At 48.4% G+C, this 70811-nt stretch overlaps 2 protein-coding genes across 4 annotated transcripts; both read left to right on the forward strand.

Annotated features, from left to right (window-relative positions):
- Positions 1 to 7934: 7934 nt before the first annotated feature.
- LOC139022059 (pulmonary surfactant-associated protein D-like) lies at positions 7935 to 23224 on the forward strand. The gene is made up of 7 exons (XM_070433079.1): positions 7935 to 8127; positions 10916 to 11032; positions 11274 to 11390; positions 11659 to 11775; positions 12149 to 12265; positions 12857 to 12940; positions 22003 to 23224. The coding sequence occupies exons 1-7, from the start codon at positions 7935 to 7937 to the stop codon at positions 22380 to 22382; spliced, it is 1125 nt and encodes a 374-aa protein (XP_070289180.1). The 3' UTR covers positions 22383 to 23224.
- Positions 23225 to 56711: 33487 nt separating this feature from the next.
- LOC139022067 (pulmonary surfactant-associated protein D-like) lies at positions 56712 to 64592 on the forward strand. Of its 3 annotated transcripts, XM_070433087.1 has the most exons (5): positions 56712 to 56800; positions 58833 to 59022; positions 60627 to 60728; positions 61422 to 61484; positions 64033 to 64592. In XM_070433087.1, exons 1-5 carry the CDS (start codon positions 56798 to 56800, stop codon positions 64410 to 64412), a joined length of 738 nt encoding a protein of 245 aa, XP_070289188.1. In that variant the 5' UTR covers positions 56712 to 56797; the 3' UTR covers positions 64413 to 64592. The 3 variants fall into 3 exon arrangements, with proteins under 3 accessions (XP_070289188.1, XP_070289189.1, XP_070289191.1); XM_070433088.1 differs by lacking the exon at positions 60627 to 60728; XM_070433090.1 differs by lacking the exon at positions 60627 to 60728 and having other exon boundaries at positions 58833 to 59004.
- The last annotated feature ends 6219 nt before the right edge of the window (positions 64593 to 70811 follow it).

The raw sequence follows: 70811 nt of genomic DNA on the forward strand, positions 1-70811 counted from the left end.
TGCCAACTCTGTGCCTGAGGTGGGAGAGACCATTCCTCACCACCAGCCCACAGAGTTTAATCACGGACAGGGTCTTTCCTTAAAGCCTTTCCAGAGAACAGAGGGCCCCTCAAAGTCACTGCTGGGTGTGAAACCCAAGTATGGCCGAGTCCAGAGCCAACTCCAGGCTGGTGCTGCAGCAATGGGAGCGCTCCTTCCCTAGGATGGGCGGTCGGCGTCTCCCAGGTGGACAGGATCCCCACTGATTCCCACCACCTGCTGTACATGGGCTCCACTCCTGTCTCTGTTGCTATGTGTTGGGGATCCCTGCGTGGGGTTGAGACCCCACATTCCTAGGGGGAGGGAGTTTTGCAGCTGTGCTGTCCCTGAAGCTTCTCAGCTGTCCCCACATGAGGGGGATCTCCCTTTCTGCATCTCCACACCTCTTACCAGTCTCTACCTGGCTTTTCCTGTGCTCCTTGGTTCTACTATTTCAGCTCAGCTGTAGTTTAGTTTGTTTTTCAAGTGGATTGCTCTGTAATTTAGCTGTAAATCCGGTCTGACTCTGGAAGCAAGTGACACAGCTTCCAGCTACTCTGCAGTTATCCTGGAATCCCAGCTGTTGTAATTTGTTTATTTGACAATCCGACGGAAAAGAGGTCAGTGCTTCTGACTCAATAGTCAGGTATTGCATGTTTTACAAGTTCTTGCAGTGCACTGTTTGACAGTTACTTCCCTATAGCAAGCATGTCAAACAGTTCCTATGCCTCATTTACTTATTTAAATGAGGCCCGTGGTCCGCAGGCCATGAGTTTGACATGCTTGCCCTATTGTCCAGCTCTGATAAGAAAGGTAACAGGTCTGCTGAGCTGCAGTTTCAGCAATGATGTGGGCAAGCACCTGATAAACCAATCAAGGCTACAGCTCAGCTCTGACAAGAGTGCAGCTACTGAAGTCCATGAAGGGCTGCAGGTATTGCTGAGGCTGCAGCATAGCCTCAGTGCCCAGCAACCTAAGAAACCCTGTGATCTTCCTAGACCTCATCTTTCACACAGGGAGGTTCATGGTCATCTGCATGAAAGCCATTGTCATCATCATTTGAGATCTGACTCTTCTCACTTGTGTTGGTGTAACTGAGGAAGGCAAAGGTTATCATTGTAACAGGAGTGTCTGGGTTGGATCATAAATAAAATTAGACCCTGTTGTAATGTGTAGTTAGATGAAGAAAACACTATAGTCTGTGTTACACGGGGATGCCAGGGCATTGAGAGGGAGTACTTAATAGGCTAGGAGGTAGCAATTAATAGAAGCTAAGTTGCAAACAGAAAATATATAGGGCTTCTGAAATAAAAGTCACCCTAAATAAGATTTTGTCTAGCTACCAGGATATGACTTGTCAGGTAGGCTCTGTGGGGAGTGGAGAGCAATGGTTCATTTCAGCCTGCAGGCTGATCCAGATCTCTGGGAGGCACATGAACATCTTAAAATTGGAATGTTAATAATGAAAAAGTTTTATCATTTGGGGCACAAGTGGCTCTACTATGGGATTCTCCTTCAAAAAATTGCATTATGGGAAACAAAACCCTCTCGTAACAGCTGACGAAACTGCCATTAGAGCCTCTACAACACACAAGGAGATGCCACAGCAGCAACTACACCCAGGAGCATTCGCCACGACCAATGGAGTGGCCAAAGGAGAGCATTGCGGGCATAGGCAGCTGGTGTGTGGACCTAGGCAAAGGCTTGATGCAAGAGGTGAGGCGACAGGGATCTAGAAGGGAGCAGAGATGACAGCAACAGCAGGAGGGCAGGCAACTGCCCCATGGCCACTGGAAGTCAGAGTTTCCTGGGGGATGCCCGCAATAGTGTATCAGGGGCTCAGGGGTCCAAACTGCTTCCTAGAGCAATACACAGAGGAAACACCAGCTAAGGAAGTGGAGAGATGAAGGCAAGGATGTAAGGACTCCATCCCATAGAAAGCAAGTGAGGGGCTCTCCAAGATCTAGACTAGGAAGCTAAGGAGTGACCCCTGCAGGTGGCAGCTCCCCTGCCACTGTCCTCACAGAATGCTGCAGCCTCTGCAACCCCTCTAGCTCCTCCACCCCTGCCCAGAAATGCCAAGAAGCTCCCAGCTCTTTCCCACTATCTGGGTAGTAATGTTGAGGTGAAGGACAAAGAGAAGTTGGTACAGCAAGCCTTCCTCTTGACATATGCAAATGCATATGCTTTTGCAATAGTTGTAGGTTATTGTGCAATTTGCTTCCTCATCTGCCCCTCACTCTGCTTCCCTGGCTTTGGTCTTCTCAGGAATTCAGATCGTGGAAATCTGTAAAACCCAGACATTGATGATGCCGCTGAACTCACAGAGCTCAGTGAGGTGCAGATGAGGCCATGCACTGAGGATGACTGTAAACTCTAAGGTGGCATGTGTATAGTGGCAAGTTTCCAGAACCCAGGTGGGAGTGAGTGTGAGAGAGTCAACAAGGAAGAAAGTTGTCCAAAAGAGTTCTTAAAAGACCAACACCAGGTGGCTCAGGTTGCAGGGCAGCATAAATAGCCCGAGCCTGTGGGCCAAGGAAGTGCTCATTGCCTGGAGACCCTGAGCCCTCGAGGAAGCAATGGTGAGTGTCGGTGCTGGCCTCTTTGTTTTCTCTGTGTCCAGCAAATGTCCCCCTGCCCGCTTGGGGTGGTCTAATGTACTGGTGTTGAGGAAGACAGGGTCTATGTAGCTCTTCTGCTCTGGGAGGTGTGGGTGTGGGCATGAGAGGGCAGCATAGTTGAGTAAGAAGGACCATTCTTCTGCCCCTCACTCTGCTTCCTTTGCTCAGTGGCAGATTAGCCTTCTGGGCTGGGGGAGGGTGGGTGAGTGGGATATGACACCCACCCGGACCCCAGATGCCATTGTCAGGAGGCCTCAGGTGGGAATGCAATTTCAACTTCTCCCTTGGCTCTCTCCACCCTTGATTTCTTCAGAAAAGAAGGTGGTGGAGGAGAAATAGCCCCGGCCTTCTCAGGCCCAGAGTCAAAGTTCATCCTGGTACTACCTGCCCATTGGACATGGATAAACATCTTTGCTCTCAGCTTCAAATCCAAATCTTTCTTTTAGAAAGAGACCCACTGGACAAGTTTACTGATTTCCAATTAATTTTTAGAGGAGTCATTTTTCAATAATACTTTAGTCTGACATTGAGGCATAAAGTGAACACTATGTGGTTTAAGGGGATGTGGCTCTGCCCAATGCCGCTATAGGCCCAGAGAGGAGGCTTCATCCAAGTCCTAGGTCTCCAACCCTGTGAGGGGGCTCCTGCCCAGGGCCCTTTCTGCTACAATGAGCTGTGGTGCCTTCTGTGCCATCTCGCGCTGTTGGGCCGAATGCCTGTTGCTTTTCATTCTTCCCCAGATGTGGGCACAGGGCCCTTGATGTGGCAGCTGAACACCAGGGGGCAATGCCCTGGCTCTGGCTGGAGCCTTTGGTGCTCATGGCCGAGCCTCTGCCCCAGCAAGTGCCACGCTGCTGGCCTGTGAGCTTGCCTGGTGTTTAGAGACTCCCATGATGCCCCGAGGAAGTGGTAAACTCAGAATGAGAAAGAACTGGTGCCAACAGGGTCCTCCGCAGCCCAGAACCACCAGGAGGTGGAGAAGAAAGCACTTCTGTGGCCAGGAAGGCCCTCCACTGCCTCCCCCTCAGGCTGCCTGGCGATCCCTTCCCCTTTGCTCTGTCCCTCAGGCTTGTTCTCAGCCTCTGCATCTCCCGTGTGCGCTTTCCTGGCTCCTAACTTTACAGTTTCTCTCAAGAGGAAAGAAGCCCACCATTGGGAGTGACCAGGTCCTGCTCCCACCCTGACCTCACTTAGCTGCGGAGTCCCTCTCACATGTCACATTGAACATCTGTTTTTTCTCCAACTAAATCCACCTTTTCCCTAACAGAGCTCACCTCACATGCCCTCCTCCACGAGGCCCCTCTCCCAAGTCGTCCCAGGTGGAGGGGCAGGGCTCTATGCGTCCCAGGGTCTGCCAGCTATTCTGAGAACGTTTTCTGGGTTCCATCTGGAACTTTCTTCATGGAGACAGTGTCTAGTCCAGGAATGGCAGGCCACCTGGCAAACATGTAGCCATGTGCCCATCTTGAGTTAGGACACGTGTCACTGAGCATTCTGGCTCTTTCCAGACAAGCACTGAAACCACCAGTGCTGGTCCATCCAAGGCTATAAGTGTCAGTGATACAGAATTTTTGGACTGGAAGCCGGATTCTTTGTCCACCAGAATTGAAGAATGAATCCATGAACAGGAAGTGGTATAGCAAAGGTGGAGGTTTATTGAAGAACAAGTACAGACTCCCACATGGGGAGAGGGAATGAGTCCCACAGAATGGACTCCCAAGTAGGGAGGGAGAACAGGGTCCCCCTGAGTTCCTTTTCCCCATGGCTTATAAAGGCTGTAGATACCATTAAATTTTTATATGATATACTTTGAATGTCAGAGAAAATGCTTGGAGGACACGCCTATTGCCTGTCCATCCCCTTGCCACCTCGCTGCCATGCCCCTAAGGGCGCAGAAGCCACAAAGCTGTGATGCCTCATAGTTAACTTCAGTTCCCGCCTAGGCAAGGCCTGGGTGGGTGGGGGGGGGGGGGGGTTGTGATGTCACAGGCAAGCTTTGACCACCCAGTTCCCCATTACTGCCAATGCCGCCTATAGATGTTTTAATGGGCGTGATGCTGGGTGGGGCTTTACCAATTTCCCCCAGCCCCCCTCTCCTCCCCCCCTCCCTTTTCTAAGGGCCGCCACCTTTGGAACCAAAAGCCGCTTAGTTTCTGAGTAAAAGGGCTCTTTTTCATTTTCCTGCTTCACCCCAGGTGGGGTAAAACAATCATACAACTTTAGCTGGTGGTCTTTATTTAAACTTCCCTGGGTTAACATATATGCAGCCTTCACAAATTTACACTTTCAAATTAGCTTCAGAATCTTAAAAGTTTAACCTAGCAGAACAACCTTGGGTTCTGAGTGACACAAAGCCCACATGGAGCAGAGACAGAGAGCTTTCTATCTTCATAAAGACTGTGAAGAGCAAGCCAAGCCTACAATCAGTAACTAAGGTACATCACAGCAGGCAAAGGGACTCTCAAGATTCAAACCCTGCCACGTGTTCCTCCTGTCCACAGCAGCTGAGCCCGGAAAATTGGGACTTTCCCTATCTTTAAACAGACAAATTCAAACATGAACATGAAACATTCATATAAACACTCCCATACACAATATTTACAAGTACACACAACCCACAGGCACTCCGCAAAGCACTCCAGTAAAAGCAGTGTCTCTCGTCCCGGGTTTGGGACTGGCCGTCCCCAGAACCTTGGCATTTTCCAATGGACCATTTTGGCCATGTGGCTTGGCTGATTGCCTCGCATTCCCTTTGTATCATTTTCCAAAGAAAACTGTCTCAGGGCTATTCCATAGCATCCATAAAGAGTTGGGGCTCCGGCCAAGGGCCACCCAAAGTCGGGTGGGGTGCCTCCCCTTGAACTAGCCTTTCCCTCTACATGGGTATAGAACAGTGATGGCGAACCTATAACACACGTGTCAGAGTTGACACGCAAATTCATTTTTTTGATTGATTTTTCTTTGTTAAATGGCATTTAAATATATAAAATAAATATCAAAAATATAAATCTTTGTTTTACTATGGTTGCAAATATCAAAAAATTTCTATATGTGACATGGCACCAGAGTTAAGTTAGGGTTTTTCAAAATGCTGACACACCAAGACACATTCTTTAATTTATGAGAAATGACTCACCTTTCCAAATTTCAAATGGACTGGGAAATAAAATCTGGTGAAAATGAGACTTTTAAGAATGCGAGAGAGTGTGCGACCATTTTACAGAGTCACAATGAAGGTGAGAGGCAAGTTACCTAGTAATTAGTGGGATAACTGAACGGCTATGTTTGGTGGTAATGCTTAATTCTCTGCAAGGCTAAAAACTTCTACAGGGATGGAAAGCAGTTAGCTGGCTCTTCCTTTCTTAACTCTTGCCTAGAAATTTTTCCCAGGACCCTTACTATAAAGACCTGCACCAATGGAGGCTTAGTATTTTAAGCTTAGTGGGTCCTGGACCACGGAGGCAGCGGTCATGGGTGGATACTATTTGACCTGACTGAGATAGAAAGCAGAAGGCAGATGATTCTCCAATTAAAACCTGTTTGCGATCTGGGCCAGGGGAGTGGACATATGCAGTGGGTCAGAAATGTGCTGTTTTGGAACTGTGTCTCAGCTTCTCTCCCAGCTGTTTAAGACAACTGTGAGGACCTGGGATGCTGGGTGACCAACCCTTGTATGCATCCCCTGGACAAGTCAGAATTAAATTACATGTGTTGTTAAAACGCTAATGAGGTGGTCTACACGCCATGGAGAGATTCGCTCCCAGCACCTCCGCTGTGGCTCTTACGCACGTAAGAACATGTGAGAATCCCAGACTGGAGGGAGAATTGCCTCTTTGATCTTCGGAGCTGCGCAGGGAACCAAGCACTCATTTAGTCAATGGCAGGGCTTTGACTTGTGACTGGCGGGCCCTAATGCTCTAGCCCGACCAGGCACCATTTTATCCTTCCATGGGAGACTTCTTCTTCTAGCAGCAGTCGCCCTAGTGGCTTTTACTTGACTGACCCATGCCCACTTTGGTTTTGGCCATGGAGAATACATCCAGAATGGAAGAGAGAGAGAGAGAGAGAGAGAGAGAGAGAGAGAGAGACCTGCTTTTTAGATAGTAGCCAAGTTTAAGTGACTGGCAGGCATCTGTCAGCCTCCAAAATCATGCAAGAGAGAGAACAGAGACAGAATCCGTGGCTACTCACCATTCAACGTGAAGAGGGTTGACTGACTTATGGAGACATTTCTGGCCATTGAACCATCTGATATGACAATTTTGGACTGGAACCCAGAAAATTTGTCTGCTGGGATAGAAGAATGAATCCATGGACAGAAAGTGGTGTAGCAAAGGTGGAAATTTATTGAAGAACAAGTATAGACTCCCACATGGGAAGAGGGAAAGAGTCCCATAGAATAGATTCCCATGTAGGGAGGGAGTTCCTTTTCCCTATGGTTTATAAAGGCTGCAGATCCTGGTGCCTTGATAGCCCCTATGATTGGTCACTACTTCCTTAGACTGGTTACTATAGTAACTCCTGAGCTCAAAGGTTGAACCTTACAGGGGATACGTGAGGTTCCCCCCCCCTCCCACCCTCCTTCCTTATTCTTTTCCTATCCCCTTTTGGCTTTCTTCTTCTGCCTCTGAATGAAGGGCTTCCTTCTCTTTATTTTGTAGATATCGACCTTTTGCTATTCCCAGCTTCCTCATTGTATGGAAATGTACCTGTTGCAGCTTTCCAGCTCCACCATTCTATGGAAATATACCTTATTCTGATCTGCAGCCCTGTGCTTCCTCCATGGTTCCCCTAATTTCCAAAATTTCTAATATTTCCTAAACCTGTCCTATCTTACCCCTAAAATTCATTTTTCAACAGGAAATGGGTCTGCCCAGCCACCTTACTGATACAGACAGGGAGAAGGAGGTTCAAAGTGGGGAACTGTCCTGCACAAAGGCACTTCATGAGTCCTTCCTGATGTGACAGGTGGCCTCAGTGAGGAGTTCACATCCCAGCCATGCCGATGGCTGTGAAAGGGAAGTCACTAGAAGGGACAAATCGGGGCATCTGAGAAGAGGTAGATGTTGCTGATAACCCATGTCAGAGTTCATCTGGGTAACTCATGTCCTTCCAGGCCAGACTGTATGGCCGCCTTGTCCTAAAGTGCTTTCAGAGTCCTGCTGCTCCTGATCCCACAGAAGGAGCGAGGCGGTAGAAAAATGCCTCTCTCAATTCCAGGACCTGGGCTAAGCACTAACCCGTGTTCTGGAACCAAGAGCATGTCCTTTCTCTTTCTGTTCACCCCTGAAGGCCATGCTTCTCCTCTCCGTGCTGGTCCTGCTCACACAGTCTCCAAGGTCATGGGGAGAAGAAGTGACGACCCTTCCCCAGAAACCTTCGATTGATGCCTGCACCCTAGTCACGTGTAGCCCTGTGGAGAATGGCCTGCCTGGTCGTGATGGACGAGATGGGAAAGACGGCCCCCGGGGCGAGAAGGGGGATCCAGGTAGAGCTGGGACCATGGGCTCGTCCTGGTGGGCATGCGTGGGCACTGGAATTGTAACCAACTCAGCAACTCTGGATATTCTGCCGTGGAAGCCCTGGAAATGGAAGCCCACCTCCTTGGGGAGAATTCCCCTAGACATTCATTCCACCTAAAGCACTTCGTTACCAGTTGGCAAATGACAGGCTGCCTTGAGCCCTGGGGTGTTTTTTTCCCCTCATCTAGCTGTCAGGATTCCTCTCCTAGGATCTTCTGATTCTTCTCACCCCAATAATGAGCACATAGTGGATACATGACTGGTATTCGTGGCCTTCTAGAACCAAGCTGTGGCACTTACAATTGTTCATTGTGGTTGAATGATTTCTGTGCAGAGTGTGAAATATCTAACTAAATTCTACTGCATGAGAGGTGGGCAAAGATAAGGCTCTGTGGCCCCACACTCAGGCCTCATCAAAAGGATTTACCTAAATGCACTATGGAGAGGAGGAAAAGGAGCTCATGATATATAATAAAGAGAAATATGTAAATTGACTTTCCCTCCACTACACACAACAGCCAATCAGGAGTGAGAATGCAAATTAACCTGACAAAGGTGGCAGGTTTATTTACATACACAGGCACTGGGCGGAGAGCAGAGTGGGAGAGCCGGCAGCTTGGGGTGATGTGGCTACCTCGGTCACTCCCCCCAAGCCACCGGGTGGAGAGCTGAGCAGGAGAGCCGGCGGAGAGTGGAGCGGCTTGGGGAACTTGGCTCCCCAAGCCACCAGACGGAGAGCAGAGAGGGAGAGCTGGCAGCTTGGAGGACTTGGCAGAGTGGGAGGCCATGGGACAGAGACAGAACAATAAGGGAAAAGCAAGAGTATGGGGAGCACCAGGAATTCTGGGAATAATAGTTCTGATGGCAGCCCCAGGACCAGAAGCAGAAGCACAGAGTGCAAGGAGCACCAAGAATGCTGGGAATCGTAGTTCTGGTGGCAGACGGATCTCTTAGACCAGTGGATGGCAAACTGCAACTGGCGAGCCACATGCTGCTCTTTGGCCCCTTGAGTGTGGCTCTTCCTAAGCCTTAGGAGTACCCTAATTAGGTTAATAACAATGTACCTACCTATATAGTTTGAGTTTAAAAAATCTGGCTCTCAAAAGAAATTTCAATTGTTGTACTGTTGATATTTGGCTCTGTTGACTAATGAGTTTGCCCACCACTGTCCTAGACACTAGAGCAGCGGTTCTCAACCTTCCTAATGCCCTGACTCTTTAATACAGTTCCTCATGTTGTGGTGACCCCCAATTTCATTGTTACAAATTGAACATAATTAAAGCATAGTGATTAATCACAAAAACAATATGAAATTATATATGTGTTTTCCAATGTTCTTAGGCTACCCCTGTGAAAGGGTCGTTCGACCCCCAAAGGGGTTGTGACCCACAGGTTGGGAACCGCTGCCCTAGAGCAAAGTGAGCCTGGAGCAAGTTACTGTTGTGGTAGGGGATGGAGGGAAAGCAAAGGTGAGAGCCATAAGTAAAATCAGAGTGTCTAGGAAAAATTAAAGGGAAGATATCCAAAATTTCCAGGAAATCTCCACCAATGAAGCAAAGAAAAAAAAATGCCTCTATTAATCTGTGAGCACCAAACCAAACTGAGTCGGGGTCTCAGACAATTCGCTCATATGCTTGCAAAGACAGAGAAAAACTCCCAGATTGGAGAGGACTCTGAGATTGGAGAGGGTGCAGGTCAGGCTGAGGGACCCCCACACTCCCCAGTGCATGAATGTCGTGCACCAGGCCTCTAGTATTTTATAACTGGACATTTGCAGCTTTTGACCTTTACCCGTTTTACCCACCACCCAGCTCCCATCGTATGCAACCACCAATAATCTGATCTCTGCATTTACGAGTTCAAGTTCTTTGTTTTGTTTCTTAGAATCCAGATATAACAGATCATACTGTATCTGTCTTAATTTGTATGACTTATGGCACTTAGCATAATTCCTTCAAGATCCATTCATGTTGTGGCAAATGGTGGGATCTTTTTTGTGGCTGAATAATATTCCAGTGTGTGTGTGTGTGTGTGTGTGTGTGTGTGTGTGACATTTTTATCCATTCATCCATTATGGACACTATTAGGTTGTTTCCACCTCTTGGCTACTGTTAAACAATGTTGCAATGAACATAAGGGTACAGACATCTTTTCAAATTAATGTTTTTTTTCCTTTGTGGTATTGCTGGATCATACTTTTACAAAATATATCTTTTTAATGTCTTAAGGAAACTCCATATTGGTCTCCACAGTGGCTGCACCAATTTACAATCCCACCACAGTGCATAGGGGTTCTTCTTCTCCTCATCCTCACCAACACTTGTGAGCTTTTGTGTTTCTTACAGTTGCCATTCTAGGAGGGGTGAGATGATATCTCGTGGGTTTGATTTGCATTTCCCTGGTGACTCATGTCAGGGATCATTTCTGATATAAAGTTTGATCTTTAGGAAGAGGAAAGCAAAGAGTCAATGATCCAGATCCCCTAACTGTAAATCTTCAGCCTAAGGGCATGGACGGTGCACTACATGGAAATCAGACAGATCTTGGCATGACCCCCTCCAGCTCTGGCAGGCCTGTTTCCTCACCTGTGAAATGGGGATGTGCACACCCATCTCCTGGGTCACCATTGGACTGAGGAGTGTGGGGGTGGAATGTCTACACCTGCGGAACCTGAAGGAATGCAGGGCTGACCTGTAGGTGCTGCTCCTCCTAGGCCCAGGGCCAGGTTTATGTCCATTTCTTCTGCTGCTGCAGGTTCACCAGGAGCTCCAGGGCCCATGGGGATGCCTGGACCTGCTGGCCCAGTTGGGCCCAAAGGGGACAACGGTCCTGCTGGAGAACCTGGACCGAAGGGAGACTCGGGGCCACGTGGTGAGCAGTGGGCGTGGACTGCAATGCCTGCCACTAGGCCATGCGGGAGGATGCACATACCCATCCCAGGAAGGAGGGTGCCCTGCGGGTGGTGCTGGGTTCACACAGGGAAGGCTGTAATACTGCTGGGCGGCGTCTGTAGGATGGTGCTGTTCTCTGACCTCTATGACTGCTCTCACCTTCTCACGCTCTCCCCCTTCTGAGAAGACTCCGTGCACTGACTGGCTGATCCTTTTCCCAGGACCTCCGGGACCTCCAGGTGTGCCCGGACCAGCTGGACCAGAAGGTCCATCAGGAATGCCAGGGAATGTAGGACCCCAAGGTGAACCAGGCCCCAAAGGAGAGCCTGGGCCCAAAGGTAGGAGGTTGGTGTGTGGAGGTCCGGAAGGGAGAGGGAGGAGTGAGAGTGGCAACCCATGATGTGACCTAAGGATGCTCAGCGTGCCAGGGAAGCCAGGCCATCACCACTGGCAGGCCTCCCTGCCAGCCCTACCCCTCACACCCTCACATCTGGAGGACACTGGGGTGCACAGCCCCCCAGTTTTCCCTCTCCATGTGGAGCCGAGGAAATGATCCTGGATGCACACACTCTCAGCAGCCTTTGTCCCAATCTGTTCCTTCCTCAGGAGAAGTGGGTGCCCCAGGCGTGCAGGGCTCTGCAGGGCCAAGAGGCCCCCCAGGTTTCAGAGGGGAAAATGGTGCCCCTGGTGAGCGTGGAGCCCCTGGGCTTGCAGGGGAAGCAGGTGAGTGATGGGAAAAGCTGGGGCGGGCCTTCAGTCCTCCTGTGTCCACCTGAAGCTGCGGAGGCCTGTCCCTCCCCCATCACCCCGCCAGCTCAGAACTGCAACACTGGGCCTTGGAGTGTCTGTGCAAAGAAGTGCCTCGCTGGGCTTGAGCTCTGTAACTGGGGAGAGTGCGGTGTGAGCAGCAGGGACAGTCCGCATCCTGGGAAGGCCGGGTGCTGGGTGATGGGACAGTACTGTACAGAGAGGGTGTGTGGCTAGCTATGGGACAGACTGTACGTGGGAGGGTGTATTGCTGGACAATAGCACAGCCCATATGCTGGGAGGGGAAAATATGTGCCGAGCTCACCTGCCTCTTCTTGTCTGATCTCAGGGCCTGCAGGACCTTCAGGCCCACAGGGACCTCCAGGTGCCAGGGGCCCCCCAGGACTGAAGGGGGACAGAGGTGCTCCTGGGGAGAGAGGACCAAAGGGAGAGAGTGGGCTTCCAGGTAAGGTCAACTCCCCTGGCTCTGGGTGCCCTACCAGGTGCAGAGGGAGGAGGGCCCTCTAGCTCAGTGGTCAGCCCATTGTGGGAGGTAGGGGGTGTGTGAAACTGGGAAAGGCTGTCAGGCTGAAGGTAGGAAGATGAGGCTCTGGCTAATACTCAGTACTCAGGGGAGGGCCTGCCTGAGCAGTTTCCCACCTGATCACTGGGACAGCTCAGCTCTCTTCCCAGATCATCAGAGAGCTGTGAGCACCAAATAACCCAGGGATGGGGAGTGCTTGAGGGACATGCAATTCCTCCCTCCCCCACCCCACCCCCAGGGATGTGCTCTCAGACTCTCAGAATTTGCTGTGAAATGTCATCTGGATCAGAGTTAGTGGGATGCTAGGACCTGCTCAGGGCACAGTGTGCTCACTAGAGAGCCTCAGGGAAGGCAGCAGGGGCCAGCTGTGCCAGTGGTTGTGGGCTTCCTGGGGCCCAGCTCCTTACCCCTCCCTCAGGAAAGCCTATCACTGAGCACCCTTCCCTTGGGACCTGGATCTGAGCCGATCCCTGGCTGTGAGGGACTGGTCTGCACTGTGCCTCTCTCCTGCAGACATCGCTGCTCTGAGGCAGCAGGTGGAGGCCTTGCAGGGGCAGGTAGGACGCCTGCTGGGAGCCTTCCTTCAGTATAAGAAAGGTGAGTTCTGGACCTGGACCTGAACCTGAGCCAGTTGCCAAAGGTAGGCTCCAGGCGGGGTCTGTGTTTGGGTTTGGAGTTGGCCGGGCCTGAGGCAGGCCTGGGTCTAGGATTGGGGGCTCTAGGATGCTAGTGGGTTTGGATGATGGGATGGACCTGGGACTGGGGCAGGACCTGGGGCTAAGGATAGGGTGGGGGAGAACAAAGCAGCCACATGTTCCAGAAGCTGGAAGCAGATGCCAGGGACACGTAGCAGGGTGTGGCCCCTACACCAGCTCAGTGGGCTGGCAGCAGCATGTTCAAGGCTACCAGGCTCCAGCCCCCACCATCACAGCCACCTGTGACCCGACCCAGATCAATGCCCCAAGCCTAGTGCAGTTCAGACCATCCCTCCTGCCCACCTGTGCTGGTCCCTGGACACCCCACTACCCAGAATGCATTTCTTATCTCTATGGGGCTAGTTCTGCAAAACCCCTCAAGATGTAGCTGCCCAACCCACAGCAGCAGAGACTCCTGACATGGTCCTGAGAGTTGGGGCTGGGATGCTGTGCTTGGGATCAAGACTGTGAGGGTCTGACCTTGGCATGTGGCCATTGAAAGTCTCACCTGAGACAGGCCCTGGGTCCGGCAGGCGGCAGGCTGCCTCTGGGCTCTGCCAGAGCTGGGCTCTCCCCTCCTCCCTGGGTGTTCATGGTGGAGACTCTCCCCCAACCTGGGTGCTGAGGAGTCAGAGGCTCCAGCAGCACAGCCCAGTGCCCTGTGCCTGTGGGCATCTTCACCTCAGTCCGTAATTCCCCCCCTCCTCCCTGCTTTCCCCATGTCAGCTTTGAGCTCAAATCATTCAGCAAATCTCATTGATGCAAAGAGGAGTTTCTGAAGGAGGAGAGCACACAGGGGTGAGACATGGAGTTAGCTCCTACGTACCTAAAACCACTAAGTACCCACGTACCAAGGGTGAGGTTTCAAGCATTTGGTATGTCTCCCTCTCTCCACAAACATGCATGTGTGCTCACTCCCTCACATGCACACTGATGCAAACAAAGGAAAATTCATGGTATACACCTGCCACATGTGTTTGTATTACAGACATGCCATCACTCACCTCACGTCATCTACACCCACGAGCACACACACATATTCACACACACCAGGTGAATCTTCAGTGCTCCCATGTACCTTCAGACACGTGGCCATATTCGTGTATGCCCACACAGACCCACCTGGGTACATGTAGTGAATGGCAGAGGAACTCCTGTCCAGGGCTGCTCTGCATGTCCTCCTGAGCCTGTGGAGTGTCTGCCCCCTGAACCCTTGTGGAAGGGTCCCAGTGAATCGGGGTGCAGCCTGGGCTCCTCACCAGCCCTTTGGGGCTGGAGCACAGCCCTCTCAGGAGCCCTGAAGGCTTTTATGCACAAACCGAGAAGTTAAAGGGATGGAAAATGTGCCCAGCCAGCATGGCCCAGTGGATGAGAGACGGCTTATGAACCTGGACATCATGGTTCGATTCCTGGTCAGTGCATGTGCCTGGTTTGAGGGCTTGCTCCCCAGTAGAGGGTGTGCAGGAGGCAGCCAATCAATGATTCTCTGTCATCATTGATGTTTTTGTCTCTCTCTCCCTCTCTCTTCCCCTCTGAAATCAATAAAAATATATTAAAGCACACACACACACACACACACACACACACACACAACAAAGGGATGGAAACTGAGATGGAATGAAAAGAGATAGTTGTGTTATATTCTAAAACAGAAGATGCCTTAATCAATAAGACAAATTATTTTGTAGTCTTTTATTATTACGCTAGCGCTAGTGGGCTCAGAGAAGAATCTCTGTCAAATTCTGGGCCCCAACATGGTAGAAGTTTTCTCTATTTATACTTTCTCAGCTCTTTGTCTTGCAAATTTGGAACAAGACTTGCTGGACCTTCTGAGAAAGAAGTCCTGTGTGGTGGGACAGGGCCGTGAGACCATCTCTCAAGGCCTGGCCTGTTGCCAGCAGTGACACCTGTCTGGGGCATAGTTTATGGCCTCTCTGGAACGGGAGTATTCTTATTTCTCATTATTATTTAAGCAATCAAGTATTTACAGAAGCCAAAATAGCAGGGTTAAAATTTCAAACAGCAGTTTTTACACAAGATGGAGGTTACTATGCTTCATTCCCCACTGGTTTTATGTACAATCCAAATCATTGATTCTTGTCGGTCATTGTCAGGGAGGGGGTTATATTGACCCCTGAGAACTATAATCTTAATTTTCTGTCAAATAAAGTTAGTAAGCCAGTTCATAAGGGCCCGGATGAGGGACAGGAGTAATCTTTAGAGGGTCTGAAGAGTCCTGGACTCTCTATTCTGCCTGAACTGCCTTAAGCCGGGTGTGATGAAGCCACATCAAGTCCCCGTCGACCTTGACCATTGTGGGGGTGCACAAGATGGCAGTGTGTGGTCCTTTCCAGGTAGGAGTCAGTCCTAGGGTGGCAAATTTCTTTATCTAAACAGAGTCACCAGGGCGGAAAAGACGGACAGGATCAGAAGTTGATAAAGGCAGAGCATCTCAGATGTGCTCCTGGAGTGCTTTCTGGGTGGACTGTAAAGCCTGTAAGGACTTGAGTAAAGATTGGTTATGGATTACAGCTTTTCTAGATTGGGTAGATCGTATTTATCTCTTAGAAGCTCTGCAAGCTTAGTGTGGTTCGGTGTAAGCTGGTGAGGTGGGTAGGTCAGGGTCTGGAAGAATCATTAGAATCTGAAGAGGCCCCACTGGTTTTAGGACAGGTTCCCGGGCTGCTTCGTCTGCTTCCTTGACAAGTATGGTGGCGGCTGCTACTGCCTGGAGGCCGGCAGGCTACCTAGATGCAACGGGGTCAAGTCTTCTGGACAAGTAGGCTACTGGCCTTTTCTAGGGGCTGAGACTTTGGGCGAGAGCCTCGTTGGCTATTCCCCTTGTTTCACATACATAGAGGTGGAAAGACTTCGTTACATTTGGTAGTGCTAGTTGGCCCATCATCCTTGCTCTGCTCATGTCTGTCTAACTGCCTAATATATTACCTCAAGGATCCTGGCTCTGAATTCTTTTAGGGAAAAATGGACGTCGGTGGGCTCTTTTAGCTACTTCCATGCTGAAAAGGGACAGAGTTTTCTTTTCAGAGACAAAAGATCCTTGCTGCTGTCAGAGGGGCAATGAGGCCTGGGCACAGAAGGAGGTGCGCTTGTGACCTAGCAGAAACAAAGTGTATTATATAATTTAGTATTATTGAGCACTTAGAGTAGCAAGAGTTATAACAAATGGTCTGGTGGAAGAGAGAGAAAACATTTCAGTTCTAATAACTTCTATTGAAATAGAATTTTTCTCCTTAAAATTATCCTTATGTTTATTAAAAGAGCTAAATTAAGACTAATTATCTATTGTATTCAATTTGGCCTGATTGCTTGCATAAACACAACAAGAATGGTAACTGACTACCTTTGACAGAATTTCATGATTGAATCTAAATATGCCCCTTAGGGCCAGGAAGCCAAGCCATCCACCTGCCATCAGACCTGCCTACAGTATCTTCTGAGTTAGGTGAATTTCTCACCTGCAGTGGCTCTACCCAGGCCCATGCCCTAGGCTTTAAGGCCCATTCAGTAGCCCACCTACTCCTTGCGGCCTAGAGTGAGTGGGGGTCCCGCAGGGATGCAGAGGTGCCCTTATTGTCCCCCTTCTACCCTGACCAACCACCAGCGATGGTAGGGTATGGGCTTGACACTCCAGCGCCATCCATTTTCAGGGCTATCAAGCAGGATACCAGGCTTTTTCCGTGGCACTTTTATTGGCTTCAAGTCTTCAGAGTTCAGACAGGGCTCTTTAAAACATAATACTCCAGTCAAAGTTTCTGGTCAATAAAACCACTTTTGGAAACCGGTCTTATTGAATTTATGCAAAGAAATGCATTGCCATGATTTATTTATTAAGAATTGCCAAATTTCAGAGGAATTATATGAGGAAAAAAATATACTGACCTGCTTTAAGATTTTCTGATTTTCCTTGCCAGTCCTTTTTATGGACTCTTCAGAGGAATATTTTTCTAAATGTATTATAATAAAACAGTAACTGTCTTCAAATGGCAAGAAGAAATTTAAAATGTGTCTATATTCAAATAGATAGTCACAGCTGTCCCTGTAGTAGTGAGAGGCGCCAACATAATCAGGAGGGTCAGAAGGGACAGACGGAGCAAACGGCACCAGGGTAATTAGGAAAGGTCAGAAGGGGCAGATGAAACAAACAACTTTTATGGGGGATAGCTGCAGCCAGGGAGGTTACGGGAGATGGCTGCAGCCCGGGAGGGAACTAAAAAGCAAACGCCTGATAAGAAACCAGACAGGCATTAACTCACTTAGAAAGCCAGATCATTAGTGAAAAATTCCAAACTACATTCCCTCCCCGCCAAAAGCAGATAGGTATGTTGACACGGCGCTAGATCTCCAATGGAATGACCCCAGGTTACTTGCCCTGTTTGCTGAAAGGTATATAACCTGTGTTTAAACTCTTGGTCGGGGCTCACGGCCGCTGCTCTGCCGCGTTCAGAGTGAGTTGTTGTGGGCCCCAACATGTTGGAAGCTAAATAAACCCCTTGCGTTTGCATAGAAAGCGTCTCTTGGTTCTTTGTGACAGCGGCTTGCACCCCGGACTTTACAGTAGGGTACCCCCCACTTCACTTGTCCTTAAACTACATATGGTCTTTGGGAGGGGTGACACGTCCTCTCAGAATGGACTAAGGGAGCTTTATCCCTTCACAGGGTCTCACATGTCACAGGACCTCACAGGATCGGTAATTCATGTGACAGTGGGCTGATACTCATTATGTTCTAAATAGGCCTCTCCCACTTTCCTAAAGTTGAGGTTTGCACCACCCTTGACATGGGCATGGTCACACAGGCCTGCAAGGCAGTACACAGGCTGCCAACTGTCTTTCAATAGAGACTAAAACCGTCAAGAAAAATACTTGCCTATTTGGGCACCTGCCCTTTTAGCAACTGCATTCAAATCTGTAAGAGAATTAAAGGTTAATATAACATATTAACATAATGAAGTACAATATTGGCACTGTGGCCACTTCAGTCAGCCAAATTTTCTGCTACCAAACATGACACATGGTAGGCCTATACAAACATCTCAGAGAGGTGACTAAAGTCTATTCTTGACCTTCCCACACAAAGCAAAATTGTCCTTGTCTCTCTGGAGTTATGTCCATGAAGACGCAGGTATCATCTAAGTCCATTACACAGTTTTCTGCCGGCCACTGTCAACTGCAATTGAAGTCCTGAAGTTTTAACCCTTGCAGCACAGTTGCAAATGGGAAACTTGACCAGCTTCATCCCCGGCCACTTTTACAGATCCCAAGGCCCAGTTGCTTGTCTCCTTTTAACCAGCAAGCCAAATGCTTAAGTCTTTTATTATGTGTTATAAAACACTCATAACTCACTGGGCAGCAACTTAGGTGTTGGGTCACTGACCTGTATTATTTAATCAATTTCCTTTTAACATTTCTCTTTTCCTTTGTATCATATACACAACCTTCATAAATTTCACACTTTCAAATTAGCCTTTAAACCTTCTTTCTATGTCCTTCAAAAATGCATAACCTATGTTCTTCTATGTTCTTCTGTTAAGTATCTCTACTCTAATATTCTTTCCTTCCTGTCATACTATTAGCAACCTGTAGACCTTTTTTCCTTTTTTTTCTTTAAAATGTTTCTTTACCCTTAGAAACCTTAATTTTTAATAATTATCAAAGGGTAAACAGCCAGCATTTCTTAGATTAACATTTATGAACACACTTTTAATGTACTTTTACTTTCAAGAAAATACACCTTTAAAAAAGTATAAGAGACCTTCCTCCTATAATAAAACTAAGAGCAGGTAAATTAAAACTTGTCTAGCAGTTAATGTTTTAGTTTTTTTGTTTTGTGTTTTTTAAAAAATATTTAGATGTTTGCTATTTAACCCAGCAATGCTCCAAAGCCTTTAAGTTAATTAAGAAAATTATATAGGAACAGGCTTGGATTTAAACTACTACATTTTTCCTTAGAGATAACATCTAAGGTTACTACTGTGGCTTCTGTTTCTGGCCCTCTGGGCCAGCCTTCCCTAGGCTGCTGGTTCTACAATTGTGAAGACCATGTTAGTTTTCTGTTTTTGCCTTTCTTATTTTATGGACATAGCTATTCTGAGCTTCTTTTAACAGCTTTTCTGCACTTCTATGTTACCTGGGTGCAGGTGGGCTGAGACCAAGGGGGGGCGTCAGCAAAGAGAGTAGGGAAAGATAGGTCTTCATTGATTTTTTGCTGGCTTCTCTAGAAAGCCCCTTTGTCTGTCTACCCACTCCACTCCCCCATCACACCCTTCATCTCCGGGCAGCAGGACTTGGCTCCTTTTTTTCCCCTTTGTTTGTTTGTTTTTAAAAAAATATATTTTATTGATTTTTTACAGAGAGGAAGGGAGAAGGATAGAGAGTTAGAAACACCGATGAGAGAGAAACATCGACCAGCTGCCTCCTGCACACCCCCTACTGGGGATGTGCCCACAACCAAGGTACATGCCCTTGACCGGAATCGAACCTGGGACCCTTCAGTTTGCAGGCCGACGCTCTATCCACTGAGCCAAACCGGGTAGGGCTCCCCTTAGTTTTTATCTTTCTCCCTCTCCCCTTCTCCTGGCAGGAAGATATAAGAGCCAGTAACTAACAGGCTAGCAATAAATTAGGCCTTTGTTTTAAACTTCTCTTTGAGATTTTTATGACTCTACACTTTTTTGCAAATAGTTAACTTTAGAACTCACTTTTTTTCTTGCTTTTCCTTCCAAGTAGTAAACTTGCATGGGTTGTAATCTTTGCAAATTTTGTACCTTTGAATTAACCTTAGAATTTTAAAATTTAACCCAACACAGCAAAATCATAAATCAGGGCAGAGCAAATTAAAGTCTCTACTTTACAGATAGAGACCTCCCTAGCTAAGAGTTCTCTGGCGAGCTGATACTTTAAAAAAAAAAAGAGAGAGAGAAGGATGGTTCATGTCATCCTGCAACCTCTTTTACAGTCCAGTCCTACTGGGCTTCCCCCGCCAAAGCAGGGCTGGCTTACCCCAAACAAATTAAACAAAGAGACAAAGACATCAACAAATACTCTTATGTTTTTAGCCAGATATTTCTCACAGTTAACAAAAGCACAGGACAATACAAAGCAGCTCTCACACTTACATTTACATACCAGTCCGTCTGAGCCACCTCCCCTGACCCCAAAGGCAGGCTTGAATTCAGACTGCACTTCGGAAGTTAAACAGTTAATCAAATTCCTGCCCAACTGTCCTAACAAAAACAGACTTGGAGGCCTAACAGAAACATGTGGGGGCCCCCCTGAACCCACGTCCCAAGGACAGGATTCTGGACTGGCGTCTCGGTGAGAACCTACTGGAGAAGTTACAACTGCATCCAGTCCTTCTTCTTGGTAACAAAATGACCAGTAACACAAACAAGGAAACAGGAAAATCAATTAGAATTTACTTAATCAAATTTCCTCACCTCCGGAGGTTTATTGTTGTTGTTTTGTTTTGTTTTGGTTTTAATCTGAAAGAATGCAGGGGCATGTCAGGCGTCCTCCGTTTGGCTGCCAGAACCACTAAGGAGTGTCTCCAGGGCCCTGGAAGCTTTCCAGGGGGCGCCTCCCCTGGAGAACTTCCTGGGTGCCAGCAGCCAGGCCGGGGAAGGCCATCGGCCCTTGGCGTCTGAGACCAAGTGCTAATAAGCACTGTCTCCCCATACGGGCCACCAAATGTTATATTGTAAATCAGAAGATGCCTTAATCAATAAGTCAAATTAATTTGTAGTCTTATTATTATGCTAGTGCTAGAGGGCTCAGAGAAGAATACCTCTGTCAAATTCTGGGCCCCAACATGGTGGAAGTCTTCTCTATGGATACTTTTTCAGCTCTTTGTCTTCCAAATTTAAAAAGAGACTTCCGGACCTTCTGAGACAGAAGTCCTGTGTGCTGGCACAGGGCTGCGAGACCATATCTCAAGGACTGGCCTGGCACCAGCTCTGACACCTCTGTCTGGGGCATAGCTTATAGCCTCTCTGGAACAGGAGTATTTTTATTTTTCCTTATTATTTAAGCAAGCAAGTATATACAGAAGCAAAAAAAGCAGGGTTAAAATTTCAAACAGCAGTTTTTACACAAGATGGAGGTTACTATGCTTCAGTTGAATGTCACACAGGTGATGCTTTTATAAATTGTATTCCCATCTTAGAGGTGAGGAACTGGAAACCCTGAGAAAGGAAGTGACTTTCCCTTGTCCACCTGGACAGTCATGGCCAAGGAGGGGCTGAATACCTGGCCCTCTGACTCCCAGACAGGCCTCTCTCCAGCACTGACTCTCTCCTGCCCCTGACGCCCATGCACACCTCTCAGCTGTCCTTGTCCTCTCTCCCAGCTCTCCAGCCTCACCCACATGCACACCTAGAGGCCAGCACTGGGCGCACACAGTGCAGAGATTAGCACAGCGCTGCCCTCAGATGGCCCAGCCTCTCCTCTTCTTTCCCACATCCACACCCGGCACGGACCTCCCTGTCAATGCCACATGCCCTGCTGTTATGCAGGGTCCACAGTGAGTTCAGAGTGAGCACCGTCCTTGTTTCCAGCTCTCAGAGGCTGCACGATGCCAAAGCTTTCCAGTCCCACCCAGTAACTAGGAAACCGATTCAGCCATGCAATATGGGGTGATATAGAAAGTACACGTCTCAGCTTTAGTGTGAGATCAGATAAGGGTGACTCCCCAACTCTACATATGATGGTCACATGAAGTTGAGCCTCTTATTTAACCTCTCTGAGCCAGTGTTCTCACCTGTAACTAGACAGGCAGATCAATCTCCCAGAGCACACTGCGGAGCCGGGGTCTAACCATTGTCCTCCCTGGTGCTCTGAGGCCCTATATGGGAGACCTGGGGCTCTGGTTGGAGCATAGAGGCCTCAGAGCCATGGAGCTTTGGCAGGTGCCCCCAGAGCCCCCAACCTGACTGTGCTCTCCTCCTAGTGGAGCTCTTCCCCAACGGCCGAGGTGTTGGCCAGAAGGTCTTCAAGTCAGCAGGCTTTCTGAAACCTTTCCAGGAGGCACAGCAAGTGTGTGCACAGGCCGGGGGGCAGCTGCCCTCCCCACGCTCTGCAGCTGAGAACAAGGCCTTGCAACAGCTGATCGAGGTTGAGAACAAGGGTGCTGCGTTCCTGAGCATGACTGACTCCAAGACGGAGGGCAAGTTCATCTACCCAGGAGGGGAGCCCCTGGTCTATTCCAACTGGAACCCCGGGGAGCCCAACAACAAGGGCAGCAATGAGGACTGTGTGGAGCTCTTCACCAATGGCAAGTGGAATGACATACCCTGTGAAGAGAAGCTCCTTGTGATCTGCGAGTTCTGAGCCCTCGGGGTGGGTAGGGCAGCCAAGGTCCAGGATCCTGGCCCAGACCCATGTGCTGCCGACATGACAAGGAAGAGCTGAGGGCTCTGTGGCCGGGCTTCTGCAGAGTCATGGGATGAGGCCAGGCAAGGGCTCCCATGGAACTCCTCTCTCAGAATAAGATATGAAATTGTCTTCACATACTGTTTGCTCTGCCAGAGGAAGAAGGGCCAGCCTGTTTTCCCAGTTGCAAGGGATAAAATTAGGCCCCAAAATCTAAAAGCTCCTCCTCAGTCCTCTGTCTCCTCAAACTGTCAACCCAGCGAGTCACTCCCTCCTCTGTCACTCCCTCCTCTGTCACTCCCTCCTCTGTCACTCCCTCCTCTTGTTTTGGTGTCCCCTATGGCAGTTCCTTATCTTCCTCTTTTGCTAGCCCCTCCTCCTCTGCTTGACCACTTAATGGCAACCTGCTCAAGCCTTAGCTCTCTGTTCTCTCCCCTCCTCACCCTCACTCCAGGGATGAGCTCATTCCATCCAGGACTCAGATCCCTGGCACCCAAATTATATGCCTGCTCAGGACCACCCAGAGCCCCGGACCCCTTGGCCAATGCCAGCTGGAGCCCCAGGGCTGGGCAGTTCCTGTGGCTGCTCCTTGTTTCAAGGCCTGAGCCCCGGAAGGACCACAGCACTGTGGGCTGACCTGGCAGGTCATCTGCCTCCCTGGCAGGACTGTGTGGCCCAGTTGAGTAGCCTCCTCCGCATCCCTGCACACCAGGACCTCATTCTACCCTGTCATTGTGACTGCCTGTCGGCTCATGGGAGGGAGTCCCACCTGCACATCCCCATTCCAGCTGAGACCTCAGGCACAGAGGGTCCAGCCTTGCTCAGGTTCACCCCCAGCCCTGCCCTGGCCTCATTCCAGGAGGTTCTTCCCCCACACTGCCTCAGAGACAGCTGGGCAGTTCCTCCTCCTCCTCCCACAGAGATGGGGAAAGACTTGCTCAAGGCCCCAGGTGTGTCAGTGCTACAACTTGGTCTCCTGAAAGGTCATCTGATCCGAAACCTTATATTTCTGGCCTGTCAACTTTTAGGCCAAAGGCCTCTGTATACCAGTTGACTTTAATGACACTTGTGCTTAAGAAATTGGAAGGACACTTGGAAGAAGCACAGGCTCATAGGAGTGGCAACAAGACAGGAAACCAGGCCTCCTTTGTTCCCAGGGACCAGAGGCCACACCCCTCTTCCCACCACTCACAGCCACACCTCAGAGGTAGGACAGCAGGTCTGAAAGCAAAAGCCACATCTAATAATCATGGTGTCAGATGGGTAGGAGCTTGATCAGGATGATCACTTAGGAGGTTATGTAATGACTAATCACTGGGATGTTCACCTGAAGTTAATATAACACAGTATGTCACCTATAATTTTTTTTTTATATTTTATTGATTTTTCACAGAAAGGAAGGGAGAGAGATAGAGAGAGTTAGAAACATTGATGAGAGAGAAACATCGATCAGCTGCCTCTTGTACATCCCCCACCAGGGATGTGCCCGCAACCCAGGTACATGCCCTTGACCGATATCGAACCTGGGACCTCTCAGTCCGCAGGCTGAAGCTCTATCCACTGAGCCAAACCGGTTTTGGCATGTCACCTATAATTTAAAAATGAAAAATTTTTAAATGAAAAATCATTTAAATAAATAAAGTGATTATTGACAGGTTAAAAAAAAAGAGGAAAACAAAAACCACACCTCCCAACAGCACACAGCTCAGCCTCTCCACTGAGACCTTTTTCCTGTTACTGAAAAGAAAGCCCCAAGTCCTGGCAGCTTCTGAAATATGTCAGTTATGCAACAGGGAGCAGATAGTCTTCAATTCAGGAGTCACACCTGGACACCATCCGCCAGGGAGCTTAGGAAGGTATTTCATTGCAAATACAAAGGAAAAAGCAGTGTACATGGTTTAAGCCCAGGGAGGCATTTTTTCTAAGAATGAAGAGTTCTGAGGTGGCTCAAGGACTGCGGGTGCACAAGCAGCGCTGTGCAGTCTCCCTGCTTCTGCCTCTGTGCATCCTTGCCTCTCTTCCTCCTTCTCCCACCACCTTCTTCTGCTTCAGGCTCTCAGCTGCCCAAGCACAGAGTCATGTGTCACACAGAGATCAGAAACGCTTGCTTGATATCAGGTCAAAATTCCTGTGGAAGTGAATCTGCCTGTCTCAGATGCCCACCTTTGTCCCAATAGACTAGGCCTGGGGGTGGACCCCACAGCACAGTATGGCCATTGGGACCCATGGAAGGTCATGGTGGTCTGGCAGTCCTTCTAAAAGTGACCACTTCCCATCCCAGCACATAAGGTAACCTATTTCTTTGGCAAAAGTAGAAGGAAATGGTATAACTGACTCAATAGAGAGAAAAGATGTGTCCTGTGGGGTTGAAGGCCAGGAATATGGAGACCCCCAGCCCTAGGAGAAGCTTTAGATCCACCTCAGCACAGGGTCCGGTTCACTCTCCAGCACAGAGAACAAGTAAGGAGGGTCATTTTGGTTCTGTAGACACAGCCCAAGGAAAGCCATGGACTAAGGCAAGTATTTCAAAAATTCAGGTTTTAACCCTTTCTTAGCACAGAGACCTCTCCTACACTCACATTCATGGGCAGAGGTGAACACGGGCCTTAAACAGCATTAGCCCAGCCCCACCCATAGTAGTCTTGGTCCCTAGCATAGTAGCCTGGATGCCAGGACTGCGTGACTCTGACCTCTCAGGAGATGCTTTGACCCTCACAGTGACAGGTGATATCCTGGGAGCAGCCTGGGGTCCTTCCACATGGGAGGGTGACAACCACAGCAGCTCCATGGGGAAGTCCCTGCTCAGATCAATAGTATATTCTCAGATAACCTCCTGGTTCTCAACCCTCCTGCTCCTCAACCAACCCACTTCCCAGCATTAACTGATGTTTGCTGGTGTTAGGATCTTCTATCTTTAAAGATAAAAAACACCGAGAACTGAGTTGCTGAAGTTCAGAATATTCTCAATCACTCTCATCTTCAGGATATCCTTAATTCAAGCTTAATGTAGTGCTTGACTTTTTCAAGCTACCAGTGTTTATATACTAGAGCCAAGAACCCAGCTATCTACTAGAGGGGACAACATATTTATAAGCTAAACACCTATCCAGGCACCTCATCATACCCTCATAGATGCTATAAGCCCTGAACATCCCTGATATGAGGGATAAGCTGAAGAACTGTGTTCCTGCACACAATAGAGGCACTCAACAAGATTTGAAATGAGTAGATGATTATAAAATCTTTTAACCAGGAGAATAGAGAGTCATGATTTTGTGCAATCACCAAGCTACTGAGAGACCAAGACACTTATTATTGTCCATGCCGTGTCCATTAGGCCCCTTGATGGCCAATAGCAGGTGTCTTCTCATAGGCTTTACTGTTGTAGCTTTTATGTGTCTGTGAATATTTCAATCTGAGAGACCTTATGAAGGCTGGCCTGTGACCTGTGTCGCTTCTGGGTAGAAGCAGATAAGGGCAGTTGCACTGTCTGAAACACCCTATTCTCTGCTGCCATGGTGGGCACAGCAGCATTGCTGGTTATAACATGTTGTGTAACCCGGCATTCCCGAAACCTCAGCAAATGTGGGAAAAACCGCTGCTCTTGAAGATCACTTGGATTGTTCTACCTGGACCTTGAGTGCGATATGGAGGTAGTCACTGCAGCATATGTAGCCCACGTTTACTGCATAAATTTGAATATTAACCTACCTGACTTTCAGTTACCTAAGCAATACAGTCTCTCTCAGGCTGCCTGACTCAAACAACCTGGACTCACAATAAATAAAGTGATTATTGACAACCTGGACTCACAAGGAACAGGTACTTTGCCACATGAGCAAAACGGTACTTTTCATATTTGTTTCACAAGAAGACAGTGAAAAAATGAAAGAGTTGAGTGAATGAAATCCTGATTTCCTATTTGTAAGCCTGTTTGTATGGTTGAACAAAGTGTTTTCAAGACATTTCTAGGCCCGTTGACCTGAGGAAATAGCACTGTGACTCCACTGCCAGCCTCTCTGCACTTTTATTAATTCCCTGAATGCTTCATTTCACATGTAAGCGGCTGGGGTCAGGTCACAGCCAAAGGTCAGATGACAACTTCAGGCCAAGGGAATGAGTTCTGTGACCAGAGGGTTGGATCAGGGCAGGAAGGGGAGGGTACAAGTGCTGCTGGGTTTTGAGCAAGCCCAGGACGCCTGGCCCTGGCCACTGAAGGCCTGACAGGATAGGAATAGGACGAGAGGGATGTGAGTTCTCCAAAGACTCAGTTCCAAAAAAGAGTGAGGCTGGAGGACCTCATCAGAAGGTCTTATGATAGAATAAACAAGCTAGAACAGTCAGAAAAATTACTTAAAAAAATGGAGTTGGTCCTCTTCTGGTAAAATGTTTTATAAAACTAACATAATTGTAATAATGTGTTACTAACACAGGACTAGATGGACCAAATGTAAAGGCCACCAAATCCAGGGCCACGTATGTCTATACCAGCAGTTCTCAACCTGAGGGTCTCGACCCCTTTGGTGGTCGAACGACCCTTTCACAGGGGTCGCCTAAGATCATCCTGCATATCAGATATTTACATTATGATTCATAACAGTAGCAACATTACTGTTATGAAGTAGCAATGAAAATAATTTTATGGTTGGGTCACAACCCAAGGAACTGTATTTAAAGGGCCAGAAGGTTGAGAACCACTGCCCTAGGTGGCCCCATTCAATAATAGCGGGAGAGTTTTTATTCTGGAAGATGACTCCTGTGGAACTATTTGCAGTATGGTTAATCAGTCCCAATAAAGGCAATTCAGGCTGTATCCATGCTACTTGGGCTGAGGAGATTGCCTGCTCAATTGTTACCAACTCCTTTGTAGCTTCATCTGTTAATGTTTGGGGTGAGGAAAGGTTAGAGTCACCCCTAAGTATATTAAATAAATTTGTCATTTCTCCTGTAGAGATTTTTAGATAAGGTCTTAATCAGTTAATGTCCCCTAATAATTTCTGAAAGACATTTAAAGTTTTAAGGCAATCTTTCCTTATTTCCACCCTTTGTGGCCTCATGCATAGGTTTTCAATTATGCTTCCCAGATATTTGAAAGGCTTCTCTTTCTGTACCTTTTCTGGAGCAATTTTTAAGCCCCATTTGGGGAGCTCCTTTCCTAATTGGGACCATCACTTCCCGTGGACTTGCTAAGAGCAAGTCATTCATGTAATGAATAATGTAACATTGGGAATATTTATCCTTTAAAGGCTGAACAACTTGAGCCACATGTTTTTGACACAAGGTGGGGCTATTGGCCATTCCTTGAGGCAAAACCTTCCATTGATATCTTTTCATGGGTTCTATATTAATAATAGATGGCACTGAAAATGCAAATCTTTGTTTATCTTGAGGTGCCAAGGCAATGATGAAAAAACAGTCCTTAAGATCTACTACTATAAGAGACCAATCTAGAGGGATTTGCGAAGGTGCTGGGAGTCCAGACTGTAAAGCTCCCAGGGTATGCATAGTAGCGTTAACTGCTCTAAGATCATGAAACAATCTCCATTTTCCTGCCACCTTCTTAGGTATAGTAAATATAGGCATATTCCAAGGGCTATTGGAAGGCTCTATGTGACCAGCTTCTATTTGTTACTGTATTAATTCATGAATATGACCTAATTTCTCCTTGGTTAAGGGCTGCCCGTATAGGTTTATCATTTTTCCATTGTATAGGATCAGCATGAGGGTGAGAAGACTGAGCAGTGACCACCCCTAAAAAGGTTGATATCCTGATCCTCATCTTCCTGGGTTTCCTTCAGCTTGGATGGGTTCTTTAATTCCCTGATTATTTTTTCCTAAGCCTTGACCAGTCTGATATCCCATCTGAGTTATTAACTGCTGTCCTTTGCCCGTAATAATACAAGTAAACCTTCTAAAACATCGGTCCCATAAATTAACTGCAATTCCAGAGACAATGTAGGGCTGAAACTATCTTGTCTGTCCTTCCTCACCTTGCCACCTTAAGACTGCAGCACTATGTTGTATGTTATCAGGAACTCCCACCCCCCTAACTGAGCCCATAGCTTCTACCATGGACCAACTAGGAGGTCAGAATTCTTTGCTGATAACACTGACATCTGTTCCAGTGTCTACTAAGCCTTTAAACATTTTCCCTTCTATTCTTAAATTAATCATAGGACAGGTTTTGCTAATTTCCTGTATCCAATAGAAGCCTGAGCTTCCAAATCATTGCATTCCTCTTTTCCTATTTATAGCCTTTCCTTGCTGAACATAAGGTAAAAGTAGTATCTGAGCAATTCTTTGTCCTGGAGTAATTTGCATAATATGATTTCATTCTAATATAACTTTAATCTCTCCCTCATAGTCTGAATCTATGACCTCAGGCAAAACATTTAATCCTTTTATGTTTCCACTTCTCCCTAAGATTAATCCTAAAGTTCCCGGTGGCACAGGTCCCCAGATTCCTGTAGGAACAGCTCACCGAACCATATTGGGGGGGGGGGGGGGGGGGGTGTCAAAGTGACCACTATAGTATTGTTAAGATCTAGGCCTGCACTCTGTGGAGAGGCTCAAATCAGGGAGTCCACTGTGGGCCTTTCAGGGCAGATTTCCCCTATTGATGACAGGACTGGGGATAACCCCTCTGGCCATTTCCCTGTGGTTGGCCATATCCTATGTCTTGATCTAATGGCTGCCCATTTTTATGAAATTTCTATCTACATTGACCGGCCCAATGGTGGCCCTTCTGGCACCTAGGACGCAGAGAGTTTGAATCTGTGTTGATTTACTCAGGAGATGGGATGTTCATGCCTTTCTATAGAGCGCCACCTTGTGTCCTTCTTGGTTACCTACATTCTTTTTTAAAATGTCCTGTTTTTCCACAGTTATAACACCTTTTATTCCCCACTGTTACAGCAGTGGTGAGTAAATTTGCTTGAAAAGTCCCTGACCCCTCATGCTGACACGCTCAAATCATTTCTGTAATAGTACTATTTTTCCTTGGCACCAGGTGTAAGGCATTTCTTACAATCAACATTAGCATTTTCATAAGCTAATTGCTGAATTAAAATGTCCCCACCTATTCGCTGTTGCCACCTATCTGGTGAATCTTTGTTTTTTTCGCTCTAGGCAAAGTCTTCTCTTCTAGATGTCCCTCATTGAGGCGCCAGATGTGAATGTTCCCCATGTCCCACATGGTTCAGGGTTCAGGATCTGGAGGAGGGGCTGCACGCAAATGAAAGAGATGAGACAAGAAATAATAATTTGGAAATATTGGGGACCAGGCAGGCAAGCCCAATGCAAGAGAAAGGACTTCCACCAGTGCCCAGGCCTCACCAGCTTTTTATTCAATACTAGAGGCCCGGTGCATGAAATTCTTGCAGGGGGTGGGGTGGGGGAGGGTATGTCACTCAGCCCAGCCTGCACCCTCTCCAACCTGGGACCCCTCGAGGGATGTCCGACCGCCCGTTTAGGCCCAATCCAACATCAGGATCAGACCTAAACAGGCAGTCAGACATCCCTCTCACAATCAGAGACTGCTGGATCCCGACTGCTCGCCTGCCTGCCTGCCTGATTGCCCCTAACTGCTTCTGCCTGCCAGCCTGATCACCCCTAACCACTCCCCTGCAAGCCTAATTGACGCCTAACTGGTTCCCTGCCAGCCCAATTCCCCCCAGCTGCCCTCCCCTGCAGGCCTGGTCCCCCCCTCCCCCCAACTACCCTCCCCTGCCCTTGGCATGCTGGCCTGGTCCCCCCTAACTGCCCTCCACTGCCCTCAGCATGCTGGCCTGGTCTCCCCAAGTGCCCTCCCCTGTAAGCTTGATCTTTCCCAACTGCCCTCCCCTGCAGGCTATATTTGACCACATGGGGACGACCATCTTGTGTGTTGGAGTGACAGTCAATTTGCATATTACTCTTTTATTAGATAGGATTGGATACACATCTAGCTTTTAGGCAGGTAATTGTGGTAACAGACAGACTATCTTAAAGGTCAGTAAATATTAGAAGGATTTACTCTGAGACTATTTGATCAGGAAATAACTTGAGCCCCCATTGTCTGGACTAGACAATCGGAGCATAACTCTGGTCCATAGCATGGGTTCAAGGTTCACAGCATTCCAGGATCCTTGTTTGCACTTCTCTGATAGTGAAGACAATGGGTGGCTTCCTGCAGACAGAGCAGGAGAAAGGGTAAGCACAGGTGGTCAAAGTTTCCTCTGCAGAGGATGTTCTTGACGGGTAAAGGGTCACACAGGCAACTCTCCTATGGAATCTGATAGTGCTTTTGTGGCTGCCAACGCCATGGTTCGTTAAGTGAACAAGAAGCTGAACTTGGCAGAAGCACCAGGCAGAGCTGGGCAGTGGGTTCTTTTACACACACCATCTCAGATCCGTTGGTAGTCACTGCAGGGTTAAAATGGCCCCAGGGTTTCATCCTGGCTGAGTATATGGCAGTTGAGTAGCCATGTCTGCTGCTGATATGGGGGAGGAGAGGGGTAACATGTGTGCTAGTGTTTGCTGTTCTTGGTGTAAGAGGACATGGCTCTGCAGGACCTGAGGGAACCCAACCAGGGAGAGCAACTGAGGTGCATCAGTGAGCAAGTGAAGGCATCTTCTGTGTCTCCTTCGATAATCCCGGTGCCTCCATCAGCTAGGCTTCCAGGAAGCCCAAGGTCAGTTACAACACAGACTGACAGCTAGTGGGACAACAATGTCATCGCCACTGGAGACCCTGCAGGAGATCCCCACCATCTCTATGAGGGCTGAGCCCTCCTAGGTGTCCTCATGGGTCCCAGGGCAGTCTCTCAAGTTCCCTTAGTTACAGGTCCTCAGCCTGAACTCCTCTGAACCACAACAGTCAGAGGTAAACACTTAGCAATGTTGTAAAAAGGAACCTGGTTCTGAGAGAAGTGCACAGTCTCCCCTGGCTGATGCTGAGGGCGGAGAAGAGGGCAGCATAGAGCTTGATTCTGGTTGAAATTCACAGAGATACACAGAGGGAGCTAAAGGGGAGGCCCACACATCCAGCCTCCACAAGCCAGTCCTGTCCTTGTAGGGATTCTGACATCAGCCTAGATCAGTGATGGCAAACCTATGACACGCATGTCAGAGGTGACACACAAACTCATTTTTCTGGTTGATTTTTCTTTGTTAAATGGCATTTAAATATATAAAATAAATGTCAAAAATATAAATCTTTGCTTTACTATGGTTGCAAATATCAAAAAATTTCTATATGTGACACAGCACCAAAGTTAGGGTTTTTCAAAATGCTGACATGCTGAGTTCAAAAGGTTCGCCATCACTGGCTTAGACACAGAGATCTGAGGCGGGCAGATAAGGAGGAGGATGGGGTGGCACTCTGAAGAGCTCACGGTGAAGGTGTGGACATGAGAGACACACAGACAAGGACCAAAGAATTCCACCAGTTCCAGGGATTGCTGGACATGAGGGCTGTCTGCTCACCCAGTGGAAGAGTGTGTCTGGACCTGGCCCTACAGGGGAGGGACATATAGGAAATGCATTCTAATGGGCATAGCAATCAGGACAGAAGGGGAAGAAAGCAAGAACATCTGAAGTTGCATGCAAGGACCCCACCACTCACCTGGCCCCCATGTTGCCTCTCAGACTTTGCTAGCCCTGTTAGAGACACCAGCAGAGGGCAGCATGAAGCCACTGCTCCTGCTGCCCAGCTAAACCCAATTACCCAAGAAAGGAAGCTGTGCCCAGAGCCATATTCCAAAATAAGTCGCGCAGCTTCCCTCTTGGTTCCAACTTGGAGCTGAGTCAAGATCCAGAGAAGGTTGTGGGGACACACTTTTGGGGAGGACTGCAGTTCCTTCATTTATTTCTTTGTTCATTTATTCATTCAACAGTTATGGAGATTGAGGTGGTCCCCAGCCCTGTTATGGGCTCAAGTGATCATACTAATCACAGTAACACCAAGAAGGAATGCTTGCACGGCATTCATCAGGGCCAGTGCTCTTCTGGCTGCCTTACTTGTGTCAGTCCATTTATTCCTCACAGCCCTGTGAGGGGGGCACTATTCATATTCCATGTTTACCAAGAAGGGAACCAACGCCCAGAGTGTGTGTGACTTGCTCAGGACCTCAGCTCCATGGGGTGTGAACCCAGACAGTCTGGCTCCAGCGTCTTCTTTTTATTTTTTTAAATATATTTTGATAGATTTCAGAGGGGAAGGGAGAGGAGAGGGAGAGAGAGAGAGACATCAATGATGAGAGAGAACCATTGATCAGCTGCCTCCTGCACACCCCCCACAGGGGATCAAGCCTGCAACCCAGGCATGTGCCCTTGACTGGAATCCAACCTGGGACCCTTCTGTCTGCAGGCTGATGCTCTATGCACTGAGCCAAACCAGCCAGAGCACCAGCATCCTCTTAATGACTTTGCTACACTGACAAAATCCAACAAGTAAACGGTCAGGATGATTTCAGATGTCCACAACTGCCAATAAGAAAATAAACTTGGGTGTTGTAATGGGGACTGGGGTTGGAGTAGCCTTACATTCAAAGGCCAGATAAAGGCTTTGAAGGGAAGGACAGTACTGACAATAAGAGTCAGGACCTGCAGGAGGGAGATCATGTTATCACCCACCCAATCTTTGTTGAGCCCAGGGGTCATAGTGCTCAGCTCAAGGGCACTTGTGGACACTTTATCCATGACCAAGCATGCACGTACCTCACCCAGAGGCCCTGACACCACCTGAAGCCAGTGATCCTCAGTGAGTGGTGTGCATAGTAAGGCACCTGGATATAGGCTGGGTATGGGGGGTGGGAGTTATAGGCTGAGGCTGCTAACAGAAGGATGCTGGGTATCCTGGTTTCTCTACAGAAACTCACACACTCACACATGCACAAAGATCCCAAATTCATGTGCACAATTCCCCACTCAGGGTTCACCTGTGCGGTGCCTCACCTTCTCTGGCACTCAGGAGAGATGTTCCAGACCCAGGCCCATTGCCTGAAGCCAGGAGGCAGTCAGACCCTGGAAATGCAGAGGGAAGGATTTGGGTCAGCAGTTGCATTTTACTAGTGGGACATGAGCAGCTGAAGGAGATTATTTGGCATCTGACACCGTGGAGTTCAGCAGGACCCCCTTCACCTTGTGAAGGGATACACGGATGGAGAAGCCCTGGCCCCCTGGTTTCTGGATCTCCCTGTGAAGGTAAAAGGCAGGCAGAGAGCTGCTAGGATGGCTGTATTTCCTTGAGCAGTGGTTTCCAAAACTGGCCAAACATCTGGATTGCCTAGGCCAGTGGTTGGCAAACTCATTAGTCAACAGAGCCAAATATCAACAGTACTTCTTCAAAATAGACTCGCCTAGGCCGAAAACTGACTTCTGAGCATGGGCCATGACATTTCAATCGCACTGTACATGCGTGCCCGCACGTGGTATTTTGTGGAAGAGCCACACTCAAGGGGGCAAAGAGCCGCATGTGGCTCGTGAGTTGCAGTTTGCCAACCACAGGCCTAGGGACCTCAAAACAGTGAATGTCTCTGAGCTTTTGATGAACTGGGTCCAGAGTGGAACCAACTTGAACCTATGACTCTGCCAAGCCTTCCAGGTAGCTCTGCTGGCACTCCTCTGAAGAGCCACATGAGGTGGTACTCAGGTTTACAAAGACAACATCACTTTGCAAAGTTCACTTCCCGACATCCCCATGATGACATCGGGTCTCTTCCTGGTTAATGGGTATGAATTTCTGATATTTGGCATGTTAATGCACAGGGCAGTTACACAATTATGACAAACAACCTTCCAGGTCAGAGGCCCTTGCCACCTGCAAATACAAGTCCAGCTCTGACTGTGATCCGGCACAGGTGGATCTCTGATGGCCATACAGAGGGAAGCAGGTGGCCTAGGACACAAAGGAAGGCTGGGGAATGCGAATGCTAGGCCATTAGCCGGTACCCCAAGTTCCCATCTTCTGGCGTGGGCATGGCTGAGAGTGAGAACAGGAGAGCCTTAGGGCTCCACAGAAAGATGATCCTGCAGGAATGAGGCCCTGCAATTCCAGGTGCCGAACCCAGCTGGAGCAGGGCCTTGAACACTGCAAGCTTTGGTAGCTGTTTCCCCTCTGGTAGTGGAAGAAAATCCCCTGGGTCTATACTCCCTCAGGGGACCATTGACTTACATGTACATTAAATTCAAGGTTCCCATCTGGAGAGCAAGGTGGACTTGCCATTCTAAATTACTTGGTCTGCCTTTCTATGGACTTGAGAAACAAGTGATCAGTGTTTAGACCACAATGACTTTGGACAAAATGGCAAGTAACAAAGACTGAAAACAGTTCTGAGATCTGTTTGCCCCTGAAATGGGCCCTACGGATCTGAATCTGTGTGACCATTGACTCCTGCAGCTTTAACAGGGAGAAGCCTTGACAGAGCAATTTAGATAGAGATTGAGGCCCGGGAGCTCACATGCCACTCAGTGCATTAGGCAGGGAGATGCTTGCCAACCTTCACTTCCCACCAACCTACTGCCTCTCCTCCAGCCTCAACATGGCACAGACACCCAGGCCTGGTTCTCCCTTGGGCACAATCCTGGAGTCAGAGTCCAGGCTCCACAGAGATCTCAGCACCAGCCTCCTGTCCAGTAATGCACTGAGCCATGACCTTCGGGTCCTCACTCTTTGCAAGAGGCAGCAGAGGAAAACTGCAGCTCAGATAGGCCAACCAGTTTCTTGGTCCAAAAGTCAGCCTGGGATAGCTGCAGCAATCCTGAGAAAGAAGAACAAAGTAGGTGGGATCTCAATACTAGATATCAAGCTGTATACAAAGGCACTGTTCTCAAAACTGCCTGGTACTGGCTCAAGAACAGACATATAGATCAACGGAATAGAATAGAGAGCTCAGAAATTGACCTGAACCAATATGCTCAATTAATATTTAACAAAGGAGGCAAAAACATACAATGGAGTCAAGACAGTCTCTTCAATAAATGGTGTTGGGAAAATTGCACAGATACATGCAAAAAAATGAAACTAGACCACCAACTTACACCATACACAAAAATAAACTCAAAATGGATAAAGGACTTAAATGTAAATGGGAAACCATAAAAATACTAGAGGAATCCAAAGGCAACAAAATCTCAGACATATGCCGAAGCAATTTCTTCACCGATACAGCTCCTAGGGCATTGGAAACTAAAGAGAAAATAAACAAATGGGACTACATCAAAATAAAAAGCTTCTGCACAGCAAAAGAAACCATCAGCAAAACAACAAGAAAGCCCACTGCATGGGAGAACATATTTGCCAATGTTATCACCGATAAGAGTTTAATCTCCAACATTTGTAGGGAACTAATATAAATTAACAAAAGGAAGATAAACAATCCAATTAAAAAATGGGCAAAGAACCTAAATAGACACTTTTCAAAAGAGGACATTCATAAAGCCAAGAGACATATGAAAACATGCTCAAAGTCACTAATCATCTGAGAGATGCAAATCAAAACAACAATTAGGTACCATCTCACACCTGTCAGAATGGCTATCATCAACAAATCAACCAATGACAAGTGCTGAAGAGGATGTGGAGAAAACGGAATACTGGTGCACTGCTGGTGGGAATGCAGACTGATGCAGCCACTATGGAAGACAGTATGGAGTTTCCTCAAAAAGTTAAAAATGGAACTCCCATTTGACCCCATGATCCCACTTCTAGGAATATATCCCAAGAAAACAGAAATATCAATCAGAAAAGATATATGCACCCCAATGTTCATAGCAGCACAATTTACCATAGCTAAGATCTGGAAACAGCCTAAGTGTCCATCAGCAGATGAATGGATTAGAAAACTGTGGTACATCTACACGATGAAATACTATGCTGCTGTAAAAAAGAAGGCATTCTTACCATTTGCAACAGCATGGATGGAACTGTAGAGCATTATGCTAAGTGAAATAAGCCAGTCAATGAAAGAAAAATACCTCACACCTCACTCATTTATGGATAATAAAGACCATTATAAACTGTTGAACAAAAATAGATACAGAGGCAGAGCAGCATTGAACAGACTGTCAAACTACAGCGGGAAGGCCGGAGAGGGTTGGATGGGTGGGTAAGAGATCAATCGAAGGACTTGTATGCATGCATATAAGCATAACCAATGAACACAAGACACTGAGGGGTATGGGAGGCTAGGGGAAGGTCAAGGGGAGAAAAGAAGACATATATAATACTCTTTGTAACACTTTAAGCAATAAAAAAATTTTTTTTTAAAGCCAGCCTCGGGAGGGATTTGGCAAACAGGGGGCTCAAGAGTTTGCTCAGTCCTCCCCATTCCTGACGGCCAAGGGGAATGTGCTGCTTAAGGCCCAAACGTCTGTCCTTGGAGCCCCTGGTTTCATTAGGTCCCCTGTGCAAGAGATGTCGTCATCGTATATCCCTGGGTGAAGGGAACTGCCAGCCCTTAGCCGGTGAGGGAGTGAGAAAGGCTGTCTGGAGAATCTCCTTGAATCCATATGTCCCTCTTGTTCCAGGTCCTGGGAAGCCTGGATGAACTGTAGTTACTATCTTTAGACCCTCATGAGAATCCTGTATCTTTAGATTTATGCCACCTTCACAGGGGCTAACTTGCATGGCTCCCCCTATTGCTTATAAGATTTGGGAAGTGAATTTCAGGGATGTGGTTGCCTCAATCCTAGATCGAGGCAGAATAGTGACAGGCAGATGCATTTAGAGAGAGGAGCTCTGAACAGAGGATCAGGTGTAAGGTCAGGGGAAAAACAGGCAGAGGAGAAGCTTCGAAGGGGAATACAAGAATTTGAGCTTGTCCTATAAATTTTTACTATTCCCTGACTAAAGGGCGACCATTACATACGGAGAAAAAATCATGTGAAGTACATGACTGTCTTCTACAATTTTATATCTAAAGATACTGTCCTTTATGCACAGTATAAACATGAACACACTCCCCTCAGGGCAGAGCTTAATCCCACTACCACTTACAGAAAATAAAGAAAATTATATAATGCTTACCAGTCCGTTTTCTCCTTGTTTTCTTGGCTGTGAGAAAATTTAGGCCTTAACTTTCATGCTTGGTTGCAGTAATCCTTTGCTGAGTCATCATTTGTATATCTCCCTTTCTTCTTAAAACTTTCTTTTCTTTCCTTTTTCTATTTGCCTTGACCAATGGTTTGATACGTGCCTCTAAACATTAAGTAGTCTCCCACTCCTCTGGTAAGCAAAGTGGACTTTAATTGAAAATAGAGAACTGTTCTGCTCAACATCACAAAATTACTCTTGGCATTGCCCCCGGTGCAGTGCTTGAAGGAGAGTCTCCTGGGATTGAAAATCCAGTGATGTGACAGTCTAGGTGTGCTAGAGACCAGGTCCTGCCCTGTCATCCTACCTTGCCAGCCTTCAGCATTTCCCAGGCCACCTCTCACCCCTGCCCTACAGTCCTGCAGAAGGAGGGCAGCTGGAAGAGCTTTCTCTCTACATTCACTTGTCAGATCCAATCCATGTATCCATGTGGGAATTTTTTGGGGTGTTCCCATTCAACAAATACTCATCAAGAACTTCCTAAGTTGATGGTGCTCTCTCCGGTAGTTCAGATACATAGAAAAACAGAATAGAAAACTAATTTTAATAAAAACATTTTATTAAGTGGCTTTTGGCACATTCATGAACTATATTTCAATCTTATTTGGTGAATGGCTTCGAAGTGGAGCTGCAATTCACTCTCTCCCCAGTTTGCTGCATGGGTTCTGCAACATCTCAGCTCCACTGACCCTGAGATTGCTACAAACATGCATGCTCATGAGCAGGCCTGTGTGCCCACAGCATCAGAATCTTGCTCAGAGGGGGTTTGGTTGGCATAGTGGCTGACGCTGCATCATTTGACCCACAGGGTGTGAAACTCACCATTGGGGAGTTTTTCCTCTTGTGTCTACTAATAATGGACCCATTGACATATAATGGGATGAGGATGTCCCCAAAGGAAGGGAACTCTGACCACGGACAGACTGAGACTGATAGTGGCCTGTGAAGAGGGAGGTCAGGAGTCTGCCTGACCTTTTGCCCCCCTCAGTGATGCTGGCAGGGGCCATATCAAATCAGTCCTAAAAGTATGCTGGGAGGAAAGGCTGTCCTTTGTCCTCAAGATTGCCCTGGTGGCTCTAAGAAGGCCACAGCCACTTGGGGATTTCTGGGACTAATCATGGTACCGTGTTGGTGTGGAAGCAAAAGGGGTTCCATGGACTGTAACCTCACTGGGTGATCTGATCACAGATTTCTAACTGGGCAGGTCACAGTGAGCAGTCCCACTCCAGGCATCTAGTGTTTTTAGTAAAAGGGTTAACACACCTTTAAACTGCCTCTTGGTAGACCCCTCAAGAGAAACCACCTTTAAGAGGGCAGGGAATCTCGTCACCTACCCTGCAATCCATTTCCAATTTATTCACCAATTTATTCTGACTTATTTTTAGGTTAACTTGTTGATAGATATTTATTTGTTGTCACTTTGTTGTTCATAATTTTTATCTTTACCTTTTTCTTCTTCTTCCTCTTCTTAAAGAATATCGAGAAATACGTAATACTCTTTGTAATAATTTAAGCAATAAAAAAATATATTAAAAAAATATATATATCATTCAGCATTTCATATAATCCTGGTTTGGTGGTGATGAACTCCGTTAGCTTTTCCTTATCTGTGAAGCTCTTTATCTGACCTTCAATTCTGAATGATAGCTTTGCTGGGTAGAATAATCTTGGTTCTACATTCTTGCTATTCATCACTTTGAATATTTCTGTTGAGAAATCAGCTGACAGTTGTTTGGGTACTCCCTTGTAGGTAACTAACTTTTTCTCTTGCTGCTTTTAAGATTCTCTCTTTGTCTTTAGCCCTTGGCATTTTAATTGTGATGTGTCTTGGTGTGGTCCTCTTTGAATTCCTCTTATTTGGGGTTCTCTTCCCTTCCTAGACTTATAATTCTATTTCTTTCATCAGGTAGGGGAAGTTTTCTGTCATGATTTCTTCTAATAAGCTTCCAGTATCTTGCTCTCTCTCTTCTTCTGGTACCCTGGTAATTCAGATGTTGGTATGTTTGAAGTTGTCCCAGAGGCTCCTTACACTATCTTCCTATTTTTGGATTTTTTTTGTTGTTTTGCTTTACCAGATGGATTTTTTTTGCTTCTTCGTATTTCAAATCTTTGACTTGATTCTTTGGATCCTCTAGTCTGATGTTGGGTCTCTGTATATTATTTTTAATTTTAGTCAGTGTATGTTTAATTTCTGACTGGTCCTTTTCCATTTTTTTGACATTCTCATTAAGATCCTTAAAGGTCTCACTTAGTTCCTCGGAGGTTCGTAGAAGATTCTTGAGTAACCTTATAACTGTGGTTTTGAACTCTATGTCCTCCATTAGTTTGCTTTCCTCCATTTCTTTCATTTGTGACATATTTCTTTGTCTCCACATTTTTGGCTGATTGCAAGGACCCGCTGTGTCTATAGTGGAAGAACTGCTGTGCTGGAGATAACCTTATGGGGTAGGACTTGCTTCAGTGGGGCTTTGGTGCTCACTGAGTCTGCTTCTTTTTTTTTTTTTTTTTACCTGCACACTCAAGCATGCACCCATGGGCGCGCGCGTGCACACACACACACACACGCACACACGCACACATGCACGCACCCATGCACTTGAGTCTGCTTCTTGAGTGTGTCCCTTATGGATGTGAGGAGTTGAAATCTGGTATCTGACCACTGGGTACCCTGGCTTCTGGATCTCCAAATCTACCACTTTATGAGTCCACCCAGCTGGAGCTACAGAGATATCAGCAGATTTCTCCCCTTTTTTGGGGTTTGGAAGTTTTGGAGCTCTCTGACCCAGCTGCAGCTTGTTAGGTTAGGCTGCAAAATGGCAGGTCATTCCTTTGTGCTGCTGCATGCAGCTTGGGTGGGGATGTAAATTGAGTGGGGCAGGGTCTCAGAGAATCACCAGGGAGGAGCAAACAGGAATGGTTGTCGTCAGCCATCTCCGTGACTCGTAGTGTCTCCGCAAGTCCGTGTCTCTACATCCCTGAGTCCTGCGCCCCCACAGTAACAATAATCCCTGCAATCAGCTTTGCAAGAAAGCTACCCTCGCTTTCTCACCCACCGCAAGACAGTCCTGTTTCTCCCAGTAGGAGTCTGGGACCCCAGAGTCTTGCTGTAAACGAGTTCAGTGCATTCAAGAATTGAAAAAAACCACGCACCCAGGTGCAGCCACCTTTTGCGCCTGGCTCCGTACCTCTGTTCGTGGTGCCTCTGCACCTCCTGTCTGGTCTCAATGCAATTTTTTCTTTCCTTCTAGTTGTAGAACTTCTACTCAGCCAGCTTTCCTGTGGTTCTGGATGATAACTATTTTGTCTTATAGTTGTACTAGAGGCTCAGTGCACAAAAATTTGTGCACTTGGGGGGGGGGGTCCCTCAGCCCGGCCTATGCCCTTTTGCAGTCTGGGACCCCTCGGAGGATGTCCACCTGCTGGTTTAGGCCCGCTCCTTGGGGGATTGAGCCCAAGCTGGCAGTCAGACATCCCTCTGGCAGTCTGGCAGCCCTCAGGGGATGTCCACTTGCCAGCGGGGAGAAGGCCTAAGTTGTAGTCAGACATCCTTAGCACTGCTGAGGAGGCAGGAGAGGCTCTCACCACCACCACCGCTGTACTGGCAGCCATTAGCCTGGCTTGTGGCTAAGCAGAGTTCCCCCTGTGGGAGCTCACTGACCACCAGGGGGCAGCTCCTGCATTGAGCATCTGCCCCCTGGTGGTCAGTATGTGCATAGTGACTGGTCATTCCCAGTCATTCTGCTGTTAGGGTCAGTTTGCATATTACCCTTTTATTATATAGGATAGAAGCCTTGTGCATGGCTGGGGGCCAGCTGGTTTGCCCTGAAGGTTGTCCTGGATCAGGTTGGGGGTCCCACTGGGGTGCCACGCCAACCTGGGTGAGGGGCTGATGGGTGTTTGCAGGCTGGTCACACCCCCTTCAGGGTGGGGGTCCCTACTGGGTTTCCTGGCCAGCCTGGGTGAGGGGCTCATGGCTGTTTGCAGGCTGATTAAGCCCCCCCAGTGGGGACCCTCACCCCATGGAGGTTTGGCCAGCCTGGGTGAGGACTTGATGGCTGTTTTCAGGCTGGCCACATCCCTTTAGGGTGGAGGGTCCCTACTGGGGTGCCTGGCCAGTCTGGGTGAGGGGTTGAGGGCTCTTTTCAGGCTGGCCAAGCCCCCTGGTGATGGAAGCTCCCAACCTCTCCTTTTTTTTCTTTTTTTATTATTCTGGGATTTTTTACCTTCTATAATTGAAACTTTGTAGCCTTGAGAAGATCTCAGAGTCGCCCCGAGCGGGTAGGAGGGAGGGAAGCCTCCTGCTCACTCCAGTTCTGTGGCCACAGCCAGCTGAAAGCAGGTATCTGGGATTTATTTACCTTCTATAATTGAAACTTTGTTGCTTTGAGTGGAGCTCAGAGCAGCCCGCAGCAGGCGGAAAGCTTGGCTTCCTCCATCATTGGGGCAACCAAGTCTCCTGCTTGCTCCAGCTCCATGGCTGCCAGCATCCATATTGGTTGGGTTAATTTGTATATAGTCACTCTGATTGGCTGGTGGGTGTGGCTTCAGGCATAGCAAATGTACAGTCAATTTGCATGTTTGTCTTTTACTAGTGTAGATTTTTAATGTGGTTGTGGGGGGTAGCACGTACAGGTTTATACCTTATGCTGCCACCTTGGTTCTCCTCATTCTCCTTTTTGAAAAGTTTTCTTAATCATGCTTTCATTTCTTATTCCAGGCGAGCTCGTCAATCTCTATTATGAAAATCCCTTGGCCGGGACACTGTCATGTCATAATGACAAAAGACTGGTCATCAGGAGGCTGTGTGCAAGCCAAGGCTTGGGCGGGTGGGCGGGGACTTGACTCTGGGTTTCCGGGCCCGGTAAGACTTGGAGTGTCCCGTGGCATGGTGGGATCACTAGTATTCTTATAATTGTGATGGGCCACTGGGCAAATATTTATGTGAGGATGTCATTTTTGGTTTTTTGTTACTAATTTCTTTATTTCACTTTGGATTAATTTATTTAGTTCCTCTATTCATTACTCATTGCAGCAGGGATCTTATGAAGCAGACCATCTTCATGCCACTCTTGTGTCAACAAACTTAAACCCAACACCCGAGGGGTGTGGTTTCCTCCCGCGCCTCCTGGAGCCTGGCATTGGTGCTCCAGATGAGGGAGCTGGGCCATCTGCAGTGGCCACTGAGGGGAGGCCAGCAGGGTTGCAAGTCTGTTCTCAGGCGCCTGTGGGAATCCCTTCAGGCCCCAAGTAGGACTGGGAGGAGTGAGAGTGCTGGGTCAGGAAGCAGAGGGGAGGTCTGCCAGTGGGGCAGCAGAGAAGGGCCCCTCCCACCTGGCCCTGGAGTTCCCAGCTGGTCCCCTCAGCCCACGCCATGCTGAGATGAGCTCCTTACCTGAACTGTCTCCACAATCTCCTTTTTGGGCCTTCACTCCTTGTGGCCCAGGAGCCCCTCTACTTCCTGGAGGCCCCCGTTTCCCTGGAGGGCCCTGCAAACCTCGGAGGCCCTGCCCCGATGGAAGATGAAGAACATGTGACCCAGTGTCTGTCTCTCATTCTCTTCCTCCAAAAGCTCAGCACTAGATTCTCACTGACTCTAAAAACCACCAGCAAACTAGTGGTGACCTGAGAAAGAAAGACCTCCTGCCTCTAGCGCCAGCTGCCCGGGCTGCAGATACCGCCTCTTAGGGACAACCACACACCACCGATGCCTGCGTGGAAAGGTGAGAGCGAGGTCACAGCAGCGTCTTTGTTTAGGAGACAATGACAATGTACAGGAATTATCCTGAGTGATTCATGCCCATCATAATGTAAGGGGAGCCTGCTCATGGCTCAGTCCCAGATCCCTCTGGGGAGTAAAGATTCAAGAAGTCAGACCAGCCTCGAGTACCTGGTTCTTCTTTTTCTCCCTTGGCTCTATCTTGCCCATCTCTGCCTGGGGTGCCATTGGTGACCGGGATGCCACAGGCAATCACTGAGCAGGCCTTCTGGGCATCTTCACAGGTTGTGGGTTCTGAGAAGGACACTGTCACCACACACAGAAGGGTGGGAAGTGAAACAAACCAGAACATGGTCCTCAGCTGGTAGTGGAGAGAGTGAGGGAAAGAATTGCATCTCATCCCGTGTAGCCAACATCCGCTACCACCTCTGGTGTGTTGGACCCTGTGCTCAGGACACAGACACATCAGCTTTGACTCTGAGTTTCTCCCAAGCTGCTAAGGAGACAGACAACTTACACATTAACTACTGTAATGTGTAATACTCAGGAAACCATATTATGGTTTCATGTACATAATGTACTGGCTAAGCTCTCAAGGCCTCTACAAAACCATATACTTTTTTCCAACTGAATTAGAATTCTTAATCCTTAGAAAACTTAACTTGTAGTGACATTTACAAGCAAGTAATTAGCACCTTTTTGGATTGACAAATTTATGAATACATTTCACAACTTCTAGAAATAGGTGTTTTTCATTGGCAAATAGACTCACATTTTCAAGCGACATACTTCAAATAAAGTACAAAATTTATTCATTTACAGATTCAAATTTATTTGTTCTTACCAACGGTATGAGATTTTAAAGTTAATTATTACCCAAGCCATTTTATTGACAAATTTTGTAACAGAGATAACATGAACTTTGTTTTGTTAACCCAGGCAAAACAAACACGTATTTTATGTTAATAACTTTGAAAGATCTTCACTAACCTTAAACCACCATTTGGATTCTAGGTGATTATTGCATTCCTTTAGTGTGCTGCTTAATTACCTGGTGTCCTTGCCAACTTTTAAAAATGCTGGAGATGAGGGAGGGTATTAGGCTTGGACAACTTCCACCACTTCAGTTTTAAAAGTGTCAGTTTGCCATCTCACTGTGGCGGGGGGTTGGGGGGTGGGGGGGGGTGGGGGGGTAGTCACCCCTACTGCCCACACAGAGTTTGGGGGAGGCACCAATTCCTGCACTGTCCCTGGGACCACAGCTTCCTCAGGACCCCCAGAAGAATTTTGGGGGTTTAAAAGAACCATTTTCTTTTCCTTTTAAAATATGTTTTTATTGAATTTAGAGAAAGAGAGGAAGGGAAAATGAGAGAGAGAAACATCAATTGGCTAACTCCTGCACACCCCCTAGTGGGGATGGAGCGTGCAACCCAGGTATGTGCCCTGATCAGGAACTGAACTGGTGATCTTTCTGTTCATGGGATGATGCTCAACCAACTGAGCCACTCAGGCCAGGCAAGACACACATTTTCTTTATTTTCCTTTCATTTGCCAGTGGCAGCTTTGGCACCACTGATTCCAGGACCAAAAATAGTCCTATTGGGGTTTTCCAGGTGGTTCCCAACTGCATTCACACCACCTCCCGTCCTGCCTACACCAACTGGACAATGAGACTTGTTCTGAAAGAGCTAAGGTCTGAGAAAAACATCAGTGTGTTGCTTGTTGATTTTTTTTTTTGATTTCAGAGAGCAAGAGAGAGAGAAACATCAATGATGAGAGAGAATCATTGATTGGCTGCCTCCTGCACAACCAATTCTGGGTATCAAACCCATACTCCGGGCATTCGCCCTGACCAGGAGTAGAACCTGGGATCTAAGCTCTAACCACTGAGGCAAAGAGGCTAGGCCTTGATTGATGGTTTTAAAGAAATAAACCAGAGGACTGGCTGTGAAGGACCTGGGTTTATTAGACTTATGCGGAAAACGGTGGGGCCTGCTGGTGAAGTTTTCCGCATCACAGGCTTTCACAGTTCATGGCTATAGAGAGTCCAGAAAACAAAGCAAGCAGGTGTGGGCAGGAGGTGGGGTGTACCTGTGTGCAAACTGTGTGAGATCAAAATGCCAGCTGTTTCCCTGCAGTTTGCAGTCTGGGCTCACACACTCATCAGGCTCCCAAGGTCCCACAGTCCACTTCCAGATGGCCTTCCTCAGAGTCCCACAGGGTGCGAGGCTCACACACCATACACTGGTATATGTTATGGGATATTTGCAAAAGCATAAAGGACTCGGTGCATATACCATGAAGCTAAGCTTAAAATAAGAACCTGAAGTTGGAGAGTTTTAAAAAAAATTTTGATGACTGAGGGAGGAAGATTAACCATAAGGCTGGGCAACTTAGCGCCTTTGTTGACCTTTGCCAATGAGATTGAAATAATGGAGTAGGCACAGAGGCACTAGTGACTGGAGTTGAGAAAAGAATTAAAGCAAGGAATTGAAAGTCTGTTGGAAATGTTTTTTGGTAACAGTTTGGCAATGGAGGCACAGGGAAGGGTGCCACCTGGTATGAATTCAAGGTACTGAGAGAAAAAATAAAACCAAAAAAACCTCATGTGAACTCTGGATTATTGGGGGAGGGAAAAAAGCAGCCAGATAAATTAGTTTAGCCTGAACCTTACTTTGGTTTGCTCTCTTAGTCTCCAAACTCCTTCAACACTTCCAGCTTCGCACATGTCTCCTCTCCTGCCTCAGAACACCCAGTGCTGCCCAGATGCACTGGCTGAGCTCTCAGGGCCTCTAACTCCCAGCAGCAGCCAGGACCCATCTACAGGCAGGACTCACAGGCCTCCATGAGGTCATCTGCCCATCAAGCTGTTCCTGGTGCTTATCCTTCATTTTGGTGGGGGAGGCATGATCTATGCTGGAATCTAGTCAGAAACCCCTCCGCCTGCACCTCAGCCATTGACTTCCCCAATTAAAAATCATACTTTCACCTGCTTTATGTTCCTCTGGGCATATTCCTCTTCTTAGAGTTGGACCTCAGGCAAGTTAATCTCTGAGCTTCAGTGTCCTCAGGGAGCCAAGACCCTTGTGATTTCAATGCCCCTATTATTTTGGCAACCAGAATGAAATGATTTAATTCTTTTCTTTCTTTTGAAATTTATCTATTTATTTAATGTATTAAATTTTGGGGGGTAACATTGGTTAATAGGCTCATATAGGTTTGCAATGTATATATATTTTTTTATTTTAATAATTTTTATTTCTTAAAGTATTACAAAGAGTATTACATATGTCTCATTTTTCCCCCCCTTGACATTCCCCCGGCCCCTACCCCTCGCCCCCCCCGCCCCGTGTCTTGTGTCCATTGGTTAATCTTATATGCATGCATATAAGTCCTTCCGTTGGTCTCTTAATCCCCCCCCAACCCTCCCCAGGCTTCTCACTGTAGTTTAACATTCTGTTCAATGTTGCTCTGCTTCTGTATCTACCCCTGTACATCAGTCCATACTGGTCCCCTTTATTTGTCCCAACCTCACTGGAGTAGTCTCAACCTCACCAGGGCCGTCTGAGCCTCACCAGGGCCGTTTCAACCTCACCGGGGCCGTCCCTACCTCACGGGGGCCGTTTCACCCTCACCGGGGTCGTCCCTACCTCACAGGGGCCGTTTCAACCTCACCGGGGTCGTCCCTACCACACCGGGGCCGTTTCAACCTGACCGGGGTTGTCTCTACCACACTGGGGCCGTTTCGACCTGACCGGGGTTGTCCCTACCAGACCGGGGTCGTCCCTACCTCACGGGGGCTGTTTCAACCTCACCGGGGTCGTTCCTACCTCACGGGGGCCGTTTCAACCTCACCGGGGCCATCCCGACTTCACCAGGGCCGATTCAACCTCACCGGGGTTGTCCCTACCACACCGGGGCTGTTTCAACCTGACCGGGGTTGTCCCTACCACACCGGGGCCGTTTCGACCTGACCAGGGTCGTCCCTACCTCGCGGGGGCCGTTTCAACCTCACCGGGGTCGTCCCTACCTCACGGGGGCCGTTTCAACCTCACCGGGGTCGTCCCTACCACACCGGGGCCGTTTCAACCTGACCGGGGTTGTCTCTACCACACCGGGGCTGTTTCGACCTGACCGGGGTTGTCCCTACCAGACCGGGGTCGTCCCTACCTCACGGGGGCTGTTTCAACCTCACCGGGGTCGTTCCTACCTCACGGGGGCCGTTTCAACCTCACTGGGGCCGTCCCGACTTCACCAGGGCCGATTCAACCTCACCGGGGTTGTCCCTACCACACCAGGGCTGTTTCAACCTGACCGGGGTTGTCCCTACCACACCGGGGCCGTTTCGACCTGACCAGGGTCGTCCCTACCTCATGGGGGCCGTTTCAACCTCACCGGGGTCGTCCCTACCACACCGGGGCCGTTTCGACCTGACCGGGGTCGTCCCTACCTCACGGGGGCCGTTTCAACCTCACCGGGGTCGTCCCTACCTCACAGGGGCCGTTTCAACCTCACCGGGGTCGTCCCTACCACACCGGGGCCGTTTCAACCTGACCGGGGTTGTCTCTACCACACCGGGGCTGTTTCGACCTGACTGGGGTTGTCCCTACCAGACCGGGGTCGTCCCTACCTCACGGGGGCTGTTTCAACCTCACCGGGGTCGTTCCTACCTCACGGGGGCCGTTTCAACCTCACTGGGGCCGTCCCGACTTCACCAGGGCCGATTCAACCTCACCGGGGTTGTCCCTACCACACCAGGGCTGTTTCAACCTGACCGGGGTTGTCCCTACCACACCGGGGCCGTTTCGACCTGACCAGGGTCGTCCCTACCTCATGGGGGCCGTTTCAACCTCACCGGGGTCGTCCCTACCACACCGGGGCCGTTTCGACCTGACCGGGGTCGTCCCTACCTCATGGGGGCCGTTTCAACCTCACCGGGGTCGTCCCTACCACACCGGGGCCGTTTCGACCTGACCGGGGTCGTCCCTACCTCACGGGGGCCGTTTCAACCTCACCGGGGCCATCCCGACCTCACCGGGGCCATCCCAGCCTTACCAGGGAAACAGGAAGTTTGGCCCTCTGTCCCCTGCTGGCGGCTCCCCACCAGACAAAATCTCCAGGCGTTCCTGGTGGTTGAACATCCAGCACTCCTGCCCTCCACCAAGTGCACAGACTGCCTGTCTGCTGTCCCCCAGCGCCCCACAAGAGACTGGGACCAGTGGGCATGTTTGTGCGCTTGCTTGTACAGCAGTTCCACAGTGCGGCCCAGTCAGGCCCAGCCCTGGCTGGCCCCGGACCCGACTCTGCCCCCCGATTGCGTCCCTACCAGATGCAAGGAGCTGAAATCTGCAGCCTGCTGGGATGGGCTCTGTACTTGGTGCCTCTGCACATCCTACTCAGTCTCAATGCACTTCTTTCTATGCGAGGAGTTGAAACCTGCAGTTTGTTGGGTTGGGCTCTGTACTTGGTGTCACATCCTACTCAGTCTCAATGTTCTTTCTCTCCTTCCAGTTGTAGAGCTTCCACTGGGCCAACTTTCCCATGGTTCTGTATGATAGGTGTTTGTCTGATATTTGGTAGTTTCGATGTTGTTGTGTGAGGTAGCACGCACAGGTCTCTTCCTTATGCCGCCATCCTGGTTCTCCTGGGTCTGCTTCTTGAGTGTGTCTCCCATGGCTGCGAGCAGTTGAAGTCTGCAATTTGTTGGGATAGGCTGCAAAAGCGCAGGTGGGTCTTTTTGTGCACCTGGCACAGCTTGGATGGGGATGTAAATTGATTAGGGCTGAGACTCAGGGAGTCGCCATGGCGGAGCAAATTGCACTGGCTGAGTCTCCGTGGCCCCTTGAATCTCTGCCAGGGCTTTGTGTCCCCCAGTGCCGGCGAGCAGCTGTGCAACAGAGTCTCCCTCGCTTTCTGATGGCTGCAAGGCCGTGCTGCCTCTCCCCGTAGGGTCTGGTGCCTCATGATCCCGCCTGAACCAGCTCAGTGGATTTGAAAGTTTGCAGAAGCAAAGGCGTTTCTACTTGTGAGTCTGGCACAGCCCAGATGGGAATGTAAATTGCGTAGGGCGGGGTCACAGGGAGTCGCCGGGGCGGAGACTCAGCGGCCCCTTGCCTATCCAGGACACCAGGACTTTGCGTCCCCCAGTGCTGGCGAGCAGCCGAGCGCCAGAGCCTCCCTCGCTTTCTGACCGCTGGAAGGCCGTGCCGTCTCTCGCCTTGGGGCCTGGGGCCTCAGAGACCCGCCCGAACCAGCTCAGTGGATTTGAGAGTTTGTAAAAGCACAGTCATTCCCTCTTATGCCTCTGGCACAGCCCTGAGGGTAGGGCGGGGTCACAGGGAGTCGCCAGCGTGGAGGAAATAGCGATGGCGGCGTCTCCGCGCCCCTCGCCTCCCCGGGACACCAGGACTTCTTGTCCCTCAGTGCCGGCGAGCAGCCGTGTGTCAGAGCTTCCCTCGCTCTCCGACCACTGCAAGGCCGTGGCCGCCTCTCCCTGTGGGATCTGGGGCCTCAGAGACCCGCCCCGAGCAAGCCCAGAGGATTCGAGGGTTCGTAAAAAACCGAGAATCCATTTGCAGCCCGCGTGGCGTGTGACTGCGTACCTCTGGTTTTGGTGCCTCCGTAGCTCCCACTCAGTCTCACTGCGCTTCTTTCTTTTCCTCCAGTTGTAGATCTCCCACTGGGCCAACTTCCCCATGGTTCTGAGTGGCAGTTGTTTACTTCATAGTTGATAGTTTCAATGATGCTGTGAGAGAGCAGCACACACAGGTCCGCTCCCTACGCCGCCATCTTGGTTCTCCCTTGCAATGTATATTTTTATGATACATGACCTAACCATTGCATTGTGTGCCCACAAACCTTTGTCAAATCATCTTCCATTACTATACATTTGGCTTTTTTATTTCCCCCTCTACTACCTTCATCTTCTTTTGTCTGCTAATCACCATAGTGTTCTCTGTGTCTATGAGTTTCAGTTTCATATCTCACATATGAATTAAATCATATTGCTATTAGGTTTCTCTTTCATCTTTTCTTTTTTAATGTATTTTTATTGATTTCAGAGAGATATGGAGAAGAAGAGAAAGAGATAGAAACATTAATGATGAGAGAGAATCATTAATCGGCTATCTCTTACACACCCCACTCTGGGGATCGAGCCTGTAACCTGGGCATGTGCCCTGACAGTGAATTGAACCGTGAACTCCTGGTTCATAGGTCAGCACTTAACCACTGAGCCATGCCGGCGGGACCTGAGTGACATTTTTTGCATAGGATAATATTCTCAAAGTCAATTCATGTTACCACAAATGGCAGTATTTCATTTTTTCTTATGGCTGAGCAGTATCCATAGTATGTATGTACCTCATCATTATCCAATCCTCTATCGAAGGACACTTGGGTTGTCTCTATGTCTTGGCCACCGTGAATAATGCTTCAATGAACACAGGGCAGGGGTATCCTATCTAATAATAGACAATCTTGGTAATTAACTGTAGCTCCAACACGCTTCCCATTGGCTAATCAGGGCGATATGCAAATTAACTGCCAACCAAGATGGTGGCCAGCAGCCAGGCAGCTGAAGTGAACAGGAGGTTTGCTTGCTCCAGTGATGGGGGAAGCCGAGGTTCCCTGCCTGCCGCTGCTGGGCCCTGCGCTTGCAGTCTAAGAAACATTATTGCAAATATAGAAGCTAAACCATTCCCAGAAACCTGCTTTCAGCCAGCTGGGCCTCAGAGCTGGAGTTGAAACAGTGTTTCAATTATAGAAGTGAAACAAACCCAGAGACCTGCTTTAGCAGCCGAGGTCTCAGAGCTGGAGCCGAGCCTCAGAGCTAAAGCCGGCTCTCAGTTCCAGTGACAGCCATAGAAGGTAAATAAATTCCAGAATAAAAAAAAAAAAGAAAGAAAATAGGAGAGGTTGGGAGCTTCAGTCACCTGCCAGCCTGAAAATGGCCCTCAGCCCCTCACCCAGACTGGCCAGGCACCCCAGTGGGGACACCCACCCTGAAGGGGGTGTGACCAGCTGCAAACAGCCATCATCCCCTCATCCAGGCTGGCCAGGCACCCAAGTGGGACCCCCACCCTGATCCAGGACACCCTTCAGGGCAAACCAGCTGGCCCCCATCCATGCACCAGGCCACTATCCTATATAGTAAAAGGGTAATATGCCTCCCTAACCCAGGATCAGCGAAGCAGCAAGGCCTCCCAGCACCGGGATCAGCGGAGCAGCGAGGCCTCCTGGGAGGCAGCGCCAAAACCCCCTGATCGCCCTGTGGCTCTGTGTGTGACAGGGGGCGGGGCCACAACCTCCTTATCCTCCCTGCTCTGTTCATGACAGGGAAAGGGGCCCAAACCCCCTGATTGGCCCTGCTCTGTGTGTGATGGGGTGGAGCCACAACCTCCCCATTGGCCCCGCCCTGAGTGTGACAGGGGGGAGTGCCCCAACCCCCGGATTGGCCCTGCTCTGTGCGTGACCGGGGGAGCTCCCCCAACTCCCCTATAGGCCCTGCTCTGTGCGTGACTGGGGAAGCACCCTAACCCCCTGATCAGACCTACTCTGTGCATGACAGGGGGTGGCGCCGCAACCTCCCCATCGACCCTGCCTTGAGTGTGACGGCGGGGCAGCACCCCAATCCCACAATCGGCCCTACCCTGAGCATGACTGGGGTGGCATCGCAACCTCCTGATCTGCCCTGCTCTGTGCATGACAGGAGGCGGCGCCCCAACTCCCCTATCAGCCCTGTTCTGAGTCCAACCAGGGGCTGCATCTAGGGATTGGGCCTGCCCTCTGCCACCCAGGAGCAGGCCTAAGCCAGCAGGTCGTTATCTCCCAAGGGGTCCCAGACTGTGAGAGGGCACATGTGGGGCTGAAGGAAATGCCCCCACCCCACCCCGCGACAGTGCACAAATTTTTGTGCACAGTGCCTCTAGTATATATATATATATCTTTGTGAATAAATGTTTTTGAGCTTTGGGGGTAGATACCCAGAAGAGGGACTGTTGGATTCCATGATAACTCTCTTCTTAATTTTTTGAGAATCATCCATACTGTTTTCCATAGTGGTTGTACCCGTTTACATTCCCACCAGCAGTGAATGAGCGTTCCTTTTTCTTCACAACCTCTCCAACACTTGTTATTACCTGTCTTGTTGAAAATAGCCATTCCAACAGGTGTGATGTGGTATCAAATGGTAGTTTTTACTTGCACTTTTATAGTAGCTAGTGCAGGTTAACATGTTTTCATATTCTGTTGACTGTATGTCTCCTTGGGAGAGCTGCTTTTTTAGTTCCCCTGCCCATTTTTTAATCAGATTGTTTGTTTGCTTGGTGTTGTCTGAGTTCTTTATGATTTTGGATATTAGCCCCTTGTTGGAGCTGTTGTTTTCAAATATCATCTCCCATTTAGTTGGTTGCCTTTTTGTTTTGTTGTCAGTTTCTTTTGCTGCACAGAGCTTTTGAGTTTGATATAGTTCATGTCATTTATTTTTTCCTTTTCTTACCTTTGGGGTCAAATTCATAAAATGTTCTCTACAACCAAGGTCCCTATGTTTAGGACCTATGTTTTCTTGTATGCAATTTATTGTTTGAGATCTTATATTTAGGTTCTTGATCCACTTTGTATTAATTTTTGTACCTGGGGACAAACTGTAATCTAGATTCATTCTTTTGCATCTGGCTTCCCAACTTTCCCAGTGCCATTTATTGAAGAGGCTCTCTTTTCTCCTTATGGTGTTTTGGTCTCCTTTGTCAAAAATTATTTGCCCATATACATGTGGTTTTATTTCTGGGCTCTCAATTCTGTTGCATTGGTCTGTATGTTTGTTTTTCTGCTGATGTCTTGCTGTTTGGATTATTATAGCTCTGTAGTATAATTTGAAGCCAGGTAGTGTGATACCTCTGGCTTCATTCTTTTTCTCAGGATTGCTCTGGGTATTAGGGGGTTTTCGTGGTTCCATACAAAGCTTATGATTTTGGTTCGGTTTGTTTAAAAAAATGACTTTGGATTTTGACAGGGATCACATTAAATCTATATATTATTTTGGGTAATATGGCCATTTTAGCTATATTGATTCTTCCAATTCATGAATACAGAATATCTTTTCATTTCATTGTGTGTTTTTCAATGTCTTTTAATCATGCTTTGTAGTTTTCAGTACATAGGTTCTTCATATCCTTTGTTCAGTTTATTCCAAGGTATTTTATTCTTATGGTTGAAATTGCAAAAGGACTTTTGTTTTCATTTATTTTTTTGAGGTCTTGTTGTTAGCATATAGGAAAGCAGTGGATGTTTTACATTGATTTTATATCCTGCAACTTTCAGTTTTACACCATTGTGTATGATATAGGCTGGAAGTTTGTCATATATGGTCTTTATTATGTTGAGGTACTTTCCTTCTACACCCATTTTATTGAGTATTTCAATCACAACTGGATGTTGTATCTTATCAAATGCTTTTCCTGCATCTATTGATACGATCATACGACTTTTTATCCTTTATTTTGTTACTGTGGTGTGTCACCCTGATAGATTGTATATGCTGGCTGAGCTATCTTTGTACCATTAGAATGAACCCCACTCAATCACGATGTATTATTTTTAAAAATATATTATTACATTCCATTGCCTAATATTTTGTTTAGGATTATTGCATCTGCATTTGTCAGTGATAGTCATCTGTAATTTTCTTTTTCTGTGTTATTTTTGCCCGGTTTTGGTATGAGGGTTAGGTTGGCCTTATAAAATGTGTTAGAAACTATTGCCTATTCTTCAATATTTTGGAAGATTTTCAGAAGAATAGGCATCAAATCTTTGAATATTTGGTAGCATTTACTAGTGAAGCCATCTGGTGCTGTATTTTTATTTATTTATTTATTTTGCATGGTATTTCATGGCCATTTCAGTTGTTATGCCTACGTTCCCTCCCTTCTCTTCTTACAACAGTCTCTTCAGCATTTCTTGTAATGCTGGTTGTGTGGCAATAAAGTCCTTTAGCTTTTGTGTGTGTTTGTATCTGTGTGTCTGGGAAGCTTTTTATTTCACCTTCAATTGTGAATGATACCTTTGCTGGATAGAGTAGTCTTGGATTCAGATCCTTGCTTTTCATGACTTTGAATGCTTCATGCCATTCACTTCTGGCTTATAGAGTTTCCTTTGAGAAATCAGCTGACAGCTTTATGGGAGCTCACATGTAGGTAACTGACTGTCTTTCTTTTGCTGCCCTTAAGATTCTGTCTTTGTCTTTAAAGTTTTCCATTTTAATTGGGATGTATCTTGATGTGGGTCTCTTTGTCTTCATCTTTATTGGGACTTTGTGAACTTGTATGACATTTTCCTTCTCCAGGTTAGGAAGTTGTCTTTCATTCTTTCTTCAGTTTTTTTCTCCCTTGCTCACTCTCCTCTCCCTCTGGTACCCCTATTTGTAGGTATTGTTCCCCTTCATGTTGTACCAAAGTTCCCTTACACTATTCTTGTTTTGTTGTTTTTTAATATTTTGTTAAAGCAACATATTAGATTAGGTCCCAACCCGTTTTTTCAGTGTATTCTTGATGTCAGCTACGGGAAACTTCATTTCTGACTGGTTCTTATTCATGAAAGCCATTGTCATCATCATTTGAGATCTGACTCTTCTCATCTGTGGTGGAGTAACTGAGGAAGGCAAAGGTTATCATTGTAACAGGAGTGTCTGGGTTGGATCATAAAATTAGACATTGTTGTAATGTGGAGTTAGACAAAGCAAACACTATAGTTTGTGTTATAGGGCTATGGTCTGCAAACTGCGGCTCGCAAGCCACATATGGCTCTTTGGCCCCTTGATTGTGGCTCTTCCACAAAATACCACGTGCGGGCGCACACATACAGTGCGATTGAAAAATTGGTTTTTGGCCTAGGAGAGTCTATTTTGAAGAAATACTGTTTATATTTGGCTCTGTTGACTAATAAGTTTGCTGACCTCTGTTGTAGAGGGATACCAGGGCATTGACAGGGAGTACTTAATAGGCTAGGAAGTAGCAATTAATAGAAGCTAAGTTGCAAACAGAGAAAACATATAAAGCTTCTGAAATAAATAGGAGTTTGTCTAGCTAACAGGATACGACTTGTCAGGTAGGCTCTGTGAAGAGTGGAGAGCAATGGTTCAGTTCAGTTCAGCCTCCATGCTGATCCAGATCTCTGGGAGGCACACGAGCATCCTAGGATGGGGATGTTAATAATGAACGAGTTTTATCATTTGGGGCACAAGTGGCTCTACTTTGGGATCCTGCTTCAAAAAAAATTGCATTGTGAGAAACAAGAGCCTCTGCTACCAGCCAAGGGAACTGGAATTACAGCCTCTACAACACACAAGGAGAAGCCACAGCAGCAACAACACCCAGGAGCAGCCGGCACCACCAAATGAGTGGCCAAAGGAGAGCACTGCAGGCATAGGCAGCTGGTGTGTGGACCTAGACAAAGGCTTGATGCAAGAGATGAAGTCACGCCCTATCTGGTTTGGCTCAGTGGATAGCACGACGGCCTGAAGACTGAGGGGTCCCAAGTTTGATTCCTGTCGGGGGTATGTACCTTGGTTGCAGGCACATCCCCAGTGTGGGGTGTGCAGGAGGCAGCTGATCAATGTTTCTCTCTCATTGATGTTTCTGACCCTATCCCTCTCCCTTCCTCTTTGTAAAAAATCAATAAAATATATTTTTAAAAATGTGATGAAGCCACAGGGATCTAGACGGAAGCAGAGATGACAGCAACAGCAGTAGGGCAGGCAACTGCCCCATGGCCACTGGAAGTGAGAGTTTCCTGGGGGATGCCCGCAATAGTGTATCAGGGGCTCAGGGGTCCAAACTGCTTCCTAGAGCAATACACAGAGGAAACACCAGCTAAGGAAGTGGAGAGATGAAGGCAAGGATGTAAGGACATCCATCCCATAGAAAGCAAGTGAAGGCTCTCCAACATCAAGACCAGGAAGCTAAGGAGTGACCCCTGCAGGTGGCAGCTCCCCTGCCACTGTCCTCACAGAATGCTGCAGCCTCTGCAACCCCTCTAGCTCCTCCACCCCTGCCCAGAAATGCCAAGAAGCTCCCAGCTCTTTCCCACTATCTGGGCAGTAATGTTGAGGTGAAGGACAAAGAGAAGTTGGCACAGCAAGCCCTGACTCTTGAAATACACAAATGCATATGCTTTTGCAATAGTTGTAGGTTATTGTGCAACTTGCTTCTTCATCTGCCCCTCACTCTGCTTCCCTGGCTTTGGCCTTTGGTGAGTGGGATATGACACCTACCGGACCCCAGATGCCACTCTCTGGAACTCAGATTCGTGAAAATCTGTAAAAACCAGACACTGGTGATGACACTTAACACAGGGCTCAGTGAGGTGCAGATACGGCCATGGACTGAGGGTGCTCTGTAAACGCTAAGGTGACATGTGTATAGTGGAAGATTTCCAGACCCAGATGGGGTGAGTGTGAGTAAACAAGGAAGAACATTGTCCAAAAGAGTTCTTAAAAGGCCAACACTGGGTGGCTCAGCATAAATAGCCCCTGCCTGTGGGTCAGGGAAGCGCTCATTTGCCTGGAGACCCCAAGCCCTCAAGGAAGCAATGGTGAGTGTCCGTGCCGGCCTCTCTTTTTGTTTTCTCTGTGTCCAGCCAATGTCCCCCTGCCCATTTTGGGTGCTCTAATGTACTGGTATTGAGGAAGACAAGGTCTATGTAGCTCTTCTGCTCTGGGCAGGGGGGGTGTGGGTGTGAGAGGGCAGCATAGTGGGGAAAGAAGGACCATTCTTTTGCCCTCACTCTGCTTCCTTTGCTCAGTGGGAGATTAGCCTTCTGGGCTGGGGGAGGGTGGGTGAGTGGGATATGACACCCACCCGGACCCCAGATGCCATTGTCAGGAGCCCCAGGTGGGCATGAAATTTCAACTTCTCGCTTGGCTCTCTCCACCCCTGATTTCTTCAAAGGAGGGTGGTGGAGGAGAAACATCCCAGGCATTCCCAGGCCTGGGGTCAAAGTCCATCCTGGTACCAACTGCCCGTTAGACATGGATAAACATGATTTTCTCTTAGCTTCATATTTTGTTTTAAAAATACACCCACTGGACAAGTTTACTGATTTTCAATTAATTTTTAGAGGCATCATTTTTCAATAATACTTTAGTCTGACATTGAGGCATAAAGGAAACACTATGTGGTTTAAGGGGATGTGGCTCTGCCCAATACCGCTATAGGCCCAGGGAGGAGGCTTCATCCCAGGCCTAGGTCTCCAATCCTGTGAGGGGGCTCCTACCCAGGGCCCTTTCTGCTACAATGAGCTGTGGTGCCCTCTGTGTCATCTTGCGCTGTCGGGCAGAATGCCTCTTGCTTTTCATTCTTCCCCAGATGTGGGCACAGGGCCCTTGAATTGTGGCAGCTGCACACCAGGGGGCAATGCCCTGGCTCTGGCTGGTGCCTTTGGTGCCCAAGGCCGAGCCTCTGCCCCAGCAAGTGCCACGCTGCTGGCCTGTGAGCTTGCCTGGTGTTTAGAGACTCCCATGTTGCCTGAGGAAGTGGTAAACTCAGAATGAGAAAGAACTGGTGCCAACAGGGTCCTCCGCAGCCCAGAACCATCAGCAGGTGGAGAAGAAAGCACTTCTGTGGCCAGGAAGGCCCTCCACTGCCTCCCCCTCAGGCTGCCTGGCGATCCCTTCCCCTTAACTCTGTCCTTCAGGCTTGTTCTCAGCCTCTGCCACTCCCGTGTGCGCTTTCCTGGCTGATAACTTTACAGTTTCTCTCAAGAGGGAAAAAGCCCACCATTGGGAGTGACCAGGTCCTGCACCCACCCTGACCTCACTTAGCTGCAGAGTCCCTCTCACATGTCACTGGACACCCTATTGAACATCTGCTTTTTCTCCACCTGAAACCACCATTTACTGACGGAACTCACCTCACATGCCCTCCTCCACGAGGCCCCTCTCCCAAGTCGTCCCAGGTGGAGGGGCAGCACTCTAGGCGTCCCAGGGTCTCTCCCGCTATTCTGAGAACTTTTTCTGGGTTCCATCTGGAACTTTCTTCATGGAGGCAGCGTCTAGTCCAGGAATGGCAGACCACCTGGCAAACATGTAGCCATGTGCCCATCTTGTGTTAGGACACATGTCACTGAGCATTCTGGCTCCTTTACAGACAAGCTCTGAAACCACCAGTGCTGGTCCATCCAAGGCTACAAGTGACAGGTAATGGGATTGCCCAGCCACCTTGCTGACACAGACAGGGAGACGGAGGTTCAAAGAGGGAACTGTCCTGCCCAAAGGCACTTCATGAGTCCTTCCTGATGTGACAGGTGGCCTCAGTGAGGAGTTCACATCCCAGCCGTGCCGATGGCAGTGAAAGGGAAGTCACTAGAAGGGACAAAATGGGGCATTTGAGAAGAGGTAGATGTTGCTGATAACCATGTCAGAGTTCAGCTGGGTAACTCATGCCCTCCCAGGCCAGACTGTATGGCCGCCTTGTCCTAAATTGCTTTCGGAGTCCTGCTGCTCCTGATCCCACAGAAGGGGCGAGACGGTAGGAAAGTACCTCTCTGACTCCGGGCGCTGGGCTAAGCAGTAACCCGTGTTCTGAAAGCAAGAGCATGTCCTTTCTCTTTCTGTCCACCCCTGAAGGCCATGCTTCTTCTCCTCTCTGTGCTGGTCCTGCTCACACAGCCTCCAACGTCATGGGGAGAAGAAGTGACAACCCTGGCCCAGAAACCTTTGATTGATGACTGCACCCTGGTCACATGTAGCCCTTTGGAGATTGGACTGCCTGATCTTGATGGAAAAGAAGGCCCCTTGGGTGAGAAGGAGGATCCAGGTAGAGCTGGGACCATGGGCTTGTCCTGGTGGGCATGGGTGGGCACTGGAATTGTAACCAACTCAGCAGCTCTGGATATTCTGCCGTGGAAACCCTGAAAATGGAAGCCCACCTCCTTGGGAAGAAGTCCCCTAGACATTCAGTCCACCTAAAGCACCTCGTTACCAGTTGGCAAATGACAGGCTGCCCTGAGCCCTGAGGTGTTATTCCCCCTCCCTAGCTGTCAGAATTCCTCCCCTAGGATCTTCTGATTCTTCTCACCCCAAGAATGAGCAAATTGTGGGTAAATGGCTGGTCTCTGGGGCCCCATAGAACCAAGCTGTGGCACTTATAGTTGTTCATTGTGGTGTAATGATTTCTGTGCAGTGTGTGAAATATCTAACTAATTCTACTGCATGAGAGGTTGGCAAAGATGAAGCCCTGTGGCCCCACACTCAGGCCTGTTCAAAAGGATTTACCTAGCTCTTTGCCACTTGCTGCTGCATCAGTAAGGAAGGTAGGAGAGCCAAGCCCGGGCTTGAAATAAAAGACTCTTTGCTTTTGCAAAAAAAAAGGATTTACCTAAATGCCCTACAAAGGGGAGGAAAGGGAGCTCATGTTCTATAACTGGACGTTTGTAGCTTTTGACTTTCACCCGTTTTGCCCACCACCCAGCTCCCATCTTATGTAACCACCGATAATCTGATCTCTGCATTTATAAGTTCAAGTTCTTTATTTTGTTTCTTAGAATCCAGATATAAGTGAGATCATACTGTCTCTGTCTTAATTTGTATGACTGATGGCACTTAGGATAATTCCTTCAAGATCCATTCATGTTGATGGCAAATGGTAGGATTTTTTATGGCTGAATAATATTCCAGTGTGTGTGTGTGTGTGACATTTTTATCCACTCATCCATTATGGGCACTATTAGGTTGTTCCCATCTCTTGGCTACTGTAAAAAATGTTGCAATGAACATGAGGGTACAGATATCTTTCACATTACTATTTTATTTCCTTTGGATAAAACCCGGAAGTGTTATTGCTGGATCATAATTTTTTTTAAATGATCTTTTTAATATCTTAAGGAAAATCCATACTGGTCTCCATAGGGGCTGCATCAATTTATAATCCCACCAACAGTGCACAAGGGTTCTTCTCCACATCCTCACCAACACTTGTGAGATTTGTGTTTTTCATAGTTGCCATTCTAGGAGGTGTGAGATGATATCTCCTGGGTTTGATTTGCATTTCCCTGGTGACTCATGTCAGGGATCATTTCTGATATAAAGTTTGGTCTTAGGAAGGGGAAAGCCAGGAGTCCATGATCCCTGGTAAAAGCTGGCAGATCCCCTGCTGTAAATCCTGCAGCCTCGGGGCAGGGAGTGTACACTGCATGGAAATGAGACAGTTTTTGGCATGACCCCCTCCAGCTCTGGCAGGCCTGTTTCCTCGCCTGTGAAATGGGGATGTGCACACCCGTCTCCTGGGTCACCACTGGACTGAGGAGTGTGGAGGTGGAATGTCTACACCTGCGGAACCTGAAGAAATGCAGGGCTGACCTGCAGGTGCTACTCCTCCTAGGCCCAGGGCCAGGTTTATGCCCACTTCTTCTGCTGCTACAGGTTCACCAGGAGAGACAGGGGCAATGGGGATGATGTATGTCCTTAAAGGGGAAAATTACTCTGCTGGAGAACCTGGACTGAAGGGAGACTCGGGGCCACGTGGTGAGCAGTGGGCGTGGACTGCAATGCCTGCCACTAGGCCATGCAGGCGGATGCACATACCCATCCCAGGAAGGAGGGTGCCCTGCGGGTGGCACTGGGTTCACACAGGGAAGGCTGTAATACTGCTGGGCGGTGTCTGTAGGATGGTGCTGTTCTCTGACCTCTATGACTGCTCACACCTTCTCACTCTCTCCCCATTCTGAGAAGACTCAGTGCACTGATTGGATGGTTCTTTCCCCAGGACCTCTGGGACCTGCAGGTGTGCCCAAGCCTGCTGGAATAGAGGGTCCCTCAGGAATGCAGGGCAATGTAGAACCCCCAGTTAAACCAACTCCCGAAAAAGAGCCTGGAGCATCAAATAACCCAGGAATGGGGAGTACTTCAGTGATGTGCAAGGCCATCTTTCCCCGCAGCGATGTGCTCCCTGACTCTCAGATTTTGCTGTGAAATGCCATGTGGATCAGAGTTAGTGGGGTGACAGGACCTGCTAAGGGCACAGTGTGCTCACAACAGAGCCTCAGGGAACTGTGGGCAGGAGGGGCAGCTGTGTCAGTGGCTGTGGGTTTCCTGGGCCCAGCTCCTTACCCTCCCCTAGGAAAGCCTGTCACTGAGCACCCTTCCCTTGGGACCCGGGCTCTGAGCCAATTCCTGACTGTGAGGGACTGATCTTCACTGTGCCTCTCTCTCCTGCAGACATCGCTGCTCTGAGGCGGCAGGTGAAGGCCTTGCAGATAGCCTTCCTTCAGTATAAGAAAGGTGAGTTCCTGGACCTGGACTGAACCTGAGCCAGTCGCCAAGGGCAGACCCCAGGAGGGGTCCTTGTTTGGGTTTGGAGTTGGCCGGGCCTGAGGCAGGCCTGGGTCTAGGATTGGGGGCTCTAGGATGCTAATGGGTTTGGATGATGGGCTGGACCTGGGACTGGGGCAGGACCTGGGGCTAAGCATAGGGTGGGGGAGAACAAAGCAGCCACATGGTCCAGGAGCTGCAAGCAGATGCCAGGGACACGGAGCAAGGTGTGGCCCCAACACCAGCTCAGTGGGCTGGTGCCAGCATGGTCAAGGCTACCAGGCTCCAGCCCCCACCATCACAGCCACCTGTGACCCGACCCAGATCAATGCCCCAAGCCCAGTGCAGTTCAGACCTTCCCTCCCGCCAACCTGTGCTGGTTCCTGGACACCCCACTACCCAGAATGCATTTCTTATCTCTATGGGGCTGGGTGTGCAAACCCCTCAAGATGTTGTGCCCAGCCCACAGCAGCAGCAACTCCAGACACTGTCCTGAGACCTGGGGCTGGGATGCTGTGCTTGGGTTCAAGGCTGTGAGGGACTGACCTTGGCATGTGGCCATTGAGAGTCTCACCTGAGACAGGCCCTGGGTCCGGCAGGAGGCAGGCTGCCTCTGGGCTCTGCCAGTGCTGGGCTCTCCCCTCCTCCCGGGGTGTTCATGGTGGAGACTCTCCCCTAACCTGGGTGCTGAGGAGTCAGAGGCTCCAGCAGCATAGCCCAGTGCCTGTGCCTGTGGGCATCTCCACCTCAGTCCCTAATTTGCCCTCCTCCTCCCCGCTTTCCCCATGTCAGCTTTGAGCTCAAGTTATTCAGCAAATCTCATTGATGCAAAGAGGAGTTTCTGAAGGAGGAGAGCACACAGGGGTGAGACATGGAGTTAGCTCCTACATACCTAAGGCCACTGAGTACCCACATACCAAGGGTGAGGTTTCAAGCATTTAGTATGTTCCCCCTCTCCACAAACATGCATGTGTGCTTACTCACTCACATGCACACTGGTGCAAACAAAGGAAAATTCATGGTATACACCTGACACATGTGTGTGTATTACACACATGCCATCACTCACCTCACATCATCTACACCCAGGAGCACACATACATATTCACACACACCAGGTGGGCCTTCAGTGCTTCCATGTGCCTTCAGATGGGCACGTGGCCATATTCGTGTATGCACACACAGACCCACCCGGGTGCATGTAGTGAATGGCAGAGGAACTCCTGTCCAGGGCTGCTCTGGGTGCCCTCCTGAGCCTGTGAAGTGTTTGGCCCCTGAACCCTTGTGGAAGGGTCACAGTGGGTCAGGGTGTAGCCTGGGCTCCTCATCAGCCCTTTGGGGCTGGAGCACAGCCCTCTCAGGAGCCCTGAAGGCTTCTATGCACGAACCCAGAAGTTAAAGGGATGGAAAAGGAGCCTGGCCAGCGTGGCCCAGTGGTTGAGCGACAGCCTATGAACCAGGAGATCATGGTTTGATCTCTGGTCAGGGCATGTGCCTGGGCTGTGGGCTTGACCCCCAATAGGGGACGTGCAGGAAGCAGCCAATCAATGATTCTCTGTCATCATTGATGTTTCTATCTCTCTCTCCCTCTCCCTTCCTCTCTGAGATCAATATAAATATATTAAAGCACACACACACATACACACATACATAAAGGATGGAAAATGAGATAGAATGAGAACATATAGTTGAATGTCACACAGGTGATGGTTTTATAAATTGTATTCCCATCTTAGAGATGAGGAACTGGAAGCCCCATAAAAGGAAGTGACTTTCCCTCATCTACCTGGACAGTCATGGCCAAGGCGGGGCTGAATACCTGGCCCTCTGACTCCCAGACAGGCCTCTCTCCAGCACTGACTCTCTCCTGTCCCTGACGCCCATGCACACCTCTCAGCTGTCCTTGTCCTCTCTCCCAGCTCTCCAGCCTCACCCACATGCACACCTAGAGGCCAGCACTGGGCGCACACAGTGCAGAGATTAGCACAGCGCTGCCCTCAGATGGCCCACCCTCTCCTCTTCTTTCCCACATCCACACCTGGCACGGACCTCCCTGTCAATGCCACATGCCCTGCTGTTATGCAGGGTCCACAGTGAGATCAGAGGGAGCACCGTCCTGCTTTCCAGCTCTCAGAGGCTGCACGATGCCAAAGCTTCCCAGTCCGCCCAGTAACTGGGAAACCAATTCTGCCATGCAACATGCGGTGAAAGAGAAAGAGCACATATCAGCTCTAGTGTGAGATCAGATAAGGGTGACTCCCCAGCTCTACTTGTGATGGTCACATGATGTTGAGCCTCTTACTGAACCTCTCTGAGCCCAGTGTTCTCACCTGTAACTAGACAGGCAGATCCACCTCCCAGAGCGCACCGTGGAGCTGGGATCTCACCTTTGTTCTCCCTGGTGCTCTGAGGCCTTATATGGGAGGCCTGGGGCTCTGGTTGAAGCATAGAGGTCTCAGAGCCATGGAGCTTTGTCAGGTGTTCCCAGAACCCCATCCTGACTGTGCTCTCCTCCTAGTGGAGCTCTTCCCCCACGGCCGAGGTGTTGGCCAGAAGGTCTTCAAGTCAGCAGGCTTTCAGAAACCTTTCCAGGAGGCAGAGCAAGTGTGTGCACAGGCTGGGGGGCAGCTGCCCTCCCCACTTTCTGAAGCTGAGAACCACGCCTTGCAACAGCTGGTCGAGGCTGAGGACAAGGGTAATGCGTTCCTGAGCATGACTTTTTCCAAGGTGGAGGGCAGGTTCACCTACCCAGGAGGGGAGTCCCTGGTCTATACCAACTGGTCCCCCGGGGAGCCCAACAACGATGGAGGCAATGAGTACTGTGTGGAGATGTACACCAACGGCAAGTGGAACGACAAGTTCTGTGGAGAGAAGCGCCTTGTGATCTGCGAGTTCTGAGCCCTCGGGGTGGGTGGGGCAGCCAAGGTCCAGGAAGCTGACCCAGACACGTGTGCTGCCAACATGACAAGGAAGAGCTGATGGCTCTGTGGCTGGACTTCTGCACAGAGCTGTGGGATAACGCCAGCCAAGGGCTCCCATGGAACTCCTCTCTTAGAATAAAATACAAAACTGGCTTCATATACTGCCTGCTCTGTCGTAGGAAGAAGGGGCCAGCCTGCATTCTCAGTTGTAAGGCATAAAATTAGGCCCCAAAATCTAAGGCTCCTCCTCAGCCTTCTGCCTCCTCAAACTGTCAACCCAGCTAGTCACTCCCTCCTCTGTCACTCCCTCCTCTGTCACTCCCTCCTCTTGCTTTGGTGTGCCCTTATGGCAGTTCCTTATCTTCCTCTTTTGCTAGCCCCTCATCATCTTGACCACTTACTGGTGACCTGCTCAAGCCTTAGCTCTCCGATCTCTCCCCTCCTCACCCTCACTCCAGGCATGAGCTCATTCTGTCCAGGGCTCAGATCCCTGGCACCCACATTACATGCCTTCCCAGGACCTCCCGGAGCCCCGGACCCTTTGGCCAATGCCAGCTGGAGCCCCAGGGTTGGGCGGTTCCAGTGGCTTCTCCTTGTTTCAAGGCCTGAGCCCAGGAAGGTGCATATCACCATGGGATGACCTGACAGGCCATCTGCCTCCCTGGCAGGACTGTGTGGCCCAGTTGAGTAGCCTCCTCCGCATCCCTGCACACCAGGACCTCATTCTGCCCTGTCATTGTGACTGCCTGTCGGCTCATGGGAGGGAGTCCCACCTGCACATCCCCATTCCAGCTGAAACCTCAGGCACAGAGGGTCCAGCCACACTCAGGTTCACTCCCAGCCCTCCCCTGGCCTCGGTCCAGGAGGTTCTTCCCCCACATGGCCTCAGAGACAGCTGTCCAGTTCCTCCTCCTCCTCCCACAGAGAGGGCGGAGACTTGCTCAAGGCCCCAGGTGTGTCAGTGCTACAACTTGGTCTCGTGAAAGGTCATCAGATCCCAAACCTTATATTTCTGGCCTGTCAACTTTTAGAACAAAGGCCTCTGTTCACTTTAATGACACTTGTGCTTAAATTGGTATGAAACCTGGAAGTAACACAGTTTCATAGGAGAGGCAACAAGACAGGAAACCAGCCCTCCTTTGTTCCCAGGGACCGGAATCCACACCCCTCTTCCCACCACTCACAGCCACACCTCAGATGTAGGACAGCAGGTCTGAAAGCAAAAAGCCACATGTAATAACCATGGTGTCAGATGGGGATGAGATTGATCGAGATGATCACTTAGTAAGTTATGTAATGACTATCCAATAGGATGTACACCCAACCTTAATATCACACAGTATGTCACCTATAATTTAAAAATGAAAGATAATTTAAATGAAGTGATTATTGATAGGTTTAAAAAAAGAAAAAAAGGAAAAGAACAACCACAACACACAGCTCAGTCTCTCTGCTGAGATCTTTTTCCTGTTACTGAAAAAAAAAAGCCCCAAGTCCTGGCAGCTTCTGAAATATGTCACTTATGCAACAGGGAGCAAATAATCTTCAACTCAGAAATGACACCAGACTCCATCTGCCAGGGAGCTTAGAAAGGTACTTCATTGCAAATAAAAAGGAAAAAGCAGTGGACATGGTTTAAGCCCAGGGAGGCATTTTTTTTTTTTTTTTTGTAAGAATGAAGAGTTCTGAGGTTGCTCAAGGACTGCGGGTGCACAAGCAGCGCTGTGCGGTCTCCCTGCTTCTGCCTCTGTGCATCCTCGCCTCTCTTCCTCCTTCTCCCACCACCTTCTTCTGCTTCAGGCTCTCAACTGCCCAAGCACAGAGTCATGTGTCACACAGAGATCAGAAACGCTTGCTGGATATCAGGTCAAAATTCCTGTGGAAGTGAATCTGCCTGTCTCAGATGCCCGCCTCTGGCCCAATAGACAGCCTGAGGGTGGACCCCACAGCACAGTATGGCCATTGGGACCCATGGAAGGTCATGGTGGTGTGGCAGTCTCTCTAAAACTGACCTCTTCCTATCCCCACTCATAAGGTAACCTATTTCTTAGATAAGAGTGGAGGGAAATGGTATAACTGACTCAATAGGGAGAAAAGATGTGTCCTGTGGGGTTGAAGGCCAGGAATGTGGAGACCCCAGGCCCTAGGAGAAGCTTTAGATCCACCACAGCACGGGGTTCGGTTCGCTCTCCAGCACAGAGAACAAGTAAGGGGGGTCATTTGGGCTCTGTAGACACGGCCCAATGAAAAGCAAGGACTAAGGCCAGTATTTCAGAAAATTCAGGTTTTCTCCCTTTCTTAGCACAGAGACCTCTCCTACACTCACATTCATGGGCAGAGGTGAACACGGGCCTTAAACATCATTAGCCCTATCATCAACAAATCAACAAATGACAAGTGCTGTAGAGGATTCGGAGAAAAGGAACACTCCTGCACTGCTGGTGGGAATGCAGACTGATGCAGCCACTATGGAAGACAGTATGGAGTTTCCTCAAAAAGTTAAAAATGGAACTCCCATTTGACCCCATGATCCCACTTCTAGGAATATATCCCAAGAAAACAGAAACACCAATCAGAAGGGATATATGCACCCCAATGTTCATAGCAGCACAATTTACCATAGCTAAGATCTGGAAACAGCCTAAGTGCCCATCAGCAGATGAATGGATTAGAAAACTGTGGTACATCTACACGATGGAATACTATACTGCTGTAAAAAAGAAGGCATTCTTACCATTTGCAACAGCATGGATGGAACTGTAGAGCATTATGCTAAGTGAAATAAGCCAGTCAATGAAAGAAAAATACCATATGACCTCACTCATTTATGGATAATAAAGACCATTATAAACTGTTGAACAAAAATAGATACAGAGGCAGAGGAGCCTCGAACAGACTGTCAAACTATAGCAGGAAGGTTGGGGAGGGTTGGGGAATGGGAGGGGTGGTAAGAGATCTACCGAAGGACTTGTATGCATGCATATAAGCATAATCAATGGACACAAGACACCGGGGAATAGGGGAGGCCAGAGGAATGTCAAGGGGGTGAAAAAAAATGAGACATATGTAATATTCTCTGTAATACTTTAAGCAATAAAAAAAAATTAAAAAAAAAAACATTATTAGCCCTGCCCCACCCATTGTAGCCTTGGTCCCTAGTGTAGTAGCCTGGGTGCCAAGTGAAGCCAGGACTGCGTGACTCTGACATCTCTGGAGATGCTATGACCCTCACAGTGCCAGGTGTCATCCTGGGAGCAGCCTGGGGTCCTTCCACGTGTGGAGGGTGACAAACACAGCAGCTCCATGGGGAAGCCCCTGCTCAGTTCAATAGTATATTCTCAGATAACCTCCTGGTTCTCAACCCTCCTGCTACTCAACCAACCCACTTCCCATCATGAACTGATAGTGGGGCACACTCTGATGTTTGCTGGTGTTAGGATCTTTTATCTTTGTCCTGAATTCCCTCGACATAAAACACTGAGAACTGAGTTGCTGAAGTTCAGAATATTCTTAATCGCTCTTATCTTTGGATATCCTTAATTCAGGCTTAATGGTGTGCTTGACCTTTTCAAGCTACCGGTGTTTATATACTAGAGCCAAGAACCCAGGTATCTACTAAAGGGAACAAAATATTTATAAGCTAAATATTTATCAGGATGGATCTTTCTGGACCTTGAGTGAGATTTAGAGGTTGTCACTGCAGCATACGTAGCCCTTGTTTACTGCATAAAATTTGAATATTAACCTACTTGACTTTCAGTTACCTAAGCAATACAGTCTCTCTCAGGCTGCCTGACTCAAACAACCTTGAGCCACATTGGGATTCATGAAGGTCCTCCCTTCCTGAGCAAAACAGTACTGTTCATATTTGTTAATGAGAAGACAGAGTGAAAAAATGAAAGAGTTAAGTGAATGAAATCCTGAATTCCTATTTGTAAGCCTGTTTGTACGGTTGAATAAAGTGTTTTTAAGACATTTCCAGGCCCATTGACCTGAGGAAATAGCACTGTGACCCACTGCCAGCCTCTCTGCACTTTTATTAATTCCCTGAGTGCTTCATTTCACATGTAAGCGGCTGGGGTCAGGACAAGGCCAAAGGTCAGATGACAACTTCAGGCCAAGGGAATGAGTTCTGTGATCAAAGGGCTGGATTGGGACAGGAAGGGAAGGGTACAAGTGCTGCTGGGTTTTGATCAATCGCAGGACGCCTGGCCCTGGCCACAGAGGGCCTGAGAGGATAGGAAGAGGATGAGAGGGATGTGAGTTCTCCAAAGACTCAGTTCCAAAAAGGAGTGAGGCTGGAAGACCTCATCAGGAGGTCTTATGATCAAATAAACATCCTAGAACAGTCATAAAAATTACTTAAAAAACAATAAGAATGGAGTTGGTCCTCTTATGTTAAAAGGTTTCATAAAACAAACATAATTGTAATAGTGTGTTACTAACACAGGACTAGATGGACCAAATGTAAAGGTCACCAAATCCAGGCCCAAGTATGTCTATACATATATGTCATTTATGCATGATAAAAATAGATTACCAAGTTTATAGGAAAATAATGAATGGTTCAATTAATAATTCACAGTTAAATGGTTAAGCATTTAGAGGAAAAATAAAATCAAATTTTTTACTTACATATAAAATTCAAAATCAGAATTAATTAATATATAAAACTTCTCTGCCAAAAATAAAGTAATGTAAGATTAAAATTGAAATGCTTATTTATCTGCAAAGTATATAACATAAATCAAGAAGAAATTGATGACTATTGAAGTAGGAATGAGAAGAGAAATAGCTAAGAATGAGAATAGAAAATTCATGAAATAAGATATACTGATGGCCAATTGTAAAGAAACATGAAAAATGTAAAATATTAGTAGTAAAGAAACTCAAATTAAACAGCAATAAGCTTCCAAAAAATTATGGACTAGAGTTCAAACTCTACTAGAGGAAAAGGTAATTTACTTTCATTACTAAAAATGACAAAATAAAAGCATGAACATTGAGTGTGGTGTTAAGCCATCCCTGAAGCATCTATCCATCCTCCATCTCAGACTGTGGGTGATTCTGCCTCTGGACTCCTCAGACCCCTTCCACATGGTGCATCCTAAATGCACCCCACCTTTCCTGGTCCCTGCCCTTGGGATGCTTGGGAACCAGACCTCATGTAAGGGGAGAGGCTCACCTAGGAACTGCAGACAGAGCAGGAGAAAGGGTCAGCACAAGTGGCCAAGGTTTTCTCTGCAAAGGATGCACTTGCTGGGTAAAGGGTCACACAGGCAACTCTCCTATGGAATCTGATAGTGCTTTTGTGATCGCCAATGGCATGGTTTGTTAAGTGAACAAGAAGCTGAACTTGGCAGAAGCACCAGGCAGAGCTGGGCAATAGGTTCTTTTCCACACACCATCTCAGATCCGTTGGTAGTCACTGCAGGGTTAAAATGGCCTTGGGGTCTCATCCAGGCTGAGCATATGGCAGTTGAGTAGCCATGTCTGCTGCTGATATGGGGGAGGAGAGGGGCAACATGTATGCTAGTGTTTGCTGTTCTTGGTGTAAGAGGACACGGCTCCACAGGACCTGAGGGAACCCAACCAGGGGAGCCACTGAGCTGCATCAGTGAGCAAGTGAAGGCACCTTCTGGGTCTCCTGCAATAATCCCGGTGCTCCCATCAGCTGGGCTTCCAGGAAGCCCAAGGAGAGTTACAACACAGAGTAACAGCTAGTGGGACAACAATGTCATCTCCACTGGAGACCCTGCAGGAGATCCCCACCATCTCTATGTGGGCTGAGCCCTCCTAGGTGTCCTCATGGGTCCCAGGGCAATCTCTCAAGTTTCCTTAGTTACAGGTCCTCAGCCAGAACTCCTCTGCACCACAAAAGTCAGAGGTAAACACTTAGCAATGTTGTAAAAAGGAACCTGGTTCTGAGAGAAGTGCACAGTCTCTCCTGGCTGATGCTGAGGGCGGGGAAGAGAGCTTGATTCTGGTTAAAATTCAGAGAGATACACAGAGGTAGTTAAAGGGGAGGCCCACACATCCAGCCTCCACAGAGCCAGTCCTGACCTTGCAGGGATTCTGACATCAGCCTACAGCAGAAATCTGAGGTGGGCAGATAAGAAGGAGGATGGGGTGGCACTCTAAAGAGCTCGCAGTGAAGGTGTGGACATGAGAGAGACACATAGACAAGGAGCAAAGAATTCCACCAGTTCCAGGGATTGCTGGGCATGAGGGCTATCTGGTCACCCAGTGGGAGAGTGTGTCTGGACCTGGCCCTACAGGGGAGGGGCATTTAGGAAATGCATTCTAACTGGATATAGCAATCAGGACAGAAGGGAAGAAAGCAGGACTATCTGAAGTTGAAGACAAAGGCCCCACC

The sequence above is a fragment of the Myotis yumanensis genome, unplaced genomic scaffold (genome assembly GCF_028538775.1).
Source record: "Myotis yumanensis isolate MYYU_CA2020_CCGP unplaced genomic scaffold, mMyoYum1.0.hap1 SCAF_13, whole genome shotgun sequence".
NCBI lineage: Eukaryota > Metazoa > Chordata > Mammalia > Chiroptera > Vespertilionidae > Myotis > Myotis yumanensis.

What these genes read in the sequence shown, in the direction of transcription:
- LOC139022059 (XM_070433079.1), top strand. Translation starts at nt 7,935, where the DNA reads ATGCTTCTCCTCTCCGTGCTGGTCCTGCTCACACAGTCTCCAAGGTCA. An exon ending in GGGAGACTCGGGGCCACGTG is followed by an intron (nt 11,033 to 11,273) that starts GTGAGCAGTGGG and finishes TCCTTTTCCCAG; the next exon opens with GACCTCCGGGACCTCCAGGT. An exon ending in AGGAGAGCCTGGGCCCAAAG is followed by an intron (nt 11,391 to 11,658) that starts GTAGGAGGTTGG and finishes TTCCTTCCTCAG; the next exon opens with GAGAAGTGGGTGCCCCAGGC.
- LOC139022067 (XM_070433087.1), top strand. An exon ending in GGGAGACTCGGGGCCACGTG is followed by an intron (nt 60,729 to 61,421) that starts GTGAGCAGTGGG and finishes TCTCTCCTGCAG; the next exon opens with ACATCGCTGCTCTGAGGCGG. An exon ending in CTTCCTTCAGTATAAGAAAG is followed by an intron (nt 61,485 to 64,032) that starts GTGAGTTCCTGG and finishes CTCTCCTCCTAG; the next exon opens with TGGAGCTCTTCCCCCACGGC.